The sequence below is a fragment of the Rhodamnia argentea genome, chromosome 6, assembly GCF_020921035.1.
Source record: "Rhodamnia argentea isolate NSW1041297 chromosome 6, ASM2092103v1, whole genome shotgun sequence".
Classification (NCBI taxonomy): domain Eukaryota; kingdom Viridiplantae; phylum Streptophyta; class Magnoliopsida; order Myrtales; family Myrtaceae; genus Rhodamnia; species Rhodamnia argentea.
The window spans coordinates 1,277,759-1,349,170 of record NC_063155.1 but is presented as its reverse complement, the minus strand read 5'-3'; the positions used below and the strand labels follow the sequence as shown (position 1 = coordinate 1,349,170).

Genomic DNA, 71,412 nt, shown 5'->3' with positions numbered 1-71,412 from the left:
GACGGCGGCCGGCGACCAGGCGGCGACGGCAGCCGGCGACCAGCGGCGACAGCGGCCGGCGACCGCGGGCGGGCGGCTACTCTGCGGCGGCGGGCGGCGACCGGCGGCGGCCGACAACCAGCGGCGAACAGCAGCGGCGGCGGCGACGCAGCAGCGGCGACCAGCGGCGGCGACCGCGGCGGCAGCGGCCGGCGACCGGCGGCGGCGACCGGCGGCGGCGACCGGCGGTGGCGGCGGCCGGGCGGCGACCGGCGGTGGCGGCGGCCGGCGGCGGTCGGCGATGGGTGGCCGCGGTGGTCGGCGTGATCAAAGAAGTCATTCTAAGGTGGAGAAGTAAAAAAAAATTGCTTCTCAAAGTTGGCCAAAAATCTTGCCGGAAGTTAAAAATCTTGCCGGAAGTTAAAAATCTTGCCGGAAGTCAATTTTTTTACCAAACGGATTTCTACTTCGGCAAAGTTTTTACCAAACGGATTTCCCTGCGAGATTGACTTCCGGCAGAGAAATCCAAAAAAAGAAGTGTTATCATGCAGCACCGGATCGAACGAGGAGACTAACTCTCGGCCGTTCAATCCGCATACTAGATCTTATGGCCACCATCGCACGGCGTGACTAATTCTCGACCGTCCGATCAAATTATTTTTCATATTTCTGAAAATAATTTTATAATTCTGAAAAATGATTTTTAATTTCAAAAATTCCCAAATCGTGACACGTAGCCTAATGCCAATTGTCCAATCAGGTTTTTATTTTTATTTTTTTGAAAAATGTCAGAATATTTGCCCAACTAATGTGGCTACCACGTGTCAAGCCACGTGGCTTCATGTCAGCACCGCGTCGGACGTTGACCAGTCAACGAACGTTGACTGGTCTTAGTCTTCTTTGCAAGGTCGTCGAACAGACAGTTGAGACTTCTCTAGCGCTGATTGATGGTCAAATCTCATCCAAATCGAGCGAAATTGGTCTCGTTCGATTCATCTCGATCTCTAGTTCAATATATCTAAAAGCTAGCCAATTTCATCCACATAATCAACACAAATCAAGCTCGCACAATACACATCTATAGCGGTTCAAACTCATAAACTAGAGCATAATTATGCAATTCCTTCATAGAACAACATCACATGAAGTTCAAAAGACTTACCCGAGATCCTAATTGAGCTTTAGGTTGCTAGATTTGGCTAGCCAAGTCTTGAGAGGTTTGGCTATGGCGGAGGTTTCGACTCGAGGTTTTCGGTAAGAATAAATGCAAAAATAAAGTGTGATCATGCTCAATATAGCTCAGGGACGAAAACGCCTCAAAGAATTATAAGAATCATCAACGGAGATGTGAGATGCCATGTGAGCTCAATGTGAAGGTCAAGAGTTCAACTCACCGGTTTCGGAGGTAACAGGCGATTTGAGTTGGTTCGATCGCTTCCTGAAGTTGATGGAAAGCTTCTAGAAGCGGATTGGAGCTCTGATTTGGCCTAAATCGTCGTGGCCGAAGTAGCACAATCGAAGCTCCAGCTATGACGTGTTGACACCTAAATTTTGACGTTCCATTAGGTGCATATTGCATAGAAAAATTAGGAACCAACTTCAATTCCTAAAATATATATTATTAGTTAATCGCATATAGATATTAGGAGCATTTGCATTAGGATCATACAATTGGATATTAATTGGACGACGGCAGATGAGCTTAGATGAACATGATGAATTAAACTCGCATTGGGATACTTCCATTGGAAACTTCAAATTGCTGAAATTTGCACGAACAAGGAAACTTCGTTGATGAGCATTTATAACACTAGAATGGTGGTCACGTTGCAAATATGAAGCAATCGGCACAATCCCACGATATTTGTGCATAATCCATTAATTTGGGAAGCAAGCATTAAAAGGGGAGCGAATCAGGAAAATGAAGAGGGCTGAGAAAAATGCTGGACTATTTCATCGCCCAAATCACGTGAAAGGATTATGTCTTACGTCTTTCACGTCGAAAAATGGGGATCGGCCACCGATTGGGAGGGCTTATGGAAAGAAAGAAAAATTGAAAGGAAAGAAGCCCATGAAATCATTATTGGCATCATCTTGTGAGCAAATTAGCGAGACTATCAAGCATTATATTGCAAATCAGTGAGATCATGAAGGGGATTAATGGAGGACTCTGTGCCTATTAAAAAAGAAGGAGACGCATCGTTCAGAGGGGGGGAGAAGGTTCATTGCCATTTTTTTATTTCACGGCCAAGAAAAGTGAGATATAGTGGATGGGGAAATTGATAATCGGAGAGCGCAGATAGTGAGGAAAAAAAACGAAAACAAAAGAGGAGAGAATAGAGAGAGAGAATTCTTCAGAACACACTTTAAGAGATATACGAGCGAGAACCAGAAATCTCTGTGGAGATCTCACGGCTTGATACGCCGAACTCCACTATTGCGTCCTTCCCCTCGACGGTCGACGACTAGCATGCTTTGCGGACTCACTGCGACTCCTTGACCCCTGTTCTACTTCGTCTCGGTGATGAAATTTTCGTTCTCCGACTTGGCAACAGCAGCTGACATTTATTTGCGTTTGGAGAATTCTTTGCTTTTGCAGATTTCCTCGACGTTCTAGATTCCCTTTCGTTGAGTCATCACGCTAAAAGACCTGCTGGGTATTTCTCCCATTGTCCACCACAGCGACTCACGAGCATCCTCGGTTACAGTCCAAATCATCTGCGATTCGTTATCTGCCATTACGAATTGGAAATTAAATTATTCGAAATTAGGTGATTATTTCATCTAATTTTAAATTCCATTTTTTTTCTGATTTGGACTAATCTGATTTTACGTGATTTTAGGCATCATACCATCAAGGGTTACCGCACAATGATCAAGTTTGATTATTAATTTGAGCCGCGAGACATGGGTCGTTTCTCTAAGCAAGCTTGAATTTACCACGGTCAATACTTTGTCAAGATTATGATATCCATTAATTTATGACGCGAGACACGGATTATTTTTTCGAATATTGTAATCTTTTTGCCTAAAATTCCGAAATGTCCTGCAATGGATTGAGTTATATTCTTATCCTATACTGAATATTTTTTTTAAAAAAGGCATAAAAAAGGAAGGTTGCATTTTCAATACAAATCTGATAAGGTGCATGTCAAATTAGGTTGATTGTAGTTGGATTAATTTTTTTTTTCATGCCACGTGACATATTAGAATAGCTGCATTTAATTTTAATCGTGCATCTCACGCATTGCATCTTAGCATAGTCACCACTTAAAAAAAAAACTAAAAAAAAACTAATTAAGATTGCATTCTTGCATTAACAGTTTAGTTTGCATGTTAAGACCGAACAAAACAAAACAAAAGAAACTTGTTTTGCTTGACTTTTTTTCTCTCTTGCAATTTATCTATCATTTATTTTTATTGGTTGTATTGCATACCTGCATGGACATTTTCACATGTTAGGCGATAGGTTCTAAAATGAATCCAAACTGTCAGCCAAACATTTTAAAAAGGGGTACCGAAAGGGCGTTAGGATAGTCTAGCGTAACCAAGTTCCCGAACTTGTACTCTCCGGTTCGTAGAAATAAAGTATTTCTCCCGATACTTTATTTAGGTATCTAATCGACCTACCATAAAATGATTAGTGGCGACTCCAATTTGAAATTCTTTTTTGCTTAATTATTTGAATCATAAGTTGCGAGTTGGTAGAGTTTGAGAGAGCTCGAGCTAGGTTAGTTAATTTAATTAACCTAGTAATCCATTAACCTAGGAAAATTCCGATTTTTAGGTTGCGACATGGCGTCGCTGAGAGCTTTCGAGAGCTTCTCTCTCTTCTTCTCACTCTCTTTCTCTAGTCTGTTGGTGAATTGCGAATAGAATGAGGCTCTCTCTTTGAACGAAAACGCGTGTGATCAGATATACCCCATTCGATTTTTTGCATGCAATTTTTTTTTTTTTTTTGGGGGAGGGGGGTGTCGTCGACCTTGCTCCACATGTGCTCTCACATGAGAAATGGCACTAACGGTGCTGGAGAAACTTGGCAATTACGTCAAGCCCATCAACAAGTCCGGCGAGTGCATTTTGGACGTCAATTTGCTATGTTAATATCAAAGTTGACTTTGCCTTCCCTGCGGTATTAACTGAACTGCTCCGCTTACTCCAGCGACCATTGTCCGTGAAATTGGTCTCGATCGACGCGGGGTGGGGCGGCCAACAAAACCCCTCACCAAACTCCTCCGATCATGGCCAATTGACCCTTCAATTTGGTTGTCAAATCTCGGCTTGCAAAAGTATTTGAAATCGCACGGGAATGCCTATTAGGGAAGAAGATGGTCGATCAAGTTGCTAGGTCAGATCCGCAGACCTAGAAGACTTAAAATGACCAAATTAACCTTTGAAACTTCAAAAATTTTGAATTAAATCTCAAAATTGATCTTAGGACCATAAATTCTATCAGAAAATGGTATTTTCCCAAAAAAATATGCGATAAATTACACAAAAACCCCAAATTCCTCATTTGACCCGGGAATGAAAAATGGGAAATTTAAATCATAAATGGCATAATCAGACCCGACCAACCCTGCTAGTCGATTCAAAAGGTTGAAAACTATGGGGTAGGGATCTTAGTTTGCTATGGTGATTCCTAGATTTTGATTGATTTCATTTTAATTAAGATCCAAGGACTAAATTATAAGAATTTTGTGCAATCAAGTCCAATCCGTGCCATTGTGCAATTTTATAAAATTTTTGGGCCAAAAATGAATGCAAAGGACTTGAGAAAAATGTCACAACATGCAAAAAGTGAAAAAAGGAATTTAAATGACTCAAAATATATTTTTCAAGTTAATTCGGAATTATGTTCAATGAAGTAGCCCATAATCTGGATCGAAGTTTTCAAATTTTAAGAGGTCAAAATGAAAGGGAAATTAATATAAAATATTGACTATTTTTTTTGTATTTTTTCGGCCTAAAATACTATTTTCTTGATTTTTCAAGCATTTTTCTATTTTAGAAAAATATTAAAAAATACAAAAAATATGAAAAATTATTTTTTGTTCAAAATGGTTCCTTAGGCTTGGCCAAGATTCCCAAAGTTGATTTTGCAAAATTTTTGATTTTTTTGTGAATTTTCTATGAATTTTCTAAAATTAAACCGATAAAAAATTAGGTGTCAATAATATGCCAATGAACGCTCCATGGGAGAAGAAGTAATGCTTTGCTATAAAGACAAGCTGAAATGCATTTCTATAAAGAAACCTAAGGTCATAGAGGTTATGGAAATACCATCTAATGAAATACGGTACCCTAGTGAGAGGAATCACTTTATCCTACTATAATCTACTCGCAATATCATCAGAGGAATTTGAGATGGATGGGTATCTATGCTGATCTTGAAGACCCCGGAGCTTATTCCTTGAAGATCGAATTTGGGGTTCTTTTTTATATTTGTAACCACATTCCATTGATCTACATTTCAGTAGACTTTATGTATAGGACTTCCCTCTTAGGAACTCTCTTCTATCCTATCCCTTAGACTTATATGTATTAGGGATCTATTTCAGTTGTATTCATTGGAATGTGATATTGGGATTTCTTCTAATCACTTGAATGTTTCCTATCAGTTATATATCTCCTTTGGATGAAATTCAGATTAGAACTCTTATTCGATCCTTTTGAGCCAAATAGGAGAGTCTAACCCTTATTTCACCAAAAAAAAATATGAAATTGAATTGCTTCATGCATATCTCATGACATTTGCATCACGCATTTTAATAGTAATCCATGGTGATTGGTTTTTTAAATATCATTTGTATATTTAAGACTCGATAGGAAAGTCCAATATCCAGGTGTTTATTGTTCCTTGAGATGAGCTCCTAGCCTAGTGGGATGGCATGAATGAAGCCAATCAAAGTATGTCAAGAAATGGCTAGGTTATCTACCGGATCTTATCAAAGTGGACTGTCAGGTAGCCTCATTTAGGCTATGGCACATTTCTAGGATCCCCATACTGCTACTTTCAACATGGAGGGGTTAGAGATCACGCCGACACTTGAAGAATGTAGTGTCGCCATCGGAGTTGCATTCCTCCCTTGCTTGATACAACCTCCCATAGGATTCGATCCTCATAGCTCTCTCGCTGAGTTTCTAAATACTAATCTTTTTGAAATCATGCCCATCATGAAGAGTAATTCTGGTAGGTTTCCTCTTTCTTTCCTCATAGACAGATTCTCACATCTTCTAGTAGAAAAGGGAACCAAATTGGGGAGGGTTTTCATCTGAGCCTTCTTCGGCTTTGTACTATTTCCTATTTTGCGTATTCTGTTTCATTGATCGATAATTCTCCTTTTGACCTCTTGGTGGCTCAACCACATTGAATCTAGACATCATTAACAACAAAGATGACATACTTGCAAATTTGGGTTCTATTGTAGGACAAGATTCTCAAGTTTCCGTATGCTTTGTCTTTTGAGATTTAATTTTGAAGACGGATATGGAGGAGAAGAGAAGGATGGGATTCTCAAGTGTTTGTATGCTTTGTGTCTTTTCAATGCTATATGCACGTCATGGTCCAGTGCTTACCATTTATCCATATCTTGAGTGGTTATTCTGTTCCATCACGAAGATACTCATAAACTGCTCTATCATAGTTCTTAGCGGATAACCCCAATTTAGGTTAGATATTTGAACAAGACTCAAAGGAAAAGAGAATATAAATTTGAGTCTAAGAGTTGTTGAATTATGTTGTCTAACCCTACTTTGGATGAATATAAAGATTTAATCATGAAAAAAAGAAATCCACGATGTTAAACCAGGGTTCCACTGAAAGAGAAGTTGCGCGTGGATAGAATGGAGCACTGACCCACAAACAACGAGTTGCAGCCCTCGTTTCATCTTGCGGCAAGGAAGGAAATTCTAAAGAGAGTATTTACAGAGATAAGAAGTCCTCAAGGATAGCTGTATTACTCAAAACAGTTGGATTGATACAAATGGAGAAGAGGCTACCCTACATTTACATAACCGCCTCTCTTTATATCTCATGATTTACAGTCCAATCTAATGGTGAAGAAACGTGGAAAGCCTCTAGAAGAAAAGTGTGTAAATTCCCAAACTACCCCGATAAAGTTCTAAGTCCCCAAAGAAGAAAAGGAAATTAACAAAACCCATGGCTCATCTAATATCTTATGTTTTACTTAAGCATGAATATCCGCTCCTTGAGACCAACAAAAAAAAAAAAAGAGAAGCAAAAAACGTAGAATTGCCAAATCCAGTAAATAGCCACTTTCCAAGAAAAGTGCCTGTCAGTTTAGTTCATACAGAGTTTTTTGCTATCCATTACCATTCTCTTCCTAGTAAAGGGGGCCACACTTGGTAAATCCTCACACAATCTCCACCCTCAAGCAAGAATAATATCAAAGGTGTCAAAAAGTTACCCTGGTCCTCCTGGAGTCTGATTCCATAGGATTATACAGAAAGAACCAACAAATAATAAGACAGGAGAGAACAATTGGATACAACCATTGTAAATGGACAGAAAAGATGCATAAATGCTTTTAATTAAATCAATGTTTGGCAATGCGATGCCTCTTAGAAATATGGTCCCGACTCTCCAGGGGGTTATGACAAAATGACCAAGCACTGTATAGATCTCATGACTTGTAGACCATTAACTTCGATCTTTCTGTTGGTGCTCATCAAAGTTGAGGAACTTGGCATAGCGGTCAGCCTTCTTTCCTGTCCGGTGGTCGTAGTATTCTACAACTGCAGCGCCCGCCAAGGCAGCAAGTGTGAGTGCCTGAGCATGCAGCCTGTATATTTGAGATTAATCAGTACTCATTACATCCTGTAGTCCTTACTAGACAACACAGTGAAATACAAGTAGAGATTTATGAAAACTATAAAGAAAATTTTATTTTCAATTTTCTTTCCTTGAACAGGGGTTGGTTTCGATTTCTTACAAACAGTAAACAACTCATCACCTCTTCGTCCACATTTGATGCGAAGTTGCACAATAACGAAGATATTTCTACTATAATTACTGCACTGCCAGGTGTTATGGAAAGGCCATCTTACGGTTACAGGGTGGCTTTTATTTAACAGTTGATGGCCTCCTACGTGGTAATAGATTAATTTTCTGCAATTTGAGCCCTTTTAATGCCCCCCACTCACCCATGTCATCCTTCCTATATTGAGAAGGAATATACCATCAGGTAACACATTGAACACCCCGTGAAGTTGGCTGATCAAATTGAGATAAACTATGTTCTGTGGCTAGAATAAGGTCGAACAAAGATGGATGACCAAATTCAAAACCTACTAGCTAGTTGTTTGTGTACTCCATAAGACGTACTCTCTGCAAAACCTTCCAATAAGGTAAATCCGGAGGATGAACAGATATGCTTCATTTTCAATTTCAATGCAAACGCTAAAGAATTGTGATGACCCATGGTGTTATAGGTGACGGCATTGTAGGGAACGCCAGTAAGAGGAGATATACTGAAGTTTAGATGGTTAAGATTCATTTTCAATTTCAATGTAAGCGCTAAAGAATTGTCACGACCCATGATGTTATAAGTGATGGCATTGTAGGGAACGCCAATAAGAGGAGATACACTGAAGTTTAGATGGTAAAGATAATTAATATCAATTGGCTAATTTCCATTATGCAATTGCCACGTGAGGCCACACTGAATTGCAGAGCGCATAAGTACCTCTTTGCTTCCATGGTGATCCAACTATGAATAAACCAAATAAACTCTCTCCCATCCTCCTGCTCCTCTTTCCCTCTACTGATTTTCTCCTTTAGCTTCTCATCCAATCTCTCCGATTCTCTCATCTCCTCTGTCTCTCTCCTCTAATTCTCTGATTACCACCTTTTGTCATTGCTGGGTCATGACATAAACTTAACAAGCCAACAATTCAGCACGATGTTATTGTAATTGTCTTTGCCCATAAATGTTACATTTACATTACCAGTGAACATTAAGAAAGTACGGGTTTCAGGTCAAGAGTCAAGGGGTATCATTCCAAAAAATACTATACATAGCTTCTGTCATGAATAACCGAAGAAACCCTAAACGAGAAAATGAATTCCAATATCCGGATGGTTGTGAGGTTGATAATGTAAATCAATGAATTTCATCAGGAGAAAACAATCACAAAACTTCCCGAAATCCGAAATTGAAGAACACGATGCGATACCTTGAGGATCTTACATACAAATCAATGAACCCAGCATATGTGCTGATGTAATCTACCTAACTCTCTCTCCTCTTCACAAAGGGAACTATGAAGATTTCACTCGAAATTAGACACTCATCGTGCACTTCCACTCATTCTCTGTAAGACCATAAAGCAAATCCTAGAAATAAGATCACCAACTAATAGAAGAAAAAGGCAAGATAAATGTAGAGCAGATCGCACGCAACTAGTGTTTATAAATCATTCCAGGCACATCGTGATTGTAGTTGGGGTGCTTCCGCAACATACCATAAGATTAGTCATCAAGGCCAACAACCCCAAAAGAAGCCGTAAACCTCCATTCCACACATCAAGAGTGAACTTACAGAGAACTCCCAAATGGGTGAATGGGTCACGATCAGAATCAGATAACTTCAGCACATTTGAAACTCAGGAACACAAGCCACGTTTCTCCCCTACTTCAACAGGTATGTATTCAATTCTTGCAAAAGCGAAAGTAAGATTCTCTCAATCCCTACCAAGGTTCTGACTCTCAAAGTGAACAAAAATTTCCACCAACACTAAACAAAGGGACAAAATTTTCCAATCAGAGGCGAGCAATCAATCAGTGAGGAGCTAAATAACAGGGAAAATGTACTCTGAAATCCATATTCGGACTAACAAATTGTCAAAAAAGTAGAGAAAGGGGGCAAAACCCATACCTGGCGTGAATGATCTTGACACTGGTCTTCATGTTGGGCTGCGACCAATTGTAGGCGATCGAACCCGAGATTCCACTCAGCCATAGACAACCTTCGAAATCCCCAACAAATTCATCAAAAAAACACCGAAAAACAAAAGAGAGCGAAACGAATCCTGCACTAGCAAAAACAACAGCTCCAGATTCGACGAGAGGAAACGAAAGCAAGAACGAAGGAACCGGAGAATTACCGACAGCGCGGAGCTTGTGATCGACGATCCATTCCCTCAGGGAGTCCCAAGTACCTTTGCCCTCTGCCATTGTTGCGTCTTGGGTTGCTCGCTCTCGCCGTGTCGATGAGTGTCGTGTCTGAGGGAGCAGAGAGAGATGAGCTTCGGGTTCGCACCGCGGCCACGACACTTGCGTTCCACGATAGCTCCAAATGGGGGTGCGCGCGACGAAACGTGTCCGGTCAAAGCGCGAATTTGACCGACGCCGGCTGCATCTCAAACGGGCTTTTCCTGGCCGAGGAATGACCCGGCCCTAGATTCTACGGGTCGGGTCATTTTTAAGCACCGTACCACCCGTCACCTGTTGGGCCGTGCTAGCCAACTTGAAAAATGGGCCCGTTGGCCATGGCCCCCTAGAGTCCGCAGCGCCACGGGCTGCAGGCCGGTTCGGCCCATTTGCGCACGCATGGTAGGATCTTCTGGAGAGAGCAGGATCCCGACGTGCATGCCGTGACTAGACTTCAGGATTGAAAGTAACAATAACCCTTCCTTGTTGAACTTTCGGTTGTTTCAATTATGTTTCATTTATTTCACGGAAAAAAGAATGATTTGAAAAATATTTTTCTAAATATGATCGTTTGTATCGTCTGAAATAATTAGTCGATGAAATATGTATCAACTATGAATAATAATTTATTTCTAAGCATTTTTATGAATGATGAAAAATATTTTTTCATTCATTCATTGTTTTAAGGGATAAGAACGATTATTTTTAAGGAAATATTTTTCAATTAATTCGTATTCCACAAAACAAATGGAGGCTTAGATTTCGAAAATTTTCTTTTCTATGCAATGTCATTATTGAACTTTTATCTCAGTTGGATTGCATGTTTGAATTATACTAAAATGTCCAACATCTATCCTTCCTTAAAAAAAATTTCTGAATTAAAACAAAATCTCTAATTCAATATAAACAATGTTATATCTTTCTCAAGCTTTTTCAACCGAGATATTTTTTTTGTCCTCGAAAGTTACAGCTTTATAGGATAAATTCCAAATAAGAAAATAAAGTGCTCTCATTTCTTTTCTTTTTTTCTTTGTTGCAATCAGCGTTGGCTCGACATCCCTCAACGACCACTGGGCGAGGGCCTAGAAGCCAATGCGGGCCACAGGTGGGCTTGCAGGCAAAGCGACACTCGCACAGATCTGGCGAGACAATTTTAATGAACGTGCATGCTCCTACCATTCGGCGAGGGCATGCAACCTCTTCAAAAAGAAAATATGCTGAATTTCACCCCCACATGTCCATTCTTTCTTCAAAAGTGGTAGGAGCATGCCCAAAAGTTAATCTTAGTTTATGCTATCAAACTTGTGGGGATTATCCAAACTGGGGCTGATTGCCCCGGTAGGACAAACGTGAGGACAGGTATATCTTATAGCAACACTTAAAAAGAATACAAAGCGGAAGAGAGAAATATAGAACTTGTATATTTCAATATGAATAGAAAAGACTGAAGCATGCTTATTTATAGACTTTATTACATGACTATCTAAGGTAATAACATAAAAATAATATCAAATATAGGATATGCAATATCAAACGAGATATATACATAATCTTGACAGATGTGCAGAATAAACTAAATATTTTAATATTGCTAACATCCCCTTCAAACGTGAGGTGATTTGAATCAACATGAGTATGAAAAGCAATCCAAACAGTGTCCAAAATCTCCGATCGCCGTGAAATCGGATAGTGAAAATGGTCAAAACCGGCACCGAACAACGTCGGCCACGGTGGATCCAAGCTTCAGTTGACTATGAGATTTCAATAAAGATTGTGTGACCGCGGCGAATCTGGTGGTGGGATAGACTTCTCGAAATGACACGTGAAACGTCGAAAATTAGAGGAAAAAAAACAAGCGCCCTATTCAGCTGCCATGCGAATCGATGAATGAGCGATGCGGCTCGTATGGCTGGCATTGTAGCATCAAACGGTTTATACGGCTGGCTTGAAAAATAGTTACTGAGCAATGTGGCATGTGCGGCTGGCATCCCTAGAAGCTCAAAAGTCAAAATGTGGCCGACGTCGTAACACGACCACCGTGGCGCTTATCAGACGAAAATAGATTTATTTGGCTACGGGTGCATGAGGTGCGCCGGGAACATAGAAGTTCTCCTTACACGGCTAGTGGGAGAACTATGTTGGACCTTTATTGAGCTACCAAGGCTCGTAGATGTTGAATCGTTAGAAGAGTGCCCAAATTTACAACAATTCAAATACAAATCTTAATGGTTCACTTGAAAGATTATCAGGCCTTGCTACTCGAGCTTATTCACTCAAGTCGGTGGAAGCAACAAAATGAATCTCAAGGAAATGCATCTCATCTATCCTGATAACTTAACGCCATATTGCTTATAGCTTCTGTTCTTCCTAGGAACTCGCCTTTTGTTGTCTGACAGCTTTCTTCTTCAAGGGAGACCCCAGAGAGAAGTTGTCACCAACTCTAAGTTTAGAGTTGTTCTATGGAAACATCAGAAGGAATGGAGTCAACATTCATCAGAACCAATTCAACAGCTGCTTTTCCTCTCTGCTCATCGGATTTTTTTTTCAAATCAGTCCTTCATTCCCTTACATCATCTGTTTAATCAAGACCAAAAGGGACAATGTGCATTGCATTAGGAGGAGCTCCTGGAACCGATTTTTCTTCCACAACAGTCAGCTTGTTTCTCATAGAATAGCATCCAGGAAGGGCTTCGAGTGGAGGCTTCGGCCTTTAGCTATTGCCCAAATCGACCCCCATTCTCAGCAGCAATTTGGCCTTCATTTGAAGGCAATCTCTTCACAATATATAGCATAGTGACCAATTATTCCGAAGCAAATGACTAATGGGGCAAACACTCAGTACTTAAAATCCACCTTCAATACTTCTTTTCTACGCTTAGTCAGGGTAACCTGCTTTAAGAAGTCTCAAAAGATCCAAATTACCTAGCCTTGCCATGTTTGTTTGAAGACAGAGTTCCTCATTCAATTTTCATATCAGAATTTCTCCTGCTTTGGTGGCTGCTCTTCGTACTGCTTCATTAGAAATCCATTTGAACGGAAGTCCATGTATATGCATTCTCTGATTTAGTCTGTAGAAACACACCATCCATCACTGCAAGGTCGACCAAGTATTTTGGCACAGCAGTGCCACGCGGTCTCGCAAGGATTAATCATCCGCCATTCTGAGAAACGACCAATGGAAGGCAGAAGGCAAGGCTGCAGAGGAAGATGAAGGAGAGAAAAGATTGGATAGGATTTGTAGAGGAGGTAACGAGGGAGGAAACGATGGATTACATAATTCAAACCATGATCAACATCCTTCTCCTTGTATCCTCTTAACTGGCATCACTAATTACACATATACTGTGTTACCTTGGTTCACAATATAAGTTGTACATTTCATTTCTTTCAAAATATTATCTCCTCAGTTCATTCAAAAGAGGAAAACAGAACCATTTTTTTGGCATCATAGAGTTCATCATCATCACAATGGATTTCTTTTGAAGTTACAGAGAACTACCGATGGCAATCTATCTATGCGATATGTACTTTCCTCCATTTGATTTTGTACACTTTGCTTTTTACACAGCGAAGAGAATCCGTAGCGCCAATTATCGTTTACTGTAGTTGCTCATGACCCTCTGCCAGGCACTACACCAGAAAAGAAGGACATGCTGGCCAAATTGCAGCAGCGATCACAGAGGTATCCATCCCTGTTCATGTGTCATCACATCAGTCAACGTACTGTACCATGAACTAGAATGTTTGACTCAGATTATAGTCATGAAGACGAATTCGTGAAGAAGAATTTACTTTACACTGACCTTAATGAGCCCTGCCTCCGTACCACAAATGACAACGTCATTCGCAGTCAAAAGGCTCGTTATCTTCCCTCCAGCTGAAATCCTCCCCACTTTCTGCGCCGTCCCTCTCAACCATATCTGTTTTCATTAGTTTGCATAATCAGTCAATCTCATAAAGAAAGCAGGGAGCAGAGACTTTGCGACGACACATTCATTCATACCAGTCTCATAGTTTGATCAGAGAATGTTTATAATCGTGATGTGCTTAATATAATTATAAGATATAGGCAACTTGCTAGATAGTGCATGTGGTAATTGGTTATTCTTGGATGAATGGGTATTGTTTGTTTCTCTTTTTCACCGTAAATGGAGAAAGATTGGATCAACCTGGAGGGCACTGGTTGATGAGCTGCAATTAAGGTATATGAAGTCTTCAACCACACCCATGGCGAGCACATTGGCTCCTCTCTGCAGTGCTATTCTCATCTCGGCTTCACAGTTTCTTCTCCATTCCTGGCATGGTTTTGTCTAGTCATTCTCAGGTTTTTCGAGCAAAAACACGTGAATTGCACTTACTTCCTCACCTTAAAGTTCGACCCGTGGACCACCGCACTCGAAGTGTACATCCAGTCCTTGTAGCTGACAATTGAATTTATGGGCCGCTTTTGCATCATCCAGCTCTTCAATGGCGCTTTGATCTCTCGCTCTCGGTAGTTCGCTAGTATTATTTCCTGATAGTACAACACCGATGATATCAATTACCGCAGTTTTATCACTAGGAGTTCTTTCGAACTTATGTCCAGATCCAGGGAAACCGACCTGTACGCTTGAGTCCTTGCAGCCGGCATATATCTTCCCCTGAATTACACATATGGACTTCACATTTTTACTCTTGCAAATTTCTTTGACTGTTCTTGATGCATCAATAACCTGGAAAATGAGTTCTCGCAGTAAATACGCTCGTCCCGAAAGCAGCAAATTCTTCAATGTTATCCTTTCACTAAATGGCTTCTGTTTGTGAATATACAACGATAGATTGGATGGTACCTTGATCCCATGGCCCGGTATGATTGCGAAAATCGCATCTCCAAGTGTGTCCATTCTACAAATGGGATCCTTTAAGGATATCACTTCTGAGCATTCCAGTTTCCTCTGGACCAGTTTCCAGACCTGCCAACATAATATAGGTTTTGAGTGACAGAAACCAACATAAATCTAAGGTTGGTATTAAATTGAGAAGATTCATTGCATTATACCTTGATCGTCTTGTCAGCAGATCCACTCAAAAGGCTTTCCCCTTGCTCGAAGAGCGAAAAACAGGTCACTTCCTTCTTGTGCTGCCTCTTGTCCAACACGAGTGTCGAGGATTGCCCCTTGATATCCCACATCTGTTGTAAAAAATGACCTGCCTTAATTAGTTTCTCATCGCTGAAATGATGAATTCGACTTAAATCTCGAGGACCTTGATTCATGAATTCCCACGCTTCTTAATTGATGGCATGAGGTGTCAAATCCAACTTTTAGATAATTTCTAACATTTTTGCAAAGGACTGACACTGCTGTACTGTGTTTCAAGCACAAAAAGATAACCTTTATTGACCCGTCTGAATGTCCGCTGCAGAGAAGTCCCTTGTAGTAGATAAGAGCATTTACCGCTCCGCAATTGCTATGACCAGCCTCGAGAATTTGTGTGTGGACGCAGGATATGCGCTGCTTTCATCGGCGTAATGGCTATTTTAGAGAGCCAAGTAGTTGCAATGTATTCAAATTGTTTTGGAGTATGATATGATAAGCTACTTACCGATTTGTTCGGTAGATAGAAATCAGCTACTCTATGCAGCTCCTCTGCCATCCAAGTGATGTTTGAAAAGCGCCTCAGCGACTCTCGCACGCCTTCCGAGAAATGGATGAGTTTCTGCATTCCTGCATGATGAAGTTCATTTAAGTCGAATATCATGTCTCATACAAGCTCGGCACGTGTTTTTCATGCCCTAGGGGATAAAGAGTTCGAGGACTGCAATCAGAATTATGACATCATATCAATTGGTTGAATCACATCAGAGAGATTATAAACCTCATTGTAAGGTCTCTTATTACCTTTACCAGAGGCATAGTTGTATATGGAAAAGCAAGCTAGAAGCCTCTCTTCAAGGTCCACCCCAGGATGCAGGAATTGCTCTAACCCATCCAGCAAGATTTCACACGCGGAGTATCTCTGAGTATGGGTGCTCTTGGCAATTTCGCACCCAAGCCACGCGATCGCGGTGAGAGAGTCTCGAGACACCCTCTTCGTCTTGCTCTTCAAGCCCGTTTCGAGAGCTCGGAAGACAGGATTCCCGATCTTGATTATGTTTCTTGCAATTTTGCCACACCATGAGTCACTTTCTGAATCCTGCATTGCAATAGTTAGAATGAAAATATAATATAGTTATTGGAATCACTCGTAAATGAAAGAATGTTAAGAAGATTTTATTATGCTGTACCAGCAAGCATTGATCTTCCCAATTAAAGTCCTTGATCAAATTTCGGTGGTGGGCAGAGGCCAACCCGACCTTTCTTACCAACCAAGCCACTGTGTATGGTTCCCCAGTCCAAGAATAAGTTCCTCCAAGGTTCGCTAGGATGAATGCCGATAGTTGATGCATCTTAAGGTCTTCTTTGGGTGTCAGTGACTCAAGGAGGACCTTCATGGCCTCTTCCACAAACATGCTACCGCCAGATTGGTTCTCCTGCACAAGTTCATCACACAAAAGCTTCTTTAAAGAACCAGTGCCCTGATATCTATGTTAGCTGCACAATTTCTCACGAATCAATAATAATGTTTGATCAATTATCCAATGGAAGAAAATGTTCGGCTGATGTAGCTCCTGGAGACATGGTATGCAGATTTATCTACTTCAATATCGAAACTCACCAATGTGTCCAATTGAAGCAACAAATTCGCAGCAAAGAGCTGATGATGAGACTCCAAGTTTTGGACACATAGCATGAGCATGTTCATGATGTCAGCACCTCCCTCATTCCTTATCCGTTGCAGTAGACTGTTAGCTGCTGACCTGCCAGAAGGAAGAATGTGATTATGGAACTTTCTGATACAGTTGGGTGCATTTTTTTTTTTTTGTGGTCCTCGACCGGTCTGATCTCTAGTGTGGTTTCCAAAACACTGGATAGCAAGAGTTTTCACCATTTAATCTGTTTTTTCACTGGAAATTGACCTGAAATTTTCTGTTACTGAGACTGCAATTAATGCAGTTTTCTTTGTTTGGTACAATCAATATGTCTCATTCATACCTCGGCATGCAAAGGATTTCATGAAAGAATTCCAGCGCGATGAACTTGGCACACCTCTTGTTGTTCTGAAGAAGGCTGATAAATGGAGAAATAGGTGTAGATTGGGAGACATAGACTCTGCATTGCCCATCGAACTGCATGCACTTTACAATGATTCTAGCCAGAGAGATGGATTCTTCAGCACCCGAGTCTCTCGCTACATCTAGTAGCCCATGAAGGACTTTGGGAGAGTTGAGGGCTGCGAGGTGCGTGCTGTTGGTGGCATTGTCAAATGCAGTGACCAACATTTCAATGATCATAAGGGATGCCATCGGAGGCGTCAACAAGACAGATGTGCGCTTGAGCTTATAACTGCTCCAAGTGCATACAATCTCCACAAGATTAGGAAGCAATTCCAGAGTCTTGATTTCTGTAGGAGATGGATTGATCAGATAAATCAAAATTGCCGCCTCGTGCACATTTCTCTTCAGAGCACTTGCCAAGTCACGCAATTGAAGACCCTTCTTTCTTATGTCGCCTAAAACCGACTGGTTGGTTAAAGCAATAGTGGTCAAAATAGAAACCGACATTCGAATCACCCTCTCCTCTTTGGAAGTCGAGATAGCTTGTAGCAGCTGATCCAGAAGCACATCCTTCAGCGCTGCGTGTTTAACCCCGTTATTATCATTCAGAGTCTCATATATCGCCGTGATCTGGATGATGTTTTCTTCATTGAGTTTCCTCATTCCTTCCGAGAAACATAGTTGTGAGACTGCCTTCTCGAATATCCCCATCAGGTCATGATGGGAAGGTTTCTCTGAATACGAACCTTCTTTTGTCAATTTATTCTGCACACACAATTTGTTTCCTTTCCGAGCAAGAGACTTTCGGGGACTTCTGCGTGCAACCCTATGATTCCTCTGTGATGTAGCGGCTATTTGATTGAAGAGCTGGTGATCATGTTGCTCGGATGTCTTCAAATCATCCATATGAAGATTCCAATAGGCATTATTGTTCTGCTTTCTGTCCCTGAGCTCCAAGAGGGATTCATTAAAGTCACCAAAGGAATCGGGTAATGTTTCAGCAAAGATCCGAGCGATGTTGACTTCTGCAGGCCCCGTGCATCTTTGATGTCGAGGAGAACGAGGAAGACCTGCCGTGCATATTGCTTTGCACTCCGGCTCTGAAGTAGAGCATGGACCTTGCCGCTTCCTGTACAACACATGCCATTCATATTTCTTGAAAAAAGTTCCAACTTGTGTAACCAACACTGAAAATTTAGGTTAAAACTGAGAAACTGACCTACAATAAGTGTCTATTTCTTGGAGTTCCACATCAATTCTCATCCTTCTAATCGAGCTCTCGTTATCCTCCTTAGCTTCCTGATCAAGAATGATGGTTTCGCTGTGAGTTCCTCTCAGTTTCAGAATAAAATCATCTATCAGAATATGACGGTACTGAAGATGGCCATAATAACCTTAGAATTACCTCCATGTCACCTTCTTCGGCGGATTCACCTTGTATCGAGTTCGCGGAAGTTGATGAATCTGACTGGGGTTCCTCCAGCATGTCGTGAAGACATCTGATGCTTCCGTTTCCGTTTATTTCTCCATTGTAGACTTGAGATTTTGGCGCTTTTCCTAAATGCTTAGAGTCTTCCACACAATTTGCAAATGCTGCACCATTGCTGCACAGATTGTTATCCCTAGATTCCTTCCCAGGATAAAGTGGATGCACTTTCTGAATCTGCATCGATTTCTCATAACATCAGGAAGGTACGTTCCGGTAGCATAATGAAGTAAAAAGAAAGAACTGAGCATGTATTTTCATTAGATCATGGGTAAGTCAGACATTGTGCTTAATTTCATAATGTTTGATGACATGGTCTTCTTTTCTCCAACAAGCCGGCAGAGTCAGAGACTAATTGGACATGGATAGAGATTTTTCCGGGGCTTACCTCACTGTCATGTAGCCAATCATGTCCATTTCCAATCGAGAATGAAGATTCAATGCGTACAGACTGCTCATTCCTGTTTAGATTGACATCCAATTAGTATCAGCAACAATCAAACATTTTGATTGTGACTGAAGTGCGGACAATTTCATGTTCAGCAACATGTAACGCTAATGTTCTGGGTGAATGCACCATCTATCTGTTTCAATCAATTTGTAAACATAGGAAAAGTTCTCTCTCGGGTCAATTAATCCTCAAACTGCAGACACACAGCATCTTCAACTAATTGAAAGAACCCAATATGCTATTGAATTAGAAAATATAGTGGCAGAGAGGCATGAGAGGAAGCAAAAAAAAGAGAACTTACATCAAACAGTTTGTGGCATTCTGTAGGGACAGTACTTCTCTGGAGCCACAATTCCACTGAGGGGTCTCACCATAAAGCATGACCTGATAGTACATCAACCAACCTTTGAACTTCCTGGCCATCCTTTTCATCAGCTCAAGAGCTTCTTCTTCATTCGAGTCGATAAGGCGAACCGGGCTGGTACTTCTATGTCCACCCGTTTTCTTGCTTTTTGACCATGCAGACCCCGACAAGAAGAGCAGTTCGCAGAGCTCCGGTGCGAACAGGTTCCTGACGAGCTCGGGACAAACCGAAAGCGCCTGAAGGAAATGCATAGCGACCTGCCAATCTTCCCCCTGAAGCCTCTTCACCACGCAGAGGTAAAAGTACGAGACAGCAATCAAATGGCGGTTCGCGATCCCGGATGTCGTGCCTTCCTCGTCCAGCAATGCCGGGACTTGCAGCATCCCTTCCGAGCTCCTCAGCCGGGACTCCCGCTCTCCGGGCCACTCGGCCCAGATCGCTGCCTCGATGTTGTCAATGCCCCAGTAGAGATTAGACAGCACGGAGTGCTCCGAGAGCTCGAAGAACTCGTGCTTCTGGTCCTGGAGCATTGAAATGCAAGCCGACTTGATGCCGTTCCAAGAACAGGCGCCGTCGGCCAGGAATTGCCGAATGAATTTGTTCACCGAGACGGCGACCATACGGATCGATTCGAGGTCGGGCTGGTCGTGATCGTGGCATGGCGGAGGCGAAGGGAGAGACATGGTCGTAACACGAGGATAAGAGAGAGAGAGAGAGAGAGAGAGAGAGAGAGAGAGAGAGAGAGAGTTCTTGCAGCGAGTGTTATAAGATTGTTTGTTTGTTGCTTCGCACTTTCCCTCGTGACTAGCTCCTGGAAAATTCCAAGCTAAGTCGGTCCCTCTCTGTTTTGCCGCTAATCGAAAATGTACCGACCGTTGCTTCCATTGTGGAGAGGAAAGCTTTGGAAGGGAAAAAATACAAGGGATGTCATTCTCTTACACCCGGAAAAAAAAAAACGAAAAAGAAAGGAAAGACAAAAAAAAAAAAAAAAAAAACAAAAGAGTTGTCCGGACTTGTCCTATCAGTCTTGAGTGGTAAATAGAGTCAATCACCCTAGTGAAGATTAGTTTTAATTTAATATAATAGGGTCTAGTTTATAATCATATTTCCTTATGACGCATGACCCTCGTAAAAGCAATTTGCACCTGTGCCTCTCGGGGCTTGACAGCTCAGATTAGCTCGAATTAAAATTTTGAATCAAGCTCAAGGGATTGTCCAATCTAATCAGGGTTTAGAATGTTCGAGCGAGTTTGGTTGGTCGGGGTTCAATCTACCGGATCCAAACTTTCGAGATCTCGGAGTCTCTTTTCTTTTTAATGCAACTCTATCAACAAGATAGTTTATTGCGCCATTATAAGCCAGTCATTGCATCTTTCGCATTGATTGAATCAAAATCACATAGAGATTTGGATATATACTTGACAATGCGCGGCTAGATTGGTGCCGCCCAACCTCAAACTAGCATAAGTGTCCGGAACGGACAATATCGTGTTGAAGCGGGGAGGAACAATGGAAATTTTGATCATGTCAGCAAAATAGTTGATTTGTTCTATCTTCGTTGCCCTAACTTTCAAGGTCTAATGTGCACTTTTAGCTGTTTCTCGTGTCAAATTAGATTAGCCAATCACTTTTCTAAAAGACCCAGAAATAATTCGCCACAACAGTTGCCTTCATGACCAAGAATTTAGGTGTACGCTAATTGCACAAATCTTTCTTGGGGGTGTGAGCTGTGTCCTCATGTTTTCTTGTGTAGGCCCTTTGAAAGATTTGCCTAGAAGGTGACTGCTCAGTGCTCACGCCACATTGCCCCTCTATAATGTATCTATTCTTCAAAAAATTCAATATAGCCCAACTTCTTCGTTCTTTTTCTTTAAATTGTTTTGTAAATGTTTAGATTTTTTTTTTTCCCTCACGAGACAAGATTTGATCTGCATGGTCAATTCAGTCACGAGACAAGATTCAATCTTTTACGCTGAAATTAAGATAAGGATGTCATCATGCGTGTCTAGGCTGTCTCATTTGAGTCCTTGTAGCTAGGGCATTTCCTTCCTAGTGCCATCTTTTTATATTCCTTTCTCCTTTTTGTATAATTAGTGATTACCCCGAGGATAAAGAATTGGGTTCGTAGTATAAGGAAACTGCTAGTTTGATAGTTTGACAAGACAGTCGGTTATTTCTAAGTACGCGATCTCGCAATCAATTGGTGTTTTGTGCAAAACACGTGATGATGATGATGTGTGAATTTACGATTGAAATTGTCTCGTTCATGACAGTATTGTCGGGAAAGCATTTCCTACTATTAATGACAATTGAGAATGATCTTTCCTTCGGTAAACTACATAATGAGATACAATTGCTCCGAATCGTCTGCAAATTATTCTGGAATCTTAGAGCATGCAAAAACATTATATAATTTCCCCCTTTTTAAATCTTTTTTAAATCTTTTTTCCCACTTTAGAGTATTTGCATGCCTTTGGTAAGCGGGCGCAGTTACGTGGAATTGCCGATTCTGCATGTTGACTCGTCAGAGACGAACCTTGTCGTAATTAGCTGGACTAATATATATGCATATAATTTCCTTTTTCTTTCTGGGAATTATTTTTAGCATAATTCTTGTTGCATGGTACTTCATGCATAGAACAACCATGGGGAACGTTTCGTTGCTAGCGAATATTGAACATGTTTTCCGAAATCTCAATTCCATCTTCAGATTCAAGAAGTCATTTCTTTCATCGAATAAGATTCAATCATCTCAACTGCTTCGAGTTGAGATCGAACACGTGTCCCGAAAAAAGGTCGATGCCGAGCATAAGATAGGAAGCTCGTCGAGGCAAGCCAAGACGACTACTTCCTTTTATCGACTCTATCCAGCAAAGCAACATCACAGAACTTTCGCTTCCAACTTAAATTTCTCTAAAATGAAGAAAGATAGTAATTGTACGATAATTGCCAGCCACAATTTTTTTTCCCTAACATTCTTGGAAATAAACTATGGTCCCCAGCATGAAGCATCCGAGACTATTCAGGCTTGCTTTGTCTCATTGCACAAGGCCATGGCCTTGATCATCCTTTGACTGTCCTTTTTCGGATTTTCGAAGAGGTGTGAGAAACCATTTTTGCGCTAGCCTGTGCAGGGTTGGCAAGAAAAGGACACGACTTGGAAGACTTTAGCAGAACCCTATGCTTTTGCTTCACTCAAGGCCATTTTTGATCGAGTCCCTTACTGATGGACATGGCCTCCACAAAGAGAGGTGTTTGAACCCTAGGATTAGAAAGTCATTATGATCCCAAATAAAAGGTTGAGAGAATGATCGGTCATTATTTCGAACTAATTCCAGTAATCCAGTGATTTCAGCACCATTTATGACTGCAGTAACTTATCCAAATCATGCTTGGATGGTGTTTTAGGACTTCAACTTTGGCACAATGTGTAATGTCATCCTTGAACTTTTGCTCAATATGCAATGTTGTCTTTAAAATTTAATTTGCACAATATGGTCTCTAAATATTTTGGTAAATGTTCAATCTACATAAGACATGCTGAGAAGAAAAAAGTGCGGGCCGGCGAAAAGGCCGCCATGGTCAAGACTTAGAACACCATCAAGCATGATTTGGTTAAGTAACTGCAATGATGAAGGGAGCATTACTAAAAAAGTCCTAAACATATTGTAATTGTGTCAACTCAGTTCTGATTTTTTTTTTTGGCCAATTGAGTCCGAAATCTTTTGCAATTGTACCAATTCAATCCATTTTGCCAGCTAGTGCTGACGTGGATAATTTTTAATAATATTGTAATATTTTTTATTTTATTTTTCATTTATTTTCTTAGCTTGGGAGTTCACCAAGGGTATATACATCTGCACATAGCAATGAGCCATTGATGGGTGTAATTATAATGGTGGGGGTGTGGCTACTTCCCACATTGCACCTGCCCACAAAATTATTATTTGCGAAGGTGGCAACAGAAACTCATGCAAAGAGGGAAAGAAGAAGAAGAAGAAGAAGCTGAAATCCTCAAGAGGACAGAGAGTTAGGTAGATTGCATCAGGACATATGCTGGGTTCATTAATTTGTATGTGAGATCCTCAAGGTAACGAATAGTGTTCCTCAATTTCTGATTTCGGGAATTTTTTTTATTGTTTCTCCAGATGAAATTCATTGATTTACATTATCAACCTTATGACGATCCGGATATCAGAATTCATTTTCCAGTTTACATTTCTTTAGTTAATGAGAGAAGCTATGTATATTTTTTGTTGGAATGATACCCCTTGACTCTTGACCTGAAACCTGTATTTTCTTAATGTTCACTGGTAATGTAAATGTTAACATTTAGGGGCAAAGACATTTACAATGACATTGTGTGCTGAATTGCTGGCTTGTTAAATTTATGTCATGACCCATCAATGACAAAAAGGTGGTAATGGGAATAATTAGAGGGGAGAGAGAGAGACATAGGAGATGAGAGAATCAGAGAGATTGGATGAGAAGCTGAAGGAGAAAATCAGTAGAGGGAAAGAGGAGAAGGAGGAGGGGACAGAGTTTATTTGGTTAATTCAGAGTTGGATCACCATGGAAACAAAGAGGTGCGTAAATTGCAAGCATTTAATTTAATTACCGCATAGGAAGCGATCAACTGTTAAATAAAACCACCCATAAGATGGCCTTTCCATAACACCTGGCAATGCAGTAATTATGATAGAATGTCTTCGTTATTGTACAACTTTGCATCGAATGTGAACGAAGAGGTGATGGGTTGTTTACTCTTTGTAAGAAATCGTAACCAACCCCTTGTCCAAAGAAAGAAAATAAACTGATAATTAACCAGTTCTAGCTCCAAATTTATTAATTTGAATATGTCTACTTGTATTTAACTTTGTTGTCTAGTGAGGATGATTACAAGATGTTATGAGTACTGATTAATCTCGAACATGCAGGCTGCATGCTCAGGCACTCCCACTTGCCGCTTTGGCGGGCGCTGCGGTTGTAGAGTACTACGACCACTAGACAGGAAAGAAGGCTGACTGCTACGCCAAGTTCCTCAACTTTGATGAGCACCAACAGAAAGATCGAAGTTAAGGATCTACAAGTCCTGAGATTTATGCAATACTAGGTCATTTTGTCATAACCCCTGGAGAGTCAGGACCATATTTCTCAGAGGCATCACATTGCCAAACGTTGATTTAATTAAAAGCATATATGCATCTTTTGCGGTGCATTTACAAGGTATGGTTGTATCCAATCGTTCTCTCGCGTCTTATTATTTCTTGGTTCTTTCAGTATAATCCTATGTAATCAGACTTAAGGAGAACCGGGGTGATTTTTTGTCTCCTTTGATACTATTCTAAGCTTGAGTGAGGAGATTGTGTGAGGAAGACTTACAGAGTGTGGCCACCTTTACTAGGAAGAGAATGATTGTGGATAGCAAAAATACTCTGGATGAACTAAACTGATAGGCAGTTTTCTCTGAATGTGGCTATTTACTGGATTTGGCAATTCTACGTTTGTTGTTTTTTTTTTCCCCCAAAGCGCAGATGTTCATGCTTAATTAAAATATAAGATACTAGATAAGCCATGGGTTTTGTCCACTTCCTTTCCTTCTCTTGGGGACTTTAGAACTTTATCGGGGTAGTTTGGGAATTTAAACACTTTTCTTCTAGAGGCTTCCCACTGTTCTTCACCATTAGATCGGATTGTAAATCATGAGTTGTAAAGAGAGGCGTTTATGTAAATGTGGGTTATCTGCTTTTCCATTTGTATCAATCCAACTTCTCCATTTGTATCAATCCAACTATTTGAGTAGTACTAGTATAATTGAGGACTTCTTTATCTCTTTAAATACTCTCCTGGCTGCAACTCATTGTTTATGGTGCAATGCTCCATTCTATCTACGTGCAACTTCTCCTCTTTTCCCTCTTTCAATGTAACCCTGATGATTTTAATCTAAATGCCTTTGCAATATCTCTTATGCTGAAAATCTCATTTGTTGTCCTCCAACCAAAATAGGGTTGGGCAACATTACTCAACCAACTCTTAGACTCAAAATTACATTTTCTTTTCGAACCTGTCACTTTCCCTTCTTCTCCATATCCGTCCTCAAAATCAAATCTCTAAAGACACAAAGCAAACGAACACTTGAGAATCCCGCCCCACAACACACCCAAATTTTCAAATTTCTCATCTTTGTGAATGATACCCTATGAAACCAGAGGCGTGTAAATATTAATGTCTATTTCTTCAATGGACAACATTCGTCAGATTGATTTAATTGCACATTATTTCACTCAAATTAGATGCAGGTCCTTAGTTAAAACAGAATAGATGTTTTTTGTTCTTCTTACAATTGTTATTTTACACTTGCATCCGAGCTCCTGACCGAATTACACATCTTCTCTGTCGCTCCCTCGAATTCATAGAATTTCTTCAGCACTACTCATATTCCATCGTTGAAGACAGATCATGGAAGAAGAAGTCATTGAAGAGATGTTCTCAAGCATTGACAAACATAAGATAGATCATGGAAGAAGAAGTCATTGAAAAGATGTTCTCGAGCATTGACAAAACGTAAGTAAGAATTGAAATGTTTGCGACCTCACTTCTTGTTAGAGTGGAATTGATCGTGACCTTGCTTGAAGTCACTTCTAATTGTACTTGCAGTTGGAATGTGCAATTGTGATGGGTTGTTGATGATGACAACACAGGCATCTAAGCTTAAGTCGAAGCACCTCTTCTTATTTGGCTATTTGGCTAACGTTTGTTGTTTTGATTTCTTGTGGCACCTATCTAGAATCTCTGGATTTTCTCTTGCAAGAGCTGAGAAGTTAATCAAAGCTGTAATAAGAATAGTGGTCAGTCAATTTCTTGGTGGCTGCAATTGGAACTTCTATATGCATCTCGCATTAGAAAGATTTTGCATGTTGACTCGTCGAAAACAAACGCCGCCGTTATTAGCTAGAATAATCAAGAAAAATTCCAAGACCGATTTATATGTTCTCCAAATTGAAATCTATGGTTGGCAAAACTAAGCTGGGCGTAATTATTTACTGTACATAGCAGTAGAAATGCAGTTTGCGAAATGCATGTTGAACATAATTTTCTTTTTCGGTTCTTTGGGTATTATTTGTTGGCATAATTCTTGTTGCATGACGCTTCATGCATGGAACAATAATAGAAAACTCTATGTTTCTATCGAATATCAAACATGCTTGTTCAAACTCTCAATTTGAGTGGTAAGTTCTTTCGTCGAATAAGATTCAATCATCCCAAGTGCTTCAAATTGAGATCGAGCACGAGTGCCAAAAAAGGATGACGTCGAGCATAACATAAGAAGCTCAATGAGGCAAGCCAAGATGACTATTTCCTTTTATCGACTCTATCCAGCAAAAAAACATCACAACTAGTTAGAAGTTAGAACTTTGGCTTCCGACTTAAATTTCTCTAGAATGAAGAAAGATATTAACTATATGGTAATTCTCAACCACAAACTTTTGCCCTAACATTCTTGGAAATAAACTATGGTCCCCCACATGCAGCATCCGAGACCATAATTCAGGTTTGCATTTGTCACGTTGCACAAGGCCAGGTTCATGATCATGCTTTGGCTTCATTTTCAGATTTTAGAAGATGGGGAAGAAACCATTTTTGGGCTTTAGCCTGCAGGGTTGGCAAGAAAAGGACACGACTTGGAAGACTTTGGCAGAACCTTATGATTTTGCTTCATTCAAGACCATCTTTGATCGAGTCCCCTACTAATGGTCATATCTCCGGAAAGAGAGGTGTTTGAGCCCTAGGATTAGAAAATAATTATGACCCCAAACAAAGAGATTGAGATTTATCAGTCATGATTTTGAACTAGTTCTACTAATCTAGTGATTTCAAAACCATTCGTTATTGCGTAAAAATTACCAAAAAAGTTCTAAATCTATTGTAATTATGAAAATTCAGTTCTAAACATTTTCATTTATGCCAGCTCAGTCCATTAAGCCAACTTTGGCCGATCGATACTAACGTGGACACCGGCCACTATTGACGTGGCAATTTTTAATAATTTTTTGGTGTTTTTTCCTGTCTTTTCTTTTCTTTTTCTTTTTTTTTTCTTCTCTTTCTTCCTCCAACCGATCTCCGATTCAGTGATTGGTTGGAGGAAGAAGGAGAAGAAAATAAAAATAAAATAAAAAATAAATGAAAATTTTGGAAAAATTATTAAAAATAGCCATGTCAACACCATGTCAATGCCGGCCGGCGTCCACGTCAACGACAGCCGGCCAAAGTTGACTGGATGGACTAAAATGACATAAATACAAAAGGTTTAGGACTAAATTAGAAAGAAAAAAAAGATTTAGGACTGAATTGGTATAATTAAAATAGATTTAAGACTTTTTTGGTACTTTTCCCCATTATTGCAATTTTTTTTTGGACAAACGCATTATTGCAGTTACTGATCTCAATCATGCTTGGATGGTGTTCTCGGGCTTGACCATATTGGCCATCTATTGAGCTGAAATTCATGGACGACATTGCGCATTGGGCTAAAGTTCACAGAGCATTTGCGTGGTTATCCCTTTCTTCTCGACATGTCGTATGTACAAGAGAAATGCCCAATGTACTAACATAGTTAATGAAACTGATGTGGTAGACTGTTATTGAGTACGTGGAACATGAGCATGGACCAGAGGTTGCATAGTCTGAGTTTTCATGTTTGACTTGTTTGCCAAAGAACGAAGTTGACCTGGTCACGAGCAGGCCTCATGCAACTTGGAGTTTAGCACTTGATGTGGTCTTCCATTAGTGTAGAAAGTCAAACATGAAGACTGCAGCGATGAGTAGCGCGGTGGTCAACGGTTGGTGAAGGGGGCCGATGGTGGTTGGCGGTTGGCAACGAGTGCCGGCTATCGCAGGCTGCAGTCAGCGGAGGTCTGCAATGGGCGGCTGCTGGCAATGGTCTGCGGTTGACGGTGGTCGCGGGCAGCGATGGGCTTTAGCTAGGGGTTGTCGGCAGTTTGCCGGGGGAAGGGGGGGGAGGCGGGCGGGCAATGGTCCGCGATGGATGGAGGCGAAAGTCGGCGAAGGCGAGTGTGGTCGAAAAGAAGGTGAGAGCATAATGAAAAGAGGATAAGGCGAGAAGTACTTCTTGAGTTGAGAAGCAATTTTTTTTTAACTTCTCAAATTAAAGGAAAAACAACTTCAGAATTGAAAATTCACTTAAAAAGTAGAAATTTCTTTAAGAAATACAAATTTTTACCATACTGACTTCTGTTTCAAAATTACATTACCAAATGGAGCTTCGGGAACAGAAATCCACTTCCAGAAGTATCACATTACGTATAAATGAATCAATTTCAATTGGATCATTTTCGACCCAACCAGATACACTCGTTTGAAGCGCCCAACTATAAATTTGAATGCTCATCTTAACTTTCGCTGCTCCATCGTTTCCTTTTTCTCACGGTTCAGGCCATTTGTGGCCTATTTGGGGCCCAAACAATAAACCTTTTTTAGGGTTTAGCTCTGTAACCACTTGTGTAGAGTGCTAAAAACAACACTTGATATATTTTGACCTAGTTTCTGACTAATTTTTATGGCCCCTTTTTTTTTCATCTTTTCCAAAACCAAACGAGTATTTATTTGAGTTTCCTATCAAAACAAAAATACTTAAATTCTAATATAACTCCAAAAAACTTGGCACGAAAACAAAAATAGTTAAATTCTAAAGAACACCAAAAATTATGGCGTGAAATCGTATGTGATACCAACTGCCGACTTGTATACAAGTTATATTACCGGGATATATAGTACTACTGAAAGTAAAATCATTTTAGACTAAAATGAAGGTAAAATCAGCTTTTCAATTTTGTATCAACCCCAAACTGATAAAACCCCCCATGTTCTCAATATAAAGAAACAAAAGGGAGAGTTAGATGTTATTAATACAAATTTGAGCTTAAAAGACCTATGGGTTACTTTAATGTAAAAGACTAGCTAACATATGATTCTTCTTTTCCAATACACATTAGGGATGACCGGTTCTCGGTCTGGTCCGATCCCACCCTAAAATCGGGATCCAGAAAGGGAGGACTAAGAATCAAACCGACTATAATTGGTTTCAATTTTATGCAATCAGAAACCAAACCGGACCCCCGAGAACCGGTCCAAACCTTTCGGTCCGGCGATTCCCGATTCAATCGGTCCATTATGCTCAGCCACGATACACATCTTATTGTCCCGCCAAAAGTCACTTCCATCCATCCAAATGGGCAAGCACATAGGACAGCCCAGAGGAAAACTCTAAGAACTCTTAGGCTGTATTTGGTCGTCCGTATAAAACTCAGGATAGAATATGTTTTATCATATCCCGTGTTTGGTAGATGTTCCAGATAGTATAATATCGGATATAGAAGGGATATAATCCGGATAAAAAAATATGAGGTGAGGGGGTAGGATAAGGTCGGATAGGATTTCTCTTATCCGTCATGTAAAAGCTAACTTTTAGAATGATGATAACTTTCTTGTCTCATTTGTTTTTATTTTCATTTTTTTTTTTGCAAAGAGGTTTGAAAATCTAATAAAATGTGTATATTTTCAAGTTTTTGTGTGTGTATGAAAATGTTATTTTTATAGTAATAAGATCGGAATATTTCATGAGCATTACCAACAAAAAAAATATCTATTTCATGAGCATCACGTATGGGCATATATGTCCTTTATATTGATATACAATTTCTATCAAATGCAGGATATGATAAGATATGAGAATATCCGACTTTAAATCCGTAGTTCACTAAACAATGGATAAGAAATGGCCAAATCTCTAGATTTCTTATCCTATCCTATCCAATCCTATCCTAACCAGAAATCTCGACAACCAAACGCAGCTTAGTCTTTCGGAATAAAGATATTCATATGTTTCATTTCTTCAAAATCACTTTATATTTATACATGGATTTGTTTTCTCGTCTATTGTAGGTATTACTTAACTAGCACCCGATCATGAAAATATAAGCAAACTGAATGTTGAAGCAACCACTGGCCCGTTCCCTGTAAACTCGGGGAAAGCGGAACGCGAGACGTTCCACTATTTAATAGCCCCACTTAGTTGTCCAAGCCCAAATTATTCGATGTCGGAAAAAATTCATATGGCGTTTGAAGATGACAAAACATTCTAAGCATACTAAGGATAATTGCGTGTGCAAAAATTGCTGCCCTACGTACACAGGTTCATGTGCCGGTTAGGTTAGTAAAACAATCTTTGTTCTAACAATTATTGTTTTGGCTAGACCTAACATCTAGAGAGGGTGAATAGGTGAATATAATCAAACTTAATAAAATAATACGGAATAAAAACTTCAAGTTTGATAGGAGCGGATGGAGTTAACAGAACCATGCAATGCTTCTACTGGACGGTTAATAGAGACAAGTAAAAAGTAAAAGACAATGCACAAGAGATTATAGTGGTTTGATTTTTGGTAAGCCTACGTCTATTCTCCTATACTAATAGCCTACTAGCAGGATTGTACTAAGTAATCAAATGAGAGATTATAGAAAAATGTGAATACTTGACCACAAGCACTTCCAACAGAAGCAAGCTCTATCTCTATTAAGGCTATCCCAGTCTACATACTTGACTCTGTATAACACCTCTCATAAAATCTGACTTTAAGCATGAGTAGATAATTGAAACAGATGAAGCTATCTTGAGATATGGATATTGATTTCTTGATCTCTCACTTCTCTTCGAACCTAGTGTTTTTTATATACTCCTCGTCTTCCAAGCTTCCCGCTGGACAAAATCACTTCGAAGATCAATCTCCAAAACTAGTCGTTGGTTGATTGTTGAATGAAGATCACAAGCAATTAAGGTGAGAGTAACCAAAGATTTGAGAGAATTTGATCGCCCATACAATCAAATCCTTAACGCCCTAAATCAAGCTTCTAACAAAGGAAATTATCTACGGGTAATTTGCCAATCAATCAAGATTCCTCGTATGGAAAGTCACGAGAATATCTTTGTGATTGATAGTCAATCAATTTAACTTAGAAACGCAATCCTAACTAGATAATTGACCGTTAGTGAGGGAAATTCAATCTACTAAATAATCAAGAATAAGATTGAATAAACAATGAGGATAAATCAAAGATCAAAATATATCTCGTTATGATTCTCGTATCGATCGCGCTCTACCACGAATTCTGCTTCGATCAAAATAAAAGCATTAAACATATTAAGTATAAAAGGTATAGAGATATATTTGTAGTAAATCCTCAAAATATAAATAAAAGTCTTTTCAACAAAGTATGGTAGTTTTGCTTCATTCAAAATCAAATATAATTTGCCAACAACAATTAGCAAAGCCGACGTAAAAAGCGTAAGCGTAAGAAATCGAGAAGTACACTTTGCTATTTTTAAAATAAGTTACCTTTTTCTGATTTTTTTTTTCCAAATAATATCATCGATTCAACTGTGGTTAATTAAATTGACATGTGTTAACAAAAGAAAAGAAAGAAATCCATATGATTTTTGGCGGTGAAATTTGAACGACTCCTTAAGGCCACCTTTTCTCCTAAACAATAAGTTCCTCGAGGGAATTTCTAATCAATGTGCGGGAGATGACCATGGGCCAATTAAAAGAGATCATAATTTATAAAAAGAACATTCTTATGAACGGTTTTTTATTTACTATGAAATTGACAGCATGTTTTGAATCACAAAAAATAAATAATAAATAATTAAAAATTATTATGAGACTTACTTTTTTAAGAATTTATGGCTTATAACATGCTATTATTCTTATAGTCACAAAAAACTGTTATACTAGAAAAGTTGTTTATAAAACGTTGTGAAGTGGCTCACTTGCGAATGAATTCCTACCATTGTCCGTGTACGAAAGAATTTACCCTTTTGGAAATAATAAAATAATTACTTAAAATAGTTCATGCCAAACGATGCCTGAAATTTTCTGATTTAAGGGGCTGCGTGCCTCAATCAAATCACGAGTCAAATCAAGCTTAGCCATTTTATCAAATTCTGTACCAACATGCATACCCAAGCGTCTAAATCACTAACCTCCGATGCATGACATGGACCCTTGTCTGTCACGGGCATGATCTCTATACACTTTGAGTCCTTTCCAAGTGCAACTGTTCCTGAATGGATTAAAAATCACATGAGCCACTTACTAAAACTATCATGCCTAATGCCGAAAAAAAATCTCCAACTTTAACTTATCTCTCAATTATATAAAAAAATTTCTCTTAAAAATCCCCCAACTTTAACCTTTGTCCCAATTATATCCAAAAAAAAATTTATCACATAAAAAATCCGCTACTTTCACTTTTGTTCCAATTTTACAGGCCCGATACCAAAAAAAAACTCCAACTTTAGCATCTATCTCAATTATACCCAATTTTTTTGTCTCATAAAGAACTCTCAACTTTATTTGTGTACCAATTCCACCACCGTTAGCTTTCCGTCCATAGTTACTCTTAGTTAATCTCACATGACTCGAATTTTCTCGCCGAAATTAATTAATTTTTGAAATTCGAAAACAGTAAGTTTCATGGACGACAAGATTTGTGGATGTTCGTCCAAATAATCGGATCTCTATGTCTAGTCATTCTTTAGGCTGTCAAGTGCCGGCAAGAATTCGAAACGTGCCGTGTTGAGTGGTATTGTATCTCCCAGCAATGTGTAAGGGAAGCGGATAACGTAAGAGAAGTTGCGAAGAAAGCCGACATGTAATTCATTAACGACGTGAAAATGTCACATAAGATTAACTAACTATGATTATGAACGAAGGCTAACGGTGGCAGAATTGAGACAAAAGTAAAAGTTTGGAGTGTTTTATGAGACAAAAAAAAATTTGGATATAGTTGGGATAAATGCTAAAGATAAAGATTTTTCGGGTTTAGGTCGATAGAATTGGGACAAAAGCTAAAATTGAGATTTTTTTTCAGATATTACACTAGTAGAATTGGGATAAAAGTAAAAGCCGATGGTTTTTCATGTGACAAAAAAAGTTATGGATATAATTGGAATATATGCTAAAGTTGAAGGTATTTTTGGATATTGGGCAAAAAATATCATGTCTTCCCAAAGCATTTCTTCTTCTTTATTGTACACTAAATAAATATATTTAATAATAGGGTTGATGACAGAAAGCATAACACAAATGATCCCCGAATCTTTACCCGATGTGCAATATTATCCTTAAACTTTTGGTATATGTTCAATTTAGTCTATGGACTAGATAATCCAGGGACTAGATTGAATCCATTGATATAATAATCTAGGGACTAGATTAAACATTCACCAAACCATATTGAATAAAATAAAAGTTGAAGGATCATATTGCACATCATGCTATATTTTAGTGACCATAGTGAACAAATTAAATTTAGGGACGACATAGCAAATTAGGCCAAAGTTTAGATACCGTTTGTGTAATTGTTCGTTAATAATATGTTGTGCTCTAGAGTATCCAAAGCATATTTAATTAGAAGAGATTTGACGTGTGATTACACAAAAATATACTTCATCATCAATGAGATGAAAAGGATTTTAGTTAACTCTTCTATTTCAGCAACATAAATAATCATTTTTTTTAAAAAAATGTGTTATCCGAATAGACGCAGTCGGAGTAATCTTTCTTTTCTTCTAGTCTTCGACACCTAATCAAGTAGAAAATCACGAATCGAGTTTGTGAACAAGCCATACACTTTTAGAAAGTATCCCATGTATCGAACATCTCACTCGTCATTGATGAGTTCGGATTCTTCAAACTTATAAACAAAATTTTCGCATTCGATACCCAATAAAAATCACCTCATTAAAATAAAAAGTTGTTGGCGTACACACAACAATGTAATGTTTTTTACTACGTTACAGTTCGTGTCTTAGAAGCACTTATTCTGGTGCAAATCGGTTACTAAAAAGCTTAATCAATGTTTAGTACAAATTGCGTAATTGGCAATAGGTTATTTACTTTGTAAGATGGCCAGGCCGGGCTACGAGCCCAGATTGTACTTTCTGGGCCGTGATCTGGGCTCACATAGCATGACAGTTCCATGATTAGCTTGGCCCAGTTTTTCATTTTATGACTTTACACTTAAGGACAAGCAAAAAAAAGTGCTTATTATCAAAAATTAAAATATAATTTACAAAAATTGTATGTGGGTCTGCAAATCGATTGGTATTTAAAACCATTTATATGCAACGAAAATAATTACTTTTCTTGCATCTTGCATATTAAAAAAATGTGAAATTTTGGCCCTTTCAATAACAAAGTTATAATATGACCAAAAAAAAAAAAAAACAAAGTTATTCAAGAAAAAGGGAAATTGATAAAATGCTCTTTGAACTTGAGTCTAATGTGTAATATTGTCTGTAAGCTTTCAATATGGTCCCTGAACTATTAGTAAATGTTCAATCTAGTCCTTAAATTATAGAAAAATGTTCAATATTATCCCATTAATCCAAGTTAACGAAATATGCTAATATGGTAAATTTGAACGATTGACCCAAAAAAAAAAATTTACACATGAATTATCCAAATAAGATACTTATCTCCAATCAAGATATAAGTAATTCACATCATCAAATAATAGTGGAAATGTTAACACTAATTTTTTCTTCTTTTAAAGTAGATGGATAATTCAACCAAAAAAAAGTAGATGGACAAAAAATTAAACATGTTGATTTATCATTGTTAAAAATCAAACTCAACATTTAATAATTCACATCATTAACCCTAATTTGTCATTAGAGAAAACCGAAGGACCATTTTTACCTATAGTTCAAGGGTCACATTAAACAAATAAAATATTCTGAAGCGTCTCGGGGCACTACCTTCTTGCTAGCGTGCTCTTCATTAATCTCTTATTATATATATAGTATACTCGGCGTATGCGGAAGACTACTAACAAAAAACGGCCACATAGACATACAAGTGCATTTAGAAATGTAGACATGTCGCCTATAGAGTATGGCCTTCAATAGGTTTCGATACCAGCACCAAAATCAGTAAAGTCAATCAAAAGCTTTCACAAAATACTTATTTTATATATGTAGATAACCATTTTGCACATCATCTTCAATCAAACCAACGCAAGAATACACTGGGAGGAGTTAAAAGGGTAAATGCTACTCACGATACTATCTAGCAACATCATCGGGCTCCAACACCACCATTATCGACAATAGCTACCGGTACCTGGGTATCTAAAGAAAAGGTGTAATAACTAAAGAGTGAGCCGAAGCTCAGCGAGTAAAAAGCTAACACGCCAACTATCAAAGTGTTAATCACATAGCTAGCAAGCAAACACAATAACCATCACAAAGCAAGACCATTCAAGCAACAACCACGATATGCAAAAGCATCGGATCCATCCGATCGCCCATGTAATGCCATCACCGATCCCCTCACATGAATCCCTCCACGGTCCATAAGCCATCTTATCCAGTTGACCTTGAATTCCACCGACCCATTACCAATCGCACCCCATCTAGTCAGAATTCAGAACATGCAAACAACTTTGGGACCTTTCGCCCCCATAACCAGCTAATTCTAAGCCTTTTACGTACGATCCATCATCATCCGTTGTCCAATTCGACGATCCATCCTTTGATTCTCTTAACCTTGCACTCAAATACAACTCCTCAATTCGGATGCTTGACATGCAAACCACTTCGGTGCATCACAAGCCCAAGCCGAACCTCACCTCCTTCGGACAACACAATCCGCCATGCAATCTTGATGATCCATCCATCAATCTCACTAATCCGTCACTCAAGGACACCAATCAAATAAGCCAGGACAACATGTAAACTAAGATAAAAAAATCTAAGAGTTTAACGGCTAGAAATCTACTCACCTCAAACCTAATGCGACAACGATCCGAGCCACCGTGCCACCACAGACATGGGCTCGCCTTTCTTCCTTCTTCTTGGCATGAGAGAGAGAGAGAGAGAGAGAGAGAGAGAGTCATGGCAAGAGAGGAGAAAAGAGAGAACTTGAGAGAATTCTTCTTAGGTTTCATTTAAAATAAGAGAAGAGAGAGAAGAGCTTGGTATTTATAGTGGGGGACCTCTTTTGCATGGGTGCCACTTGGCACACATGTGCCCCTACACATGTACATTGTCGGTCACTTGTCTCTCATGGAAGCTTCCACTTACCTTCAGCCCACTACATACAAATTTCACTAGTTGTACTAGTTTCCACAAAATCTAGCTCTACGGGACCCAAAATCATATGTTTCCGCATAATCTAGCTCTACGGGACCCAAAATCATATTATCGGACGCTTCGTCCTTCCATCAAAATATTTTGCACCATCAACTAAAGTCCCAACAATCCACCGCAGACCACATAATTGACCCCAACATCACTTTCACCACTAATCCAAACCCGACATATGCCATTCCGCTTATAGATTAGCCTGGCAAAAAATCGGGTCATCACATATTCAATGACAATATTGGGCATAATACCTATAAAAACCCCAACTTTAATCTTTGTCCTAATTATATCCAAAACTTTTTTGTTTGATAAAAAATCTTTAACTTTTACTTTTATCTAAATTCTACCGACCTAATACCAAAAAACCCTCAACTTCAACATCTATACCAATTATATCCAAAACTTTTTTGTCTCATAAAAAATCCTCAACTTTTACTTTTATCTAAATTCTACCAACCTAATACCGAAAAAACCCCCAACTTCAACATTTGTCTCAATTATATTTAAAACTTTTTTTTGTCTCATAAAAAGCCCCTAAATTTTAATTTTTTTTTTTTCAATTCTACCATTGTTAGTCTTCCGTCCATAATTACTATTAGCTAATTCTACGTGGCATTTCCACGTCGTTAATAAATTACACCTTATCAAAGCTGACATGAAAAAATCCAAACTTCTCTTCTATTGTCTACTTCCCCTACACATTGCCAGGAGATATAAAGCCACTCAAGAAGGCGCGTTTTGGATTCTCCCCTGCACTCACAGCCCAAAGGACGGCTACACGTGAAGATTAATTGTTTGGACAAACAATCTCAAATCTCGTCGTTCTCGAAACTTACTGTTTTCGAATTTCGAAGATACTTAATAGCCCAAAGAACAATTAACTGTGGAGATCCGATTATTTGGACGAACAATCTCAAATATCGTCGTCCTTGAGACCTACTATTTTCGAATTTCGAAAATTCTTTGGTAAGTTTAGTGAGAAAATTTGAGCCACGTATGATTAATTAATAATTATTATGGACGAAAGGCTCAAGATAGTAGAATTGGGATAAAAGTAAAAGTTTGGGATTTTTTATGAGACAAAAAAGTTTTGGATATAATTGAGATAAATGTTGAAGTTGTGGATTAAGGGCAATCATTTTCTGGTGCATGCTCCACTGTTCACCAGAAACCTCTCGTTTTGTTTCCCGTTTGATGCTGTCCCTCATCCTTGGTTTTGGAGATTACTCTCGGTTGATCCGTTCAACCTTCCGAGTTTCTTGTTCGGTGGTCGCCCTTCAATAGTCGATCAGCTCACCATTGGGATTTTGATTTGGTGCCCTCCCTCAGCCCTGATGGCGGATCTCTACATAGCGACCCATGGCAACTCGACCTAGAAACTTGGTTGAGAGTTCTCAGCAGATAGCTACCGATTTGGCTAAGGCCAACTTCCCTAAGCTTCTTTCAACTTCCAAGAGTCCCTCAGAAGTTCAATTTGGGTCGGTTGCCATAGCCCCAAATTCTGCTACAACAATAGTTCAAGTGAAAGGGATATAAAGTATGGCACCGATACCTCCTCCGCTAAGCTCCCAAGTGTGCAAGCCCCCCATCTACATGGGCACAGTAGGAGCCGTAATAGGGCCTTAAAGCCTCCACAAGACCCCGCTCCGGTCCCTACAATTGCAAACCCTCGGTGCTCTAAAGCTTCAAGAGCCCATTCAGCGGAAAAGGGGTATGCTCTCTCCTACATACCCCCCACTTCTATTGCTAATAGACTAATTGTAAATATATCGAATGAGGTACTTGAGGCGACCAACCCAAAGTGGAAGGAATACCTCGTTGGTTACTTTGTTGGGAAGAGACTCCCTTTTAAACCGATCGAATCGGTTGCCAAACACATCAGGGGAACACATTTATCCGAAGTAATGGCTAACAATGATGGGTTCTATTTTTTTCACATCCCGAATGATGAATTTAGGAGGAAAACGCTTGACAATGGGCCTATAATAGTGGCAAGGGTACCCCCCATTTTACAACAGTGGCATCCTCTCCTGGAACTCAATCAACAGCAGCATGACTCCTTACCAATGTGGATATGATTGAGGAACATTCCTTACTCCCTATGGTGTGACATTCGAAAATTTTACATATTAAATAAAAAGGTTTTCTCAAAATCGTAGTCGTTCGAAATATGACGTTTTATGATAGCGGATAATTTTTCAACAAATTAGTTAACTCTTCGAATTATTGTTTTTCCAAGAATCGGCAAGTAGTGGCCGAATTGCTTCTAAATTTGATTGATAGCCATTCCTTTTAGAAAAGTTGCCGAATGAGAAACTTAGAGATGAGCCAATGATTACCTCTACCTTCCTCACCACGCCGATCATTCTTCATCACTCATTTTCACTCATGATGACGTCAAGGCTATTGCATCATCTTGTATTACATCACCAACCTCAGCATTAGCTAGCCATTAATGCTAGCAATGATTCATTCACTACTTGGCAAACGGAAAGGCCTTCTCCCAAAATATCGTTGCTCTTGCCCAATAACATCTAACCACATTTTCCCTAGCTATTAAGATAGAACCATAAGGAGCAATTATAACTTTAATACCATGACTATTTTTACGTTAACTCTAGTTAAAGTGAATCATTGCTACACTTTTTCACCTCTATATAAATCGATCGGTTGAGCAATTAAGGGACCACAAGGCCCCACTACACTAACCTCACCTCCAAGTCTTTCTCTCTCCAACTTTCGCGTTAAGACAAAAAGTGAAAGCAAAGGTCCCCCACACCTTAGTCTCTGTCAAAATTCTTCAAGTCGGATGAGGTAAACTATTTTTTTTCACTACCTCGTACCAACGGTTTTTTTGTCGTTTGTAAATTAAGTGTTATTAACTCTCGATTTTACTTATTTGAAGGCATTACGTTGACAAATATTTTCAAGGTAAGTAAAAACTCTAAGCGCTAAGTTAGAATGATCTATTTAGTGCTTTTGACTTGGTTGATTGCTAATTTTAATCAAGTTTGGTGATAAGTATGAAAGAAACAAAGGAAATTGATAGGTGAAAGTCTTGTACGGATTGTGGTGTTTTGATTGGTGTCACTATGCAAATGATATGGTTAATCATTTTTTTTATGAGAATCGATAATATGTTGGATGGAAAGAATGAAAAGTGAGCAGCTATTAGGTTTTTTTTTTTTTATAAATGGAGGCTATTTGATGCAGTGTGAAATTTATCGTTAAAATAAATTCGATAAAATAAAGTCACCGAATTTTATATTTTCACACCCCGATCCCCGGGCACACAACAACCCCACCAAAACGCCTTAGGCCATTAATGGACGACATCCCAGGCACGTCATCGACCCATTATTCGACCCATTATTCTTATCTTTTTACTAGGCATATGCAGAACGTACTATTCCCAAACATCAAATCAAATAGTAGGGATAGTAAAGCGATGGGCGACATTACATCTCAACAAAGACTATTTTTATTAGTTACCGCTAACACTGGAAAATACGTATACACACTAAGCCTACCTCATGGCCACTTCATACGACCAAATAAAAGTTACCAAGTCGGGGTCGGGGTTAACACTACTCCAAGTTACTCTAAAAAGAGACCAACATCAACGTCCTCCACTCGGATCTAGTATGTCGCTACTCCAAAGCTAAGGACTTGAAAAATGGTTAATAACAATGAGTGAGATATAAAATCTCCGTGAGTCAACACCTAAGTCCAAGTAGGGCGCCGATTCATTCGGGACGACCTAAACATGCAATACAACATCGATAGTATATCAATAGCGTGCAATCTACGCAACGCTCCAGCTATCACGAGAACAGGCACAACCCAATAGTATAGCATCATTCACACGCAAGCTTATTCCACCTTAGTTCATACATATACAATACTCGACACAACTCAATAGTCATACAAACTAAGGTATGCAAGCGAAATACTCATTACAGCTTGCATATACAGTATACCACAAGTGTTCCGATTATTAAAGCTCAATCGGCCCGGAACACTAAATGCTTAGTGCTCGGCGCATTAGACAGTTAGTGCTCTTTTAGCAAAATCGGGCATCATTCCATTACTTCGGCAATGACAATAATTAAGCCGTGTGATTCCGGTCGACACGGCACGGACATAACGAACATTTTTATAGGGAGCGTCGGTTCATCACAAGTTGGGATCGGCATCCAACCAGCCCGACGACACGGCCTGTGGTGCATCCAATAAGTCGTATATTATCGATTGACACGGCACAAACATATCAAGTATCCATCATATGACCATACAAGCACACCAGGCAACCAATTAATTTTTATCTTTGTATTTAGTCCACTACTCACGCGATCATGCTTAAAAACTAGGCCTAAGGCTATTTTCAGATTCAAATATTCAATTTGACTCCTCACGTAGTTATATGAATGCACGCTTTATCTACTAGACTTTGCATCTTATACGGGGTGATTATTCGTCTTAATTATAAAATTCTCAACAATCAATGCACCCAATAATTATCAAACAATCACCTAACAATAATCAATCAATAATAATTAATTAAAATCACTCAGGATAATTAGAATAATTGTAATTAATTAAAGTCATTATAATTAATTAAGTTCAACTTAATTAATTGGCCCGACCTTAATCAATCAACTCATCTCGGTTAATTTACCCAACCGCAGTCAATTAGCACCACAATAATTAATTAATCCAACTTCAAACAATTAATTTGACTACGATTACTTAAAGTAACTATGGTTATCTAAAAGCAATTACGGTTAAATTAAAGTAACTATAGTTAAATTAAAGTAATTATGATTAATTTAATCTAACCATGACTTATATAAAGTAACCATGGTTAAATTAAAGTAACTACGATTACTTTAATCTAGCTATGATTAATTTAACCTAACCATAGTCACTAATCTAACCCGACTACAATTAATTTAACTAAGCCGTCGTTAACACTAATTAACTACCCCCTAAATGCAATTAACTTCCTAATTAGAGTTTAGGGTTAACTCATAATCTAAACTACGGTTCGGCGACGACCATGATAACGCACAGGCGCGAGTGGCTCATAGCAACTACAAGGGTTGATTCGGGTTTGGTCGAGCCGGTTTGAAGGTTTCAAGCCCGAGTAAGGTTCACGGGCATAGGATCTCGAGCCGGGGTTTCTTGGTGGCCGACGGCTGGATAGTGGCCGGCAACTCCGGCTACTCACGGGCGGGCGATAGCGTGACGGCAGCTGGACGACTCGGCGGATTTGGGTCCGGCCGAGCTCGGGTGCTTGGCTCACTGGTCTCACAAACAGAGAGGGGTTCTCGAGTCTCGGCGGTTCACGGGTCAACAGGGGGCGGCCGAGAGAGATCGGTAGCGACTAAACGACCGGCGATAGAGGGATGGTAGAAGTGGCCGGCCGAAGCAAGAAGGGAGGAGGAGGAAGGGGGTTGTCATTAAGAATACGGGGGAAGGAGAGGAGAGAGAGAGGTGAGAAGAGAGAGAAGAAGAAAAAAATAAAAATAAAGGGGAGAGAAAGTGTGAAATAATGGGGGAGCCAGGTGACAAGACAATGGGGCCTACACATTTCAAATCACCACTTCAAATTTTCATCCCGTAGTGTATAATATCTAGGGACGTTTCGGTAATTTGACAAATGGGTTTCGGTTAGTCATTTAGCTCAACCGATTGAGGACAAAATTAAGATTTTCGCATTTAGGGCGCGGTCAAGGCTAGGTTTGGGCATGAAGATTTTCGGCATTACGATCTGACGGCTCGACTACTCGGACTTGACTTTCTCTGACCGACGTCTCACAATAATTTAATTATTATCTCTTAAATCCTCAAAAATCCAACTTTATTTTTCGGGCTAGAATTCATGATTAAAATTCACTAAATCCAATTATCTTGCGGACGTCAAAATTTCGAGACATCACATGTAGGTTGACCGATGGTTAACAGCTTTGACAGACCATGAATTTTTATATAATAAAATGCTATAATAAATATAATGTAATTATATATAAAAGAAAATTTGTGAAGTTGATGATTTCATGAACTTACTGATCGTTATGATTATTATTATTACTAATTTTGCTTTTGGTGTTGCTGATTTTGGAGATGAAATATTTATAATAATAAGAATATTTCGAAAATTTGCATTCATCATAGTATTTTTTGAGGCATGAAAAGATATGTATGATGTATGATTCAGAATACTTCTGCTTGGACGATGACTTGAGGAAAAAAAATGAATGATGTTGTAATGAATATTTCATGAGCACAAACTTTGCATGTAAAAGATTATGTTTCGTCGTTCGGGTGATAGTGGCGACAGTGCCACGGAGTTACAATGCTCTATGTGTGGGGAAGCCTCGAGGAGTGTTTGAGATGACGCGGAATGGTGATACCCCATGTGTCGGGAAGCCCCGGAGTTTTGGGATGAAAGATAAAGTAATAAATATGATGCATGCTCTCGTATATACATTTGATTGTATGAATAAGAAACAATGTGATACTGGTGCATTGTAACATAACCCGACATTGGCCTATATCATATACACAATATTATAAATTTCATTATGGAAGATCATACAAATGTTCATGCACTTATATATTACTTTGAATGCTTGCAATTTTGAATTCTAGGTTGAGTGCTAAAAGGATCATCTACCTTAGACTTAGAAATTTTATTTATTGGGCTTCGGTTCACCCCATTATTTTTCATATATGTAGGATGGCTTTACCACCGCCACCATTATTTGGAGTCCCAGCGCATATAGGGTATGCATATGAAGATGTGGTGGTGCCCAATCTAGATTTTATATATGTTAAATATACTACTACGGTGTGGGTTCATGTGGGACTTGCCAAGTGGGTTCCTCATCGGTATATAGCTTGGTATACCATTTCTGAGGATGTTTAGGTGGGACCATATAGAGGTTTCGACAGTCCTCTAGGATATGTTGCCGATAAGCCCTCGATCGGAGAGGTGATTGACCCTTAGGTACAGTTTGATGATGTACAAACGAACTTTTGGATCTATGGGGAGGTAGTACACAGAGATAGATGACCCGAACCCTCTTCTCAAGACTTTATTTTTGTGTGTGGTATGACGTTACTAGCCATGTTGTAATATAAAAATAGTATTATGTACATTTGGTAAACTACTAGTATAAATAAATGATGCATATGTATTTAGTAAACTTGTACGAAGATGTATCGGGAATGATGATGTGAATTTTTTTTATTATGCTTCCGCATGTAAATAAATAATAAAACATGTAAATAGAGATAACACATGTAACGCGTGACGTTACGGGATGTTACTGACTTATTTGGTATCGAGCCGATTTATCCATGGAGTAATACGGTGTGCTTAGGAGTTGGAGTAATAAGGTAGATCACGCGTGTATAAGACATTAAATGAAGACACTAAATGCATGTGCTTGTTTTGATTGTGTGATGCAAGTAACATTTGTTGCTTATTAAATATATACTAAATTAAGTGATAATTGTAGTTTTTATAAGGAAAAATGAGCTCGGGTGGAAATTCAGAGTCGAATCCTCGGCCCCGATGAAAAGGCGAGCACTTCAGCAAGCTGCCTCTAATTCAGGGAATGGCGGGCGCCATTTGCAAGGTCCGATCAAGCAATTTTTGAAGCTGAAACCAGATTTTCTGGAGTAGGGAATCCCGAAGAAGTAGAGTCACGGATTGACGGAATGGAGAAGATTTTTGCTTTATTGGAATGCAATGATGAGGATAAGATAGCTCTTTCTAAGTTCCAACTTCAAGGAAACGCCGATCACCGGTGGAGGGCATATAAAGGGACAATGTTCCTAACTAATGCTACAGTAACTTATGATGGTTTTATCAAGGCATTTTTTGGGAAGTATTTCTCGAATTGTGCTCAAGATAAAAAGGTGATGGAATTCATGCAGCTAAAATAAAATGAATTAACGGTAGACCAGTACGAAGCAAAGTTTGCAGCGTTGTCAAGATTTTCTCCAAAGTTGGTGGAAGACAAGGAAGACAAAGCTAAGAGATTTCGGGATGGTCTAAGGCCATATATAAGGAGCAGACTGGTGCCTTTAAACCCGAGGGATTATAATGAGCTGTATGAGCATGCTCAACTTGTGGAGAAAGATTTGGCAGAGGTAGCGGGAACAACAAATCTTCAAGCAAAGCCTAATCCTCAAGGCTTTCGGTCTAACTTTCATTGTGATAAAAGGCCCATTCAAATGGGAAAGTAACCGCTTCTTCCGAATAAAAGGAACAATGTTGGAGGATTTGGATTCGCGGGAAAAAATCAACAAGGAGTTCAAATGCGGTATGAAAAAAATATTTGTCGTACTTGCGAAAAACAACATGGGAATATACCGTGCTTAGTCGGAATCGAAGCTTGCTTTGGATGTGGACAGTGAGGCCATATGATCAGAAAATGTCCTATGATGGCGTAGCAACAGCAAATGGGACAACCGTAATAGCAGCAAAATGGATCCCCACAGCAAGGGAATTTCCAAAGGCCATCAGCTCAAGGTCAAGTTTATGCGGTCACGCAGGAAGAAGCCGAGGCTTCAAAGATCGTCATAGCAGGTATCATCTCAATCTGCGACAATAATGCTTATGCATTGTTTGACACGGGTGCCATGCATTCATTTTTATCTGCGCGATTCATACAACCGATCGAAGTAAAACGTAAGTAGCTTGAAGTATCTCTTAGTGTTTCAACGCCGTTAAAGCACACAATTTTATCCACTCTGATATGTAAGGGTTGTAAAGTCACTACTGGTGGATAAGTGCAAATGGCAGATTTGTTGTACTATCTATGTACGACTTTGACGTCATTCTAGGAATGGATTGGCTTCATAAGCAATGAGCCAATGTGGATTGTTATCAAAAGAAAATCTAGTTTAATCCCCCCGATCACCCTAGTTTTGAATTCTTCGGAAATGGATCAAATCCTTCAATGTCACTAATTTCTGCACTCGAGGCAAATCATCTTCTTGATGATAGTTGCCAAGGTTACTTAGCAATTGTAGCGGACCAATCAAAGGAAGAAGTAAAGCTTGAAGAAATCCTATAGTTCAAGAATTTCTCGACGTCTTCCTAGAAGAATTACCTGGATTGCCACCGGAGCATGAAGTTGAATTCGTAATTAAATTAGCTCCCGGAACAGAACCTATTTCCAAAGCTATTAACGGAGCTAAAAGAGTTAAAAGTGCAACTGCAGAAATTACTTGATAAAGGTTTTATTCGACCAAGTGCATCACCTTGGGGTGCACCGGTATTGTTTGTGAAAAAGAAGAATGGATCGTTATGTCTTTGTATCAACTACAGGCAACTAAACCAAGTGACAATCAAGAATAAATACCCGTTGCCCAAGATCGATGATTTGTTTAATCAACTTCAAGGAGCGTCTTTGTTTTCTAAGATTGGTTTAAGATCCGAATATCATTAATTGCGGATTAAGAAGGAAGATATTCCTAAAATGGCTTTTCAAACTCGATATGGTCAATACAAGTTTTTAGTCATGCCTTTTGGTTTGACCAACACACCAGCCGCGTTCATGGATTTGATGAATATAATATTTAAGCCGTTCTTGGATCATTTTGAGAATGTGTTTATCGATGATATTTTGGTATACTCAAAAAGCAAGGATGATCATGAACAACATTTAAGACTCGTACTTCAAAAGCTTCGTGAACACAAATTGTATGCTAAGTTTAACAAGTATGAGTTCTGGTTGGATCATGTGGTATTCTTAGGCCACGTGGTAACAGGTGAAGGAATATATGTTGATCCCGCAAAAGTCAAATCACTAATAAATTGGCCGAGACCAATAATGGTGACGGAAATTCAAAGTTTCTTAGGATTAACGGGATATTATCGGAGATTCGTAGAAGGATTCTCGTGCCTTACCGCCCCATTGACTCGCTTGACAAGGAAAGATGTGAAGTTTGAATGGACAGATAAATGCGAGCGAAGTTTCCCGGAACCAAAAAGAAGGCCGACTATGGGGCCAATTTTAATGACACCCTCGGGATCTTGAGGTTTGTTAATTTATAGTGACGCATCTCATAAGGAACTTGGTTGCGTCTTAATGCAACATGGAAGGGTTGTTGTATATGCGTCAAGAAAGTTAAAGCCATATGAGTTGAATTATCTAACCCATGATCTAGAGCTTACTGCAATTGTGTTTACATTGAAGAAATGGAGGCATTATTTGTATGGGAAAAAATTTGAGATCTATACGACCATAAGAGTTTGAAATATTTGTTCTCCTAGAAGGAATTGAATGTGAGACAGAGGCATTGAATGGAATTATTGAAGAACTATGACTGTGAGATTTTGTATCATCCAGGAAAAGCGAACAAAGTCGCGGATGCTCTCATTCGGAAGTCTACTCAAATGATTGCACATATGATGGTCAAAGAGTGAACGTTACTTGAGGAGGCTCAAGATTTAGAGTTTAGATTTGACATGAGTAGCCTTTCAAGTATACTAGCTACTCTTAGAATTGAACCGGAGATTGTGCAAAGGATCAAGACTATACAACAAACGGACTCGAAAATTTCAAAAATCCTAGAAGAGACATTAGAAGAAAAAAGGCCCGACTTTCGGGTGTCATAAAATGGAATTCTAAGATTCCATGGGTGTCTTTGTATGCCTAATGACGTTGAATTGATGAATGAAATCTTGTCAGAAGCCCACCGGAGCAATTATAGTGTTTATCTAGGAAGTACGAAAATGTATCAAAATCTTCGCCAACACTATTGGTGGGAATGACATGAAAGTTGATATTGCCAAACATGTCTCTAGATGTTTGATGTGTCAACAAGTAAAAGTTGAACATCGGTTGGGCAGAATGTTAAAGCCATTAGAGATACCCGAATGGAAGTAGGAGCATGTAACAATGGATTTTGTACAAGGATTGTCAAGAACACCAAAAAGTCACGATTCAATTTGGGTAATAGTAGATCGTTTGACTAAATTTGCTCATTTTCTTGCTGTACAAGTAGATTATACATTAGAAAAGTATGTGGAGTTGTATAATCAGTAAATAATTTGATTGCATGGAGTTCCGGTAACCATCACATCTGATCGAGATCCACGATTCACCGCGAATTTTTGGCGTAGTCTCCAAGCTGCATTGGGAACTAAACTTCAGTATAGCACTGCTTTCCATCCTCAAACCGATGGTCAATAAAAAAGAACCATACGGACATTGGAGGATATGTTGCGAGCATGCATAATCGACTTCAAAGGTAGCTGGGATTATCACCTGCATTTGGTGGAGTTTGCGTACAACAACGACTTCCAACAAAGCATTGGCATGGCTTCTTTTAAAGCATTGCATGGAAGAGCTTGCAGGACTCATATTTATTGGAACAAAGTGGGAGAAAGAAAACTTGCGGGACCGGAGTGAGTTCGGATCACATCGAACGCAAGAAAAGTGATTCATGATTGACTTAGAACCGCACAAAGTCATCAGAAGAGTTATGTTAACAAACGTAGAAGGCCACTGGAATTTAACGTTGGTGATCACGTATTTCTTAAGGTATCACCAATGAAGGGTGTTTTGCAATTTGGAAAGAAATGCAACTTAAGTCCAAGATTTATTAGAGCCTTTTAAGTTCTTGAGAAGATCGGTGATTTGGCTTATCAATCAGCATTGCCACCAAGATTGTCCAACGTTCATAATGTCTTTCATGTGTCGATGTTGAGAAAGTACAAACCGGATCCTACGCATGTACAGGATTTCGAGACGATCAAAGTTGATAAAAGGATAACTTACGTGGAGAAACCGGTATAGATTTTGGACCGAAGGGAACAAGTCCTTAGAAATAATACCATTCCTTTAGTCAAGATCCCGTGGTAACATCACGACATGAAAGAAGCAACATGGGAAAGTGACGACAACATGAGGCGCAAGTATCCACAACTTTTTGAGTGAGCAGGTAATTTTAAATTTCAAAGATGAAATTTCCTAAGAGGGAAAAGTTGTAACATTCGAAATTTTTACATATTAAATAAAAGGGATTTCTAAAAATCACGGTCGTTAGAAATATGACGTTTTATGATAGCAGATAATTTTCAGCATATTAGTTAACTTTTTGGATTATTGTTTTTCCAAGAATCGGCAAGTAGTTGCCGAATTGCTTCTAAAATTGTCTAATAGCCATTCTTTTTAGAAAAGTTACCGAATGAGAAACTTAGAGATGAGCCAATGATTACCTCTATCTCTCTCACCACGTCGATCATTCTTCATCACTCATTTTTACTCATGATGAGGTCAAGGCTATTGCATTATCTTGTATTACATCATCACCCTCATCATTAGCTAGCCATTAATGCTAGTAATGATTCATTCACTACTTGACAGAAGGAGAGGGCTTCTCCCAAAATTCATTGCTCCTGGCCAATAATACCTAGACACATTTGCCCTAGTTATTAAGATAGAACCATATGGAGTAATTATAACTTTAACTCCATGACTATTACTATGTTAACGCTAGTTAAAGTTAATCATTACTACACCTTTTCACCCCTATATAAATCGATCGGTGGAGCAATTAAGGGACCGTAAGGCCCCACTACATTGACCTCAACTCCAAGTCTTTCTCTCTCCAACTTTTGCTTTAAGATAAAGAGTGAAAGTGAAGGTCCTCCACACCTTACTCTCTATCAAAATTCTTCAAGTCGGACGAGGTAAGCCATTTATTTTCACTACCTCGTACCAATTTTTCTGTCGTTTATAAATTAAGTGTCATTAACACTCAATTTTACTTATTTAAAGGTGTTACGTTGACAAATATTTTCGAGGTAAGTGAAAACTCTAAGCGCTAAGTTAAAATGATCTATTTAGTGCTTTTGACTTGGTTGATTGCTAATTTTAATCAAGTTTGGTGATAAGTATGAAAGAGACAAAGGAAATTGATAGGTGAAACTCTTGTACTGATTGTGGTGTTTTAATTGGTGTCACTTTGTAAATGATAAGCTTGATCATTTTTTCTATGAGAATCGGTAATATGTTGGATGAAAAGAATGAAAAGTGAGTAGCTATTAGATTTTTTTGTTGAAATGGAGGCTATTGGAAGCAATGTGAAAATTATCATTAAAAAAATCGACAAAATAAAGTCACCAAATTTTGTAGGTTGATAGATGGTCAATAGCTTTGACAGACCATGGATTTTTATATAATATAATGCCATAATAAATATAATATAATTATATATAAAAGAAAAATCGTAAAGTTGATGATTTCATGAACTTACTTATCCTTATGATTATTACTGTTACTAATTCTACTTTTGATGTTGCTGATCTTGGAGCTAAAATATTTATAATAATAAGAATATTTCAAAAATTTGCATTCATCATAGTGTTCTTTGAGGCATGAAAATATATGTATGATGTATGAATCAGAATACTGCTGCTTGGACGATGACTTGAGGAAAAAAAATGAATGATGTTGTAATGAATATTTCATGAGCATGAACTTTGCATGTAAAAGATTGTGTTCCGTCGTCCATGTGATGGTGGTGATGATGCCCCGGAGTTGCGATATCTCGTGTGTTAGGAAGCCCCGAGGAGTGTTTTGGGATGCCGCGAAGTGGCGATGCCCCGTGTGTCGGGATACCCCATGGCCGGATTTTACAGGATACCTCGGAGTCGAGATGCCCCATGTGTCGGATACCCCATGGCGGGATTTTACAGGATACCTCAAAGTCGAGATGCCCCGTGTGTCGGGAAATCTTGGGAGTTTCGGGATAAAAGATGAAGTAATAAATATGATGCATGCTCACATATACACATTTGATTGTATGAATAAGACACTAGGTGATACTTGTGCATTGTGACATAGCATGACATTGGCCTGCATCATAAGCACAATATTATAAATATCATTATGGAAGATCAAGCGAATGTTCATGCACTCATATATTACTTTGAATACTTGCGATTGTGAATTCTAGGTTGAGCGGTAAGAGGATCATCTACCTTAGATTTAGAGATTTCATTTACTAGGCATCGGCTCACCCCATTATTTTTAGATATGTAGGACGGCTTTACCACCACCACTATTATTTGGAGTCCTAGCACATATAGGGTATGCATATGAAGATGTGGTGGTGCCCAATCTAGATTTTATGTATGTTAAATGTACTACTACGATGTGGATTGACGTGGAACTTGCCGAGTGGGTTCCTCATCGTTATATAGCTTGGTATACCGTTTTTGAGGATGTTTGGGTAGGACAATATAGAGGTTTGGGCGGTCCTCCAGGATATGTTGCCGATAAGCCCTCGATTGGAGAGGTGATTGACCCTTAGGTATAGTTCGATGATGTACAAGTAGACTTTTGGATCGATGGGGAGGTAGTACACAAAGATAGATGACCCGAACACTCTTCCTAGGACAGTTTTTTTTTTTTTTTTTTTGTGTATTGTGTGATGTTTCTAGCTATGTTGTAATATAAAAATAGTATTATGTACATTTGGTAAACTATTGGTACAAATAAATGATGCATATGTATTTAGAAAACTTGTGCGAAGATGTGTCGGGTATGATGATGTGAATTTTTTTTTTTATTACGCTTCCGCATGCAAATAAATAATAAAAGATATAAATAGAGATGAACGTGTTGCGCATGGCGTTACGGGACGTCATATATGGTCAGCCCTTGGCATCGGTGCGGTGGCTAGTACCGTCGATAAGCCACTTTACGTTGATCTCCAAACGGAAAATATGAAAATAATCTCTTATGCTCAAGTATGTGTGGAGATCAGTGTAGTACAACCGCGATGTGATTACGTGGAGGTGTTTTTGAGTGGTGCTACCCGAGCAATTAAAGTCTAATGTAAATGGAAGCCAATCTCTTGCGTTGGGTGTGGCACCTTTGGCCATAAGTGCTCTCCTGCCAACATGGACCCACTGGTAGTTCCCCTGGTTTTATCTCATGCGGTTGAGAACGTAATGTCTTCACAACCTCCTGTGGCTGAGAATGTATTGCCTTCACAATCCAAGGAAGAATGGCAAGTAGTTGGTGTTGACACCTAAATTTTGATTTTTAGAAAATCATTCATTTAAGCATAAAATGAGAATTGAGCTAGTTCTCACAAAAATATTTTTCATGCATAGCACATTCAATTTAATTTAACATGCATTACATTTTGCATCTTATATGGACCGACGGCAGAAGCACACCTAAAATGGACCCGCGGATCGATCAAGAACCATCAGAAATTTGGCAAACCTGCGGTGGGGACATGGTGTTCAAAAAATTGTAGGCAAAAATAGGAGTTTCGGCTTTATTGAACAAGACCAAGTCCATGTTGTTTAAAATTTGACCAAGCCCATGGATATAATATGTCTATATGCACGTGAGGTGTAGGACTTGGAGGTCTGCATTATTCAATCCAATTTAAAATAATCCTTAAAATCTTGATTGCAATAAAATAAAGGATAAGGATATTAATTGCAAAAGAGATATACTGAAGATTAGCCTTTTAGTTGAACGAAACCCTAGGCTTTATCTATATATACATATGTGTGGGCGTCGTTCACAAGGGGGGAGGCGTTAAAAAAAAAAGAGAAAACTTTCTGCTCACAAAGCTCAAAACATGTGTGAGAAATTAAACAGGGAGAAAGGGAGTGAAGAGTTCGTGCGGAGCCATTATTCTCATCCACTGGTGCACCACCATCCGCTACGCATCAAGCTCATCTTCGCTGTTGTCCGCTTTCCCGACGCTTCCTGTTTTGCGCTCCATCATCCACCACAAAAGGCGTGGCTGTCCGATGCACATGGTAGCCCGTTCGTGCTGTTGAAGTCCCCACAAACCAGCACCGGTTTTCATCACTGTTTGGTCCAGAAAAATTGTTGTTCGGTGTTGTTTTGAGTGAAAACTGGTGCTGTAGTTTTTCTGCTTATCAAGAGTCTACACGTCACCGATAGAGGGGGTGAAAAGCTGTTGTTTGTGCCAAAAAACAGCAGTTGTTTTTTCAGATTTCACTTCCTGTCTTGTGTAGATTTCTTGCTCCCGATCCGGGGCTAATTACTAGAGTTTTGGGGCAATTGCTTTGCTGTTCGGAGCTATTTGAGGTGTGAATTGGATGTCACGAATTCACCTAGCCATGGTCCTCTAAGCGCACATGAATCCCATAGCCGATCAGTCCAAAGAATTTGCTCACCAGTATTTTTCGGCTCAAGCTTTGAATTAGGTAACGAACAAATCCAATTTGTCTATCTTAGAATTCTTTATCTATGTGATTGATTGCTGGCTTTGGTGCTTTATTTTTGTTAAAGTTTAGTCGTTGAACATTGTCCGATTTGCAAGAGATCATTAAATTGAAATCGTGCATGAAAATTCAGATTTTTATTCTTGATGTTGCTAGATCCGAAAATCTAAACATGGTTTGGATGAATTTCACTTTGTCTCGTTCATCTTGATTGAATTTGAATTATCTTGCATATTCTAATATTGATCGGACAAAAGAGAATTTTGACAAGATAAGGATAGTGATATTCGATTGAGATTTTGTGGATCATTTGAGGAAAAAATTAGACTTTGCTTACCAAAATCGAATTTGGCTGCATGTTCGTTGTCTTGGTGGATATCACGTATATCTTGTTGGATACTTGATCTTTCTTGCGGATTGACTTTTCGAGAAAATTTGGTTTCAAGTCATGTCCTAAATTGCACTTGACTAGTGAAGCATCTGAGTTTATCTTTGGCATATGTTTTGATCGACTTGATCTTGGCATAAAGATATTGTGCACATTATTTAGAATATTCATGGTTATCCGGTGATCGAATTTTGAGTGCATCCGAAAATTTTGAGCATATCGGATAAGATTTTTACCTCGATCGGAAATTCCGAGCATATCTTTAAAATTCGGGAGATTATCTAAAAACTCTTTCAAATCTCAAGTGATAACTTTCCTAAGTTTAAAAGATATAAAATCCTTTGTAGATAGGGGCTTATCTCCTTTAGAATTCGGCACCTACTCCTAGTTGGCCGAACATCATCTTTTTTATCCTTTATTCTAATTCAAATATTTTTATAATCTACCTTGAGTATAATACATGCTCCCCTGTGCCTCGTCCCTCGGAATATGTGCAATATGGATGATTATCTGACTTCGCCCCCAAAGTACGACGTCATCCGCACAATGAAATTATCTAACCTATCCCACAACTTTGGGATCGGATCGACAAATTTCATAATTAACAAATTCACTATCGGATCCCACCCCCGGGATACGACGTGAATAAATTACCTTCTGACCCCACCTCCCGGGTACGAAGCGAATTCATCGGAAAAATTCGGATTATAAGGTGTATTATGCTCAAGGTTTATTATATTCTTATTTGATTCATTTTTTCATTTAAAAAAATCATAAAAGAAATCATCATATCTTTACCTTAAATGAATTTTTTCGGAAATTATATCTTAAGATGACTCTTAATATAAATTGGATTTTGATTAATCAATTTGTGTTAATTGTCGGACCAAAAATCATAAAACCGAAAATTCATTAAAGGGTTATGACATTCCATGTGCATTTCACATAGTCTAATTCGTCATGCATTATTATATGTCATTCATGCATTTTTATGTCATCAATATAGTCCATATTGCATGCCATGTAGTTCGAAGTTCATGTTCATGTTCCATCAAATTCAATTTTTCCAAAAGTCATTCATGCAATTTTTTTTACTATACCACATGACGTAAATAAATCATCTTGCATGTCATATAGGTTAGTTCTCACATTGCACCTCATGTAGTTAGAATTCACTTTCCTTTATATGCATCAAAATACATTTTCTCAATATCATCACTACTCATTTCATATAGTTGCATAGCATTCATTTAATCAAGAAAATCCAAAAAGATAAATTGCACCTAAATTCATTTGTTGAAATCAATTGGATTTGCCAATCAAGAAAATTTTCACAAGAATGGTACCGAAAGGTAAGCCTGCTGGTTTTTCGTAGTATACGCTGAGCATACTTTTGTTAATAGACGTGATCCGTGAGCTAGTATTATCCATTGTAGTGCGGCAATGGCTGGTTGCCCCCGCCTGGTTGTTGGGGATTTTAATGCGATTAGAGACCTTTCTAACAGGATTGGTAGTTCTAACATTTAGCTCCCTTCTTTTGATGACTTCGATCAATGCATTATACCCGTAGGGTTGGAGGATCTTAGATACACTGGCCATCGATTTACTTGGTCCTCCTCTATGGGCGTCGTTCGCAAATAGAGGAAGATCGATAGGGTTCTTATTTATGCTCAATGGAGAATTGACTTTTCCTTCTCGGAGACCTGCTTTTTGCCTCATGGGGTTTCCGATCACACTTCCATGATTATCAAAGTTTTGGCTCCTCCTATCTTCAAGCAGACCTTTTAAGTTTTTTAACTTCGGATGACCTATCATTCCTTTTTGCCGTTGGTCAATCGGGTTTGGGAGATGGACATACATGGGACTCCCATATTTCATATTTGCAAAAGGCTTAAGATTCTAAAAGGCCGGCTTAAACATCTCAACAGGGATTCTTTCTCTGATATCTCGGCTCGCACATCCGAGGCCAGGGCTACTCTAGCGTCTATCCAAGACTTACTTGTCTTGGACACCTTTAATTAGGGATTGGCCAATCAAGAAAAGGAATGGTAGCAAACTTTTTCTACTCTACGTCTTCGGGAGGAAGCTTTTTATAAACAGAAGTCGCGAGTCCAATGGCTTAAAGAAGGGGATTTCAACACCTAGTACTTTCATCATGATGTGAACAAAAGGCAGCATCACAATAGAATTCTTTCGGTTGTGGATAGTTCTAGAGATTTATTGACCGACCCGACCTTTGTTCAATGGTACATAGTATCCTACTTTGAAGATTTGCTTGCTTCCTCATGCTCGAGCACTCGGCCAACTGTCGAGGATATTAGGTCGATTATCGAACACCCTCTTGATCACGATCGGTGCCAATATCTATCTCTGCTCGTCCCGGCTCTTGAGATTGGCAACATTATGTTTTCCCTTGCCACTGGTAAAGCACAAGGCCTGGATGGTTTTAACGTTGACTTCTTCAAAGCATCTTGGGATATTATTGGCCGGTCGGTGACTCGGGCTATATAGGATTTTTTCGCTCTTGGTTGCCTACTTCGGGAAACCAATGCTACCATTATCTCCTTGGTGCCTAAGGTCCCGAATGCCACTACTATGAGTGACTTTAAACCTATTGCTTGTTGCAACACCATCTACAAATGCATCACAAAGATTATGGCTAATAGGATCTCTTGCATCCTTACTTCACTTATCAGCCCGCTTCAAAATGCCTTTGTTAAAGGTCAACGCATCGGGGACAACAAACTCCTTGCTCAAGAGCTATTCTGCGATTTTCATCATAATCCTTTTGTGCCGAAATGTGCTATCAAAGTCGATTTTCAAAAGGCCTACGATACTGTCGATTGGGACTTTACATATGGTCTTGCATGCCTTTGGTTCCCCGGATTTGTTCTCCAACATCATCATGACTTGTGTTAAAGCCCCGAAGTTCTCTATCTTTATAAATGGGGAGCTCCATAGGTTTTTCTCAAGTGGTAGAGGCATCCGCCAAAGCAATCCTATGTCGGCTTATCTTTTTACCTGGTCATGGAGATCTTCACGGGTATTATTAATATTCAAACCCACCAACCCAGTTTCAAGTTTTATTGGAGATGTAAAGCCACTCGATTTTCCCACATTTTCTTTGCGAATGATGTCCTTATCTTTACCAAGGCCAACCATGCCTCTATTTCCTTGCTCAAGGCGGGTCTTGAAAAATTCTCTGGATGGTCCGGGCTTAAACCAAATATAAACAAGAGTGAGATTTCTGCTCGGGGGGCTCGGAAGAGCTTCGTCGCCAGCTTCTCTCCTCTCTTGGTTTTCAAGAAGGATCACTACCGGTTCATTATCTTGGAGTCCCCGTAATTACCGCTAGATTGAGTAAGGTGGACTGCAACACATTGGTTAACTCTATTATTGCTAGAGCCCAATCATGGTCCCAATGGTTCCTATCTTTCATTGGACGATTGCAATTGGTTAAAACGGTACTACATGCTATCCATGTATTCGGGGCAAATATTTTTATACTTCCAAAATCAGTCCTACTTCGCATTGAGCAGATTCTTAGGCAAGTCTTATGGAAATGCCTGGAGTTAGGCACTAGCGGTGTTAAGGTTTCTTGGGATGATACATGCCTCCTAAAGGAAGAAGGAGGGCTTGGTATTCGCAGACTCTCAAATTATAATAGGGTGGCTATGCTCAAACATATTTGGATACTTTTTACGGATAAAAAGTCCATGTGGTGCAAATGGATTCACTTAACATTTCTCAAAAACAAGAACTTCGGGGTTGTCAAGAAGCCAACTTTTTGCTCTTGGACCCGGAAACAAATTCTTGATCTTCCCCTGGATTATCACCATCTTTTCCATTAGCGGGTTGATAATGGCAATATCATTTCTTTTTGGTTCAACTCTTGGCACCCGAAGGGGCCTCTTTACAAGATTTTCTTCGATAGGGATATATACTGCTCGGGCATTTCTCGAAAGGCCACAATGCTGGATTTCCTATCCACAACCCAATACCCTTCCCAGGTGACGGCCACCATTGACTCCTAGGTGGAACCTTTTCCACCACTTATCCGGAGAGTAATGATGTTCTTATTTGGCTTGGTCATTTCTTAGGAGTCTTCTCGATTGCTTTGGTTGGGGATCTTACTCATGACAGAGGACACATTGTACCATGGTACTCATTTATTTGGGATCGACATGTTTCTCCCGGGCACTCTTTCAATATGTGGCTCATTACCGTCAACAAGCTGCCAACCCATGTACGTTTACTTAGCTACCATAGACATACGGATGGAGTTTGTGCCTTCTGCGGATGCTCTTGGGACTCTACTGATCACCTATTCTTTGGCTACCGCTTTATGGGTGCCCTTGCACTATTTGAGGCTGCCAAATGTAATTTGGCTTGGCATAACTCTACCTAGCACGACAATCTTCGGTGGTCAATGCGACACATTCATTCTAAAACTTCTATCAATGTATTGCAAGATTCTCCTTCGATGCTTTGTGTCACATGATATGGACAGAACGGAATCACATTCTCTTCAGTAACAAGAAAATTAACATGCCTGCTCTTAAGCTACATCTTCAGAAGGTTGTTAAGGATAAAGCACTAAGATTTACTTACATAGAGGATTCTCCTTGTAATCGTAGGAGGCAAGCCAGCTAGGGCATTATCACTTCAATTTTTTATTGACTTTTGGTTGTTGGTTTGGCCATGCTTATTTCAGGGGGTTGGCCGACTGTTTGGCCTTTATCTCTAGGTAGTTCTCTGTATAGGTGTTGTCCGATCTTCGGCTACCTTCTCAGCCTCTCTTATATAGGCTTGCTGGCCAATTGTTTGGCCCCCGATATCTTTTGTTTTTTCACCTGACCCACCCTTGCGCTTTTAGCGACGCATTGTGGTGTGCAAGGGAGGATTGTTTTGTTATCTACGCTTTTATAGTTCAATATACTTCTTACCTTTACCCAAAAATATTGCTAAAGTTCTCGATTTTTGGGTGTTAAGCTGGTAAAATTGAGATAAAAATAAAAATTTGAGATTTTTTATGACATATTTTTTTAATATAATTAGAATAAATGCTAAAATTATAGGGTTTTTTTTATAATAGGCCAGCACGTTAAACTCAATTTGAGGGACCGTCCGCACTACTTTGCCCGGGCATGTGATTTTGGGCCGATCCGGACCCGAGAAGAACACAAATGATTTGACGATGATAACCCTTAGACTCGACCAAAATAACGTAAGACTGATGTCCGTCGAACTCTGGAATGTGTGTGCTCTTTCTCTGCTTGTCTGGACAAGTGACAACCAAAACTCAAAAACCCTAGCTCGCTCGCTCTTTTAGAGGCTTGGCCTACTAAACTCCGAAGCTCAGGTGATTCTTAGTCAATCCCGATTGTCAACCCCTTTTAATATCATGCCTTTTCTCTTTGTTTTGAGTCATTTCTGCCTATTTTTCTTGATTTTATTTTTCTCTTTCGTTGGGGGACTTTGTTGGGCATCGTGGGGTGATGTTTCGATGGTGTGGATTGAGGTGTTAGTGTTTCTTGATTGGGTATATTTGCCTTTTGGTGTTAGAAGCTCAAACGTCGATAATATGAAGTGGGGGATCGTGGAATCTTGGCTTATAATGTGGATTATGCGTTCTTATCCTTTGACGGTTCTGTTCATTAATCTTGAATAGTGCTGGTGCGATTGTTTCAACCGTTATTTTGGTGTTTTTTTTTTTTTAAATTTAATTTGGGTCTTTAAATTGACTATCTCATTTGAGTGAAATTTGTTTGAGGGTGTACCGTTTTTAAGGTTTCAATTCTGTGAACTTTGATTGATGAATCTATCAAACCTTCTTGTTTCCCTATTATTTTGTTTCTGAGGCCAATCTTGTTTCAAATCCACTTTTGCAGTTAATATCCATACGAGATTTCGTCATGTATATGGCAGTAGGGTCTGTAATATGGTTGACAAAGATGATATGCTTGATAAATTTTATCTGCTCGATCTCAATTTGTTGAACTGCTGATTCCAAGTTTCCAACGTGATCAAGAAGGTGAAGCATGAAAGCTTATACTCCCCAATATCTTTTGTTCTCATTCATCTTCACATGTTTGAGTTACCTATCGAGCTTCAATAGAATATAATTCGGCAAGCTTTGGTTGAATGGTATCTGTTTGAATGTATGTCCTTTTAACTATGTAGACCTTGAATCATCATTCCACTTTCTTTGATGCATCGGCAGTTTGTTTGTCTTACCTCTCATGAAGTCGACTGTTTTAGTGTCCTCTCATTCTTTGAACAGGAGTTTTTTCAGAACGAGCCAAAATGTCTCGTAAGGGTTTGATGGAGCAGGACTTAAGTAAATTAGATGTGACAAAACTGACTCCACTCTCTCCAGAAGTAATCTCACGGCAGGCGACCATAAATATCGGTCTGTACGTACAGTAATGTTATTAAATTTGTTTTTGCTGTAATTATGGGCTGAAAATTTCTCTTGGTTAGCGAGTTACTTAAATCCACATTGTTCTCTATCAGGCACTATAGGTCATGTGGCGCACGGAAAGTCAACAGTTGTAAAGGCGATTTCCGGTGTGCAGGTAACTATTCCCTTTGTTATTTAGTTCAATGTTTATGTTGTCTTCAAAACTAGAATTTCAATCTACCCTATATCAGCTTTGATTGCCGATGTAATGATTAGTGACCAAATTCATTCAGGGCTTTATGTCCTGTTTGGAGAAAACCTAGTGTCAATCTGCATTATATGGTTAAAATTGATTGTGGTCATAGTTTGTGAAGAGCGAAGGAAAAATTGCTGCTAGGGCTAGCCAGACTTATACGTGTTTATCTGTTTTAATGGCCATGCCTCTGGTTCAGATTCTGTCAGCTGAGGCAGCAGTTGTGTCCCTATTAGAGAGAAAGGTTTTTCATGTAGTTGTAGTTATTTTGATATGGAACGTGGTATTATATATCGTATGAATGGGGCATTCTTTTTCAATTTCCGATACTTCTCATTTCTCTGAAATGTGGGAGGATTTTGGAGGTTCACCTTGGCTTTTTGCAGACTGTTCGTTTTAAGAATGAGTTGGAGCGTAACATTACAATTAAGCTTGGATATGCAAACGCAAAGATTTACAAGTGTGAGGACGAACGATGTCCACGCCCTATGTGCTACAAGTGGGTTAATATTCAAACTCTGCACTTACTATTTAGTTGGAACTTGACCATTTAGATGTGTTCATTGATCATTCTCAGGGCCTATGGAAGTGGAAAGGAAGATAGTCCTCTGTGTGATGTCCTTGGTTTTGAGAATTGCCGTATGAAGCTGTTAAGGCATGTTTCCTTTGTGGATTGTCCGGTAAGGTTCCTCAGACATGTTGTGTGATTTCGTTATAATTTTCATCAAGCGTGTTAAAGTTGTGATTATGTAGTAAGACATGAGATGCTATTATTGAAGGTATTCGGGCTTATTGTCTTTTTGGCAGTTGTAAGAAATTTTATCTATTCTGGATGTTGACGTAATTGGATCGGTACAAGCTTTTGTATTTGAGTTTCTTGTCCATAAGTTGTGTTCTGTGGAGTGAGCTATAACAGACTTGTCTAGCATGATTTAAAAGTAAAATTCATCATTTATAGTCTTTGGTCTATTGACTTTTCATATTGTCTTCACTGATGTGTTAAGGTTACTGTTTCTGAAATTCATCAATCCTTCCAATTTATTGGCACTTGCTGAACTCGTTAGAAGCAAGTTGATGTTATGAAGAATCCAAAATCTAAGTGCTGCATAGTATCTTAATGCAGCATAGAAAAGGCCAAACACAGAAAAGTTGCTCGTTCCGCCACGTGCACTTAATATAGCTTAACAAGGGACAATGTGGCAACCAATTGGCTTTTTGCTATCTAAAGAAAATTATGAATAATCATCATTAATTTTCAAGTGCAACTCATCCTGCATCAATCCGTCCATTAATTACTTATGCGACGAGTTTTTGCAGGCTGCATTTATTTTATCTTAGGCTCCGTTAGTTTCGCAGAAAATGAATGATTTGGAAATCATTTGCCTAAAAATAATTGCTTGAAATAATTACTCAAATGAAAATATTTTCATTGTTGGTGATAATTTATGTCGAAACATTCTCGTCGACAATGAAAATACTTTTCCTAAATTCATTTTTGTAAGCAATACAAGCAACCGTTATTAGGATAATATTTTTCAAGCCATTCATTTTTCTCAAAAGAAATGCACCATTAATGTCTTTATTTTCTTCTATTTATGTTTGTTTTATGCATCCAGAATATTAATGCCCTTTAAGTGGTTCATGGGAGCAGTTATTTTTGTCACGTAATGTTAGCTATGTATCAAACTAAAGAGGCAGTTGCAAGAGTAGAATTCTTCAAAATCATTTCCTTCCAATATGGCACCATTATTGTGGCCTTGAACTATTTCAAGGATCACAGACTGAAAATACAAAATGCCATGCAATGTGGGATTAGGCAAGGATAGGAAAAGGCGACACAAGGTTATATTAGTAACCCATTCTTGCAGCAGATATCATGGTTTGCTGGACCCCTGCTCAACCCCTCGAAAAAAACAAAATAACAAGACTGGATAAAGGACCATCCCAAACCCAAAAGTAAAACAAAGGGAAAAGGAAGGAGAAAACAAAAGGCATACTGTCACATGTCCAAACAGCATTTTTCAGTCTGTGTGAAAGACCTCAGAATCCATTCTTTTATTTGCACAGTCGTCTATCTTCTATTTAAAATTTAGATCATTCAGCAAATGATTTAACATTTAATTTATCTTCAGGGCCACGATATTCTCATGGCTACTATGCTTAATGGAGCCGCAATCATGGATGGAGCATTACTTCTTATAGCTGCCAATGAAAGCTGTCCCCAGCCCCAGACTTCTGAGCATTTGGCAGCTGTTGAAATTATGCGCCTGCAGCATATTATAATCCTTCAGAATAAAGTTGATCTTGTTCAGGAAAATGTAGCGATCAACCAGCATGAAGCAATTCAAAAATTCATTCAGGTAAGTGGTTTATGTGTAGTTTAGTTGGTCATATAGTACCCAGCTTCCATCAGATCCACTGAAATTCCTCTTTATCAGGGAACTGTCGCTGATGGTGCTCCAGTTGTCCCAATCTCTGCGCAGTTGAAGTATAACATTGACGTTGTCTGCGAGTATATTGTCAAAAAGATCCCCATTCCAGAGAGAAATTTTGTGTCGCCGCCAAATATGATTGTAATCCGGTCTTTCGACGTGAACAAGCCTGGCTATGAAGTTGATGAGATTAGAGGCGGTGTGGCCGGTGGGAGTATCTTAAGGGTATGCTTTATTTTGGGATTTGACTTACCTTGTGGGGAGATGGTTGATTATCTTTGGTTGCTGACCACTTTTGCATTTATATCTTGTGGTTCTTTTTTGCCTTGGGGTATTGCAGGGTGTTTTGAAGGTAAATCAAATGATCGAGGTTCGCCCTGGGATTATTGTGAAAGATGAGAATGGATATATCAAATGCACACCAATATACTCGAGAATTGTTTCATTGTATGCTGAGCAAAATGAGCTACAATTTGCAGTGCCTGGAGGCCTTATTGGTGTTGGGACCACCATGGACCCCACTTTGACACGAGGCGATAGATTGGTGGGTCAAGTTCTTGGGGAGGTTGGGTCGCTTCCTGAAATCTTCGTTGAGCTTGAGGTAAGAGTTGTCAAAATTGATGAAAACCTTGAAAGTAAATCTCGAGCTAAGTTAGCTGCAGGACAGTTATTTGTGTTTTGAATATATGCTGCTAACTGTTGCTTGAATGTTTACCCTCTATTTTGCAGGTTAACTTCTTTCTCCTGCGACGGCTTCTTGGTGTGAGGACAAAGGGCACGGAGAGGCAGGGAAAGGTCTCAAAGCTGGCTAAAGGAGAGATCCTCATGTTGAATATTGGGTCAATGTCGACGGGGGCTCGAGTCGTTGCCGTGAAGAATGACTTGGCTAAACTGCAACTCACATCTCCAGTCTGCACTAGCAAGGGCGAGAAAATTGCACTCAGTCGCCGAGTCGAGAAGCATTGGCGTCTGATTGGCTGGGGCCAGATTCAAGCAGGGATGACCCTCGATATCCCGCCTGCCCCATTCTGATTTACAAGTGGTGGTGAAAAAAAAAGGAAAGAAAAAGAAGCAAACAGTTTATCGTCGTAGGAATCAGGGGAGATGTGGGAAGGCAGGTATTTGTTCAGCACAATTTTTGTTAGGTTGAGGAGAAAATGTCTTTGTCGAATTCGGATGATATATATTTGTTTCCTCTGCTCTTTTTGCCATTACCGTGTGGCCCAGGTACATTGTTTCTGGTTGAGCCTCCGAGATACAATGGCTATGAATGAGCTTGCGGCAATTTGTTCCCGAATCACATCATTCAATGTACTTCTATTTCTTCTCCGCATGCCAGATATCAAATGGCAGGTAAAGGGTTTCTGCAAATTTGTATGTTCAGTCATCTGATTTGATGCCTTAAGATGAGCAGGAAGAGAGAACTTTTGAAGGAGAAAATGTGTTTGGATCCACCATTTTTCAGTTTTTTTTTTTTTTTCATTTTTGGTTCATTTTAGTTGAGAGTTGGTAGGTTAATTTCCTTTCATAATTTTTGTCTATTATTTTTTTTTTTTTTTGTGGGAAAGGTAGCGAGTGATTTTCAAGATAATTTCTTGCGTCCACTTTCAAATACGGATCATTTAATTCAAGAAAGTATGACAATATGCACGTGATGATGTACAATTTAGAATATAGGAAATGGTTTTTTCTATGGATATGGATTTTTGTCATTCGAAAAGAAAAGAAACATTTCGCATGAAAATTGATTTTTCGACAAGCAAATTGAAATTGAACGATTGCTTATGAACTATTTCGCAAGGAAAATGAGTAATTGGTCACGAAGATCATTGTGATCCATCTAAGGTGATGAACAATTCTTTCAGTTCGGACTTTTGCAATTTAATGTAAATTTATTTTTCTTCGTCGTCATCTATGTGGTGATATATCTATTATAATATAAACATGTAGACTTTCGAAGATATTTCTAATCTTACTTAATGGAATATTCAGGCTATTTTCTAAATTATTTGACTGACTTCATAGTTCCCCATTGTTCTTGAGCTATTGGATCCTTGAAAATCTTAAAAGAAAAATGGTTGAACTAAGGAAAAATCCAATCAATTGTACAACTAACTCTTCAAATGGAAAATGATATATGTGAAAAATAGATGTATTCATGTAGTCCAAACAATTTCATTTTTCAATTGTTTTATTTGCTTGATTTTTCAAATTACTTTAGAGCGCTAGCAATTGACATGCAAGAAAACTAACATTTGACGTGAAAATCCAATTGATTTATGAAATTTTAAAAAGTATAATTAAATAAAAAAAATAATCAATTAGTATATTGACTAATTCTGTTAATTTCATCCAATTTGGTTAATGAAAAATTCCAAGGTTTTGTCGCCAGTTTTTTTTTTTTTTTTTTTTGCTTTTTAAAGCAAAAATTATGAGAATTATCATAAAAAAAAAGAATGGAAAAAAAGACATGAGCTGGGCCATGATAGTGTTCAAGCCCACAGGCCCAAGCATCTTCATCGGGCGACTTAAAAACCTGCATACCCTAATCCACCCTTCTTCTCATCTGTCCCTTCTCTGCCGCGCACCCATAAACCCTAGAATCACAAGGTTCAGCTCTCTAGCGCCCGGCGAGCGATGAGGAAAGGAGGAAGCGCGGTGGCAGGGGGGGCCGCAAAGGCCGGGAAGAAGAAGGGGGTGAGCTTCACGATCGACTGCGCGAAGCCGGTGGAGGACAAGATCATGGACATCGCCTCCCTCGAGAAGTTCCTCCAGGAGCGCATCAAGGTGGACGGCAAGGCCGGCGCCCTCGGCGACGTCGTCTCCGTCGCCCGCGACAAGTCCAAGATCACCGTCACCTCCGACTCCAACATCTCCAAGAGGTGATCTTCTTTTTTTTTTTTTTTTTACCCTCACCATTTGGATGACTTCAGGTGATGTGATGTATCATTGGAGATCATTTTTAGCTTAATTTACGTCATTATATTTCACTTCATCGAGTGAATGGGGACCTGTTTTCTTCTATGGATCACGTCTTGCATCCATAATCTGGTCAGAGCAAGTACCTTGGAACATCGGAAGCGAAGTGATCTTGTTGTTTATAAGGCTGTTTGGATGTGCTTGAATTGCTTATCGGGTTTTGAAAGATGAGAATTCGTGCTTTTGGAGGTTAGATGAAATCAATGGAAGCCGATCGTTTGAATAGGAGACATCGGGCGGTGGTCTTGGATACCTTGATGTTTAATTTGAGTTTTGCAGTAGTAGTTGGCTTCTTTGGTTGGATGGTTGCTCAATGCTTTCAACTGCCTCCTATCGAATTTTCTCAATTACGGATCATGTATCCAGTCATGGAGCGGCTTCTTAATTGATTTGTCTTGTGAAATGGTCGGCACATGAAGGGTGTCACATGTTGTTGAAAGTAAGTTGCTAAAAATGGTCTTTTGGAATAGAAATTTGATACTGCTGTTTCCTTGTATGTGATGTACCAACAATGTGGCCTTGCCCACAAAAAAGTTGACTCTGATCTTTTATTTTGTTCTTGACTGTTCGATCAGTTTTTGTTTTTCCTTGCTAGTCATGCTGATCGATGTGTGGAGATGGTGTTGGGATTTAGTAATGCAGTTTAGATCACTGATCACTTTCCATTGTGCTAAACTTGCTCAATGTCGGTGTTGCCTTTAATATTTTCACTCCCTCTTGTGCTGCTTTTGTTGCAATCCCCATGTGTTTGTATTTGTGATATGCGGTCTGTTTCTTTCACTTCCACTGTTTTTGGATAGTAATGGGACTCTGTCCAGAATGATTAAGCTGTGAGATCTACTAAGAAAGGCAATATGCCTCACATCCCGTTTTTGTTTTCTTGTATGTGGGGGAAACGTCTTGTATCTTTCTTTCAAGGCATCTTACTTGCTTTTTGCTTGTTCAACTGTCTAATTTTTCAGGTACCTCAAGTACTTGACAAAGAAGTATTTGAAGAAGCACAACGTCCGGGATTGGCTTCGGGTGATTGCTTCCAACAAGGATCGCAATGTTTATGAGCTTAGGTACTTCAACATCGCTGAGAACGAGGGAGAGGAAGAAGATTGAGGATTCTGCATCGGGAAGGTGTTTTTGAGTTCTACGTCTTTCCTATGTCGTGAGAATATTTTTGACATCTTTAGTTTATATTCACCTAGCGTTGCTTTTGATGATTTACTTGTAGACGAATCATTCATCTTTTCGTGTGTATGAGTATGTTTCTCTCTTTACAATGTGAGTTCAATGACTCTGGAGGGGATCTGCTTTGATTCATCATTTTCTGGTGGTTCGATACCTATCTTTTGTTAGCAAATTGAAACCGTCTCTCTGCTTTTTTGGAAGATGTCCTCGGTCATCCCGTAATCGGTTTAAAAATGTCATTGGTCATCTTGTGATCGGTTTGGCGTCGGAATTTACTGATGTGGCGTTAAACAAGGAAACTCGGAATCAGGCCTTATTATTATTTTTATTTTTTTTGCGTGTATTATATGAGGATTGAATTCAATCAAAAGGCCTGAGACTCTATATGATAGGAAACTCAAAAGCCCAGAAGACCTTGGCGCACCAGCCGAGTAGTTCACAATAGAAAGGATATTTAGATTTGTTTTGATAGATTTGTGATGACCTTAATAATCTTGTTGATTGGATACTTTAAATTTTTTGGACAGTAGGAAAATTAGATTTTTATCCTTTATAATCTCTAATGGTGAGTCACTCGTGTATGTAATTTTTCAATGACTGATGTTACCAAAATAACAATAGAGTTGATAGTAAAATGCAATCATACCATTTATATACGGGTAAAGTATTTCTCAAACCAGAAATAATTACTCGATATTATTCCTTATATTTCAAATTTAGAAGCGCCATTATTGCGACATATAATTCTTATGTTCAAGTATTTTTCCCATTAAAATTTCCTAAACGTTCTTATGCCAAGGAATTTGAAAATTCTGGTGGGGCTACGGTTTATGCATGTAAATATAAATTGTTCTGAAAACTGGGGCCTAAGTATAATTTTAAGAACTTGGGGGCCAGGGCCCCCAGCTCCCCTTAAATTTGTGCATTAATTTTGTCACTCGCAATTCAGAAAACTTATTAGAGAAGGTTATCTCCAACTTTTTCTCAAATTAGAGATGGAGGATAAAATTAGAGTTTTTCTTTGTTTCGGTTTCGTAAAATTGGGGGAGGAGCGATGCAAATGGCAGGAAAATTTTCAAATTAGAGTGTGAAAAGTTCTCATTTTTTTAAGTGAAGGTCCGAAGTTAAATTTGTTTTAAATAAAGCATGAATTGTTTTCATTATCTCAAATAAGAGCTTGAAATGCGTATTGTCTCAAATAAGGGCATGGAGTGTCTATATCAATTTCAAAATATAGCTTTATTCACTAGTTGATAAGGGGTATTTTCGTCATTCATTTTTTTTTTTCTACATTTTTTTCTTCAAAAAAAAAAAAAACCAACAACAACAACAAAAACAAAAGCACAAGCAAGAGGACTAGCACTCCCACCTGTGGCTGCCACCCCAACGTCAGAGGGGCTTGGCCCTCGCCCACGGTCGGCAGGGTCAGTAGCCCACGCCAAGGCCCCGGTGACACGGACGGCCATTGCCGCCACCCCATTGACGTTAGGGATACGACTAGCCCTCCCACTTATGTTTTATTGTCTTTCCCGTGGTTTTTTTTATTATTATTGTCTTCATTTTTAATTTAATTGAACTAAAAATTATATCATAATTGTATTTTGACAAAAATGCCTTTAATCTATCGCAATATTTAGCCGGTCGTCTCGTCGGCGAGATCGAGCCCTTATCTAATACAGCCATGGCCACTTTAGGCCCTTATTTGAGACAAAAAAGGACCTGAAGTGGTCCTTGTTTCATGGCTCTTCAAGCTCTTATTGAAGACAAAAGGGCCTAAAGTGGTCTTTTTTTAAGAAAATGATAGCATTTCGGATTCTTATTTGTAATTTTCCTCAAATTGTGAGTATGTGACAGTACTATTTCCTCTCAATTTTCCTTGGACAAGATAGTTTAATTAAAAAAAATATGGAAGAATTATACCTTTCATCTATGTCACTTTTCTAATCAATTCCTTATGTTTTTAATTTGTTTGACGAATTCCTAATATTTTCACAAATTTTCTAATCAAATCCCTCGGACACCACCATTTGATGACACCATTATATAATGCGAATAAAATTAGTTGGATGCTCGACTTATGTGAAAATCTTAGCCAATGAGACAACATTAGAATACGAGATGGATGAAACATAGTCGATGTAAATGCCCACATGGACATTCACATTGAAAATATTGTATCCACATCACACTATGACGTTGTCCAACATGCACAAAAGCTAGATTCCGTATCAGTGTCAAAAGGAACTTGATTAGAAAATTTATGAAAATAGAGGAACTTTATTAAATAATTTAATAATACCATGATTCCATCTTTAAAAAAAATGCATGAAAGTGCAGGAATTTTAAATAGAAATCTTCCAAAAATATAATTTCATTCCATTTAGGAACATAACACGACAATATATCTTTTTTCTCTTGTCTTTTTAACATGACAATAGTTGCTTCTTGTTTGCAATGTACTTTTTCTATGATTACTTAGCAGTGAATTGAAACACCTCACCGACCAAAAATAAAATTGACTCACTGCTTCTTCTTCTTTTTTTGCCAAAATTGAAGTGTCGTACTCTCTCTTTCCAAATAGGCGACCTTGAGACACGGATGTTTACACAAAGAAAGCCAGAATCTCCCCTACTTTGTTCTAGCTACGAGTGAAGCTAATTGAAAAAGACAATAAGTAGCTCGATCTTTCGACCCAAAAAAAAAAAAAAAGTAGCTCGATCTCGGCTCAACGAACCACTTCAAATCAATTCTCTCGATTTCAAGTCGAGCCAGGTCAAGTCATTCGAATATTTTGGCGAGTCGAGCTCTAGCTTCCATATACTCAAATTTGTCGGGACTCGGTGCGAAATTATAATAAAAATAAAGAGCGACGAAAAAGAGAAATCGAAATGCAAAGATTTCTTTTAATTCACCCTTAAACAAGTGTTATATCTAGCAGAGAATTTTACTATAATTAACATATTACACTTCTCTGTTACATCACACTCGATTACAAGCAAAAATAACAAATAAAGTAAGGACTTAAATTATAAAAGCCTCATGTTATCAAGAGAGCTTTTGCTTAAATTAACATATTACACTTCTCTGTTACATCACACTCGATTACAAGCGAAAACAACAAATAAAGTAAGGACTTAGATTATAAAAATCCTATGGTGTCGAGGGAGTTTTTCCTTGAGACCTTGCCCACTCACTAAAGAGCGAGATCTCGTACTTTTCTATTGATAGGAAATATGAATCGCATTCCCAAAAAAATTGATGGGTTCGTCGTCGTAATCGAATTTTTGTTAATTTTTCTGGACGTATTTCGTATTTATAAAATCCCTTACCATTACATAATATACTCCCGTACATCACATGTAACATGGTTGGGAAACTATTCGAGCGTTAATGGCGCTCGAATCGAAGCATGGTTTGCCGACATCACATCGGCCTCACAAAGCTTTTTGCAGTGGGGGGAACGCGTGGAGAAAGACAGCATGCGCCACGTGTCGAGGTTTCAGCCGGTGGGGCCGTTTCGAAAAACAAATTTGAGAATATGGCCTTCCCAACGGCCGCCTCGTGATGCGATCCGCACCGTCCAATACGCGTCCGCCGTCTCCGCAATCCAACGGTGCAGCCTTTACAGGTGTGGATGGACGGGACGCTGCGATCTTCTAGATCATCCCGCGCATCGCGACGACTAATGACGCCACAAATCTCCCAAGTCGCCTAAGAACGCGTGTCATCTACGAATGACTTTAATCAAATGTTTTTTGACCCTTCGTCAATTTTCTATTGCGTCCATGATTGGAGATGCTCTTGATCGGTGATTCACATGTTAACAAAAATATTTTTTTTAAAAATAATTATTAATATCACTAACAAAACATATTATTATCATTAACGAAAATATTTAAGTATAAATTATTACAATTAATAAAAATATTTTTCATCTATTAATTATTTCAAAAGACACATAAGATCATTTTTTAGAAAATATCTTTCAAAATATTTGTTTTTGTAGAAACAAATATAAAAAAAAAAAAAAATCTCAGATTTGTATTCGTGTGATGCATGATTTAAGCGTTTGTAATTGCGTGATACCTTTAACCAATTTTTTTTCCCCACCGACACCAAAAATTCTCAAACTTGTATTCATGCGACACATTCTCTTTAAACTTATTTTTTCACGACATCAAAAACCACAAACTTTGACTTGCGCCGTACATTTGTCCTCCACTAGTTCATTCCTTCATCTTCGCTGCCGTCCTTGACAATTGAATAATTGAGGTAGTTAATAGAAAAAGAAAGAAGAATACGAGAAAAGATGAACTTGCAGTGACTTGATATTATTTTTATCACGACAACGTCATTTTTTTTTTTTGGTAATCCTTGTAGGTTTTCACATAAAAAATTTAACGAGTTTCCTTAACAAAATTTTGACGGAGTGTAAATATGTCACAGAGGTACAAGTTGAGATTTTAACTATCACAGGGGTAAAGTTTATTTTATAATAAACATAGTTCGAAATTTTGGGTTTTTTTTTTTTGTAATTTATCGTGAAGATCCAAACGAATCTATGTTTTTCTTTGTAATTTCACCAGCAAAATCCACTTTCTCTTCTTTCCAGAAGAGCCTGACTTCTCTCTCTTCTTCCTATAAAAGCACCCAACCACAAACCCTAATTTCAAACTCCTCCACGCCACCTGTCGACCCCAGCCAGTCCGC

General features: G+C 38.9%; 5 protein-coding genes across 10 annotated transcripts in view; 3 read left to right on the top strand and 2 right to left on the bottom strand.

Annotated features, from left to right (window-relative positions):
- Positions 1–7,379: 7,379 nt before the first annotated feature.
- On the bottom strand, positions 7,380–10,296 carry LOC115727787. Its single transcript, XM_030658073.2, has 3 exons — positions 10,108–10,296; positions 9,879–9,969; positions 7,380–7,784 (listed from the first exon to the last, which is right to left on the bottom strand). The coding sequence occupies exons 1-3, from the start codon at positions 10,175–10,177 to the stop codon at positions 7,643–7,645; spliced, it is 303 nt and encodes a 100-aa protein (XP_030513933.1). The 5' UTR covers positions 10,178–10,296; the 3' UTR covers positions 7,380–7,642.
- A 3,371-nt stretch (positions 10,297–13,667) lies between these two features.
- On the bottom strand, positions 13,668–20,350 carry LOC115727786 (putative E3 ubiquitin-protein ligase LIN-1). 3 transcript variants are annotated; one of them, XM_030658071.2, is made up of 17 exons: positions 19,527–20,349; positions 19,163–19,235; positions 18,694–18,951; positions 18,508–18,587; positions 17,227–18,417; positions 16,850–16,991; positions 16,419–16,664; positions 16,033–16,327; positions 15,737–15,858; positions 15,526–15,645; positions 15,192–15,323; positions 14,983–15,105; positions 14,755–14,865; positions 14,520–14,666; positions 14,323–14,448; positions 13,957–14,073; positions 13,668–13,845 (listed from the first exon to the last, which is right to left on the bottom strand). In XM_030658071.2, the coding sequence occupies exons 1-17, from the start codon at positions 20,270–20,272 to the stop codon at positions 13,828–13,830; spliced, it is 4,047 nt and encodes a 1,348-aa protein (XP_030513931.1). In that variant the 5' UTR covers positions 20,273–20,349; the 3' UTR covers positions 13,668–13,827. The 3 variants fall into 3 exon arrangements, with proteins under 3 accessions (XP_030513931.1, XP_030513930.1, XP_048136310.1); XM_030658070.2 differs by having other exon boundaries at positions 14,755–15,105; positions 19,527–20,350; XM_048280353.1 differs by having other exon boundaries at positions 14,755–15,105; positions 18,694–18,945; positions 19,527–20,350.
- A 26,222-nt stretch (positions 20,351–46,572) lies between these two features.
- LOC115727785 (60S ribosomal protein L22-2-like) lies at positions 46,573–66,837 on the top strand. The gene is made up of 3 exons (XM_030658069.2): positions 46,573–46,580; positions 65,169–65,426; positions 66,486–66,837. Exons 2-3 carry the CDS (start codon positions 65,182–65,184, stop codon positions 66,628–66,630), a joined length of 390 nt encoding a protein of 129 aa, XP_030513929.1. The 5' UTR covers positions 46,573–46,580; positions 65,169–65,181; the 3' UTR covers positions 66,631–66,837.
- LOC115727784 (eukaryotic translation initiation factor 2 subunit gamma-like) lies at positions 58,677–63,836 on the top strand. Of its 4 annotated transcripts, XM_048280588.1 has the most exons (10): positions 58,719–58,818; positions 59,348–59,497; positions 59,738–59,868; positions 59,973–60,034; positions 60,499–60,611; positions 60,690–60,792; positions 62,245–62,472; positions 62,551–62,769; positions 62,885–63,145; positions 63,274–63,836. In XM_048280588.1, the coding sequence occupies exons 3-10, from the start codon at positions 59,763–59,765 to the stop codon at positions 63,574–63,576; spliced, it is 1,395 nt and encodes a 464-aa protein (XP_048136545.1). In that variant the 5' UTR covers positions 58,719–58,818; positions 59,348–59,497; positions 59,738–59,762; the 3' UTR covers positions 63,577–63,836. The 4 variants fall into 4 exon arrangements, with proteins under 4 accessions (XP_030513927.1, XP_048136543.1, XP_048136545.1 ...); XM_030658067.2 differs by lacking the exon at positions 59,348–59,497 and having other exon boundaries at positions 58,677–58,818; positions 59,740–59,868; XM_048280586.1 differs by lacking the exon at positions 59,348–59,497 and having other exon boundaries at positions 58,696–58,818; positions 59,720–59,868.
- Positions 66,838–71,355: 4,518 nt separating the features above from the next.
- LOC115727788 (late embryogenesis abundant protein Lea5-D) overlaps positions 71,356–71,412 on the top strand; it is a 788-nt gene continuing 731 nt past the window's right edge. The window contains exon 1 of the mRNA XM_030658075.2: positions 71,356–71,412. This exon is cut by the window's right edge and continues 239 nt beyond it. The gene's annotated coding sequence lies outside the window, so the exon portion shown is untranslated.

Coding starts and splice junctions, on each gene's coding strand:
- LOC115727787 (XM_030658073.2), bottom strand. CDS start 10,177: ATGGCAGAGGGCAAAGGTACTTGGGACTCCCTGAGGGAATGGATCGTC. Junction 9,970..10,107: donor TCACAAGCTCCGCGCTGTCG/GTAATTCTCCGG, acceptor GGGATTTCGAAG/GTTGTCTATGGCTGAGTGGA. Junction 7,785..9,878: donor GTCAAGATCATTCACGCCAG/GTATGGGTTTTG, acceptor TCAAATATACAG/GCTGCATGCTCAGGCACTCA.
- LOC115727786 (XM_030658070.2), bottom strand. CDS start 20,272: ATGTCTCTCCCTTCGCCTCCGCCATGCCACGATCACGACCAGCCCGAC. Junction 19,236..19,526: donor AATGCCACAAACTGTTTGAT/GTAAGTTCTCTT, acceptor CAATCTAAACAG/GAATGAGCAGTCTGTACGCA. Junction 16,328..16,418: donor GGGAAGATCAATGCTTGCTG/GTACAGCATAAT, acceptor ATTGCAATGCAG/GATTCAGAAAGTGACTCATG.
- LOC115727784 (XM_030658067.2), top strand. CDS start 59,763: ATGTCTCGTAAGGGTTTGATGGAGCAGGACTTAAGTAAATTAGATGTG. Junction 62,473..62,550: donor CAATTCAAAAATTCATTCAG/GTAAGTGGTTTA, acceptor CCTCTTTATCAG/GGAACTGTCGCTGATGGTGC. Junction 63,146..63,273: donor AAATCTTCGTTGAGCTTGAG/GTAAGAGTTGTC, acceptor TCTATTTTGCAG/GTTAACTTCTTTCTCCTGCG.
- LOC115727785 (XM_030658069.2), top strand. CDS start 65,182: ATGAGGAAAGGAGGAAGCGCGGTGGCAGGGGGGGCCGCAAAGGCCGGG. Junction 65,427..66,485: donor GACTCCAACATCTCCAAGAG/GTGATCTTCTTT, acceptor CTAATTTTTCAG/GTACCTCAAGTACTTGACAA.